This window comes from Mus caroli, unplaced genomic scaffold (genome assembly GCF_978045245.1).
Source record: "Mus caroli unplaced genomic scaffold, Mus_caroli_1 scaffold_1, whole genome shotgun sequence".
NCBI classification, from domain to species: domain Eukaryota; kingdom Metazoa; phylum Chordata; class Mammalia; order Rodentia; family Muridae; genus Mus; species Mus caroli.
In genome coordinates, this window is record NW_028227256.1 from 188856268 (window position 1) to 188926774 (window position 70507).

Consider the following 70507-nt stretch of genomic DNA (forward strand, 5'->3'; position numbering starts at 1 on the left):
ATTTACAATGGCAGAGCCCATACCTAAAGGGTGTTTTCAGGGTACTCCTGAAGAGAAGCACCTACGGACTTATGTAACAAGCTCCTTGCATAGCAAGGGATACCTTTCTTTCACCAGAGGCAGTCAACAGTTGGATAGGCCACTGCTTTCCTTACTTGGACAGCTACATGGTCGCTGCCATCATCCCCGACAAGATTAACAAACTCGTCTGACAGGGATCTTGTGGATATGATTCCTGAATTCCACGGAATTCTTAGAAAGCTGAGCCGTGCGGTGTTTGAGATTTCTCCTGATGTTGTTGCCCTATGAAAAGTAAGATAGATCCATCTAAGGGAAGAATTAGATACAATTCATACACCTGTTTCACAAAGCTCCATAAAAAATGAGTACAGAAAAAGAAAAAAAAAAAAAACTCAGCAACATCTCTTTGTAGTTTTGATTAACTTCCTCAACCTTGAATTTTCTCTTTTGGGGTAGACGAGTCATACTTTATACCATATGTTTGGGTGTATAGTATAACATGAACCTTAATCTCTGTTAGAAAGGATACTACTGGGAGCATCACTTGGCCAGGAGTCAAGACCAGATTGAACTGTATCGTGGAGATTTGAATTTGTAACAGTAACAGTTTAGAGATATGGAATCTGGCCAGGACATGGGAGTCAAGGTCTAAGACACCAGACACCATCAGACGTGATGTGGCTGTTCATGAGCAAAGGTTTCCTGCGGTCTAAGAAACTCAGAGGATAAGGTAGAGAACAGAACCTGCTGACAGATGTACAATCCATTGTGCTCTGTGGGGAAGTGAGCAGAGTCACTTTCTGCTGCCGCCAACGCTGGATCTGTCTGCCCTCCCAGAAGCGACTATGCCACTCTAGTCTGGAAAAACCAGTTGGAAGTGGAAATCGGTAAAGTCCAGAAATGAAAACCCTCCTGAGTGCACTTTCCACACCTTGCTGAGACATTTTAGTTATGCGCATATATATTGCATTCCTAGGAAATTCTTAGGATTTTCCCTCCTGCGTGGTTTGTCTTGCTTTTGGTCCTTTACAGCAACTGAAGTTGTCAGTCAGTGATGAGGGCACATTGATTGGGCTGGAGAGATGGCTTAGCGGTTAAGAGCACTGACTGCTCTTCCAGAGGTCCTAAGTTCAATTCCCAGCAGCCACATGGTGGCTCACAACCATCTGTAATAGGATCTGATGCCCTTTTCTGGTGTGTGTCTGAAGACAGCTACAATGTACTCATATAAATAATAAATAAATAATAGAGCACATTGATCCTCTAGATCTTTGAGTTGAACATCAAACCTGGGCCAGCCATTCCACACTTGTTTAACCTCGCTGTGACGGTGACAAGGACTGTTCCAGCTCTGAGGTTCTCACTAACCTCAAGTTCCTTTAAGCATTTTAATTCCAAGAGATTCTTAAATATATTGTCTGACTTCTGAGACAACAGTGTTATACTGTAGCCAGCCTGCACAGGTTTAGGAGATGCTTGACTCTTTTTGAGGTTTAGTGAGGGCGCTCTTGGTAGATTAAAACTGTCCATCATAGAGTCAGAGAGATGACTCAGCAGGCAGTTAAAAGTATTTGAAGAGGACCTGAATTCCAGTCCCAGCTCTCACATGGTGATTCACAACCATCTGTAATTCTGGTACCCAGGAATCTGAAACTCTCTTCTGGCCTATGCAGGCACCAGGCATGCATGTGGCAAAATAAACTAAGTCAAAACATTTTTAATCACTCATGATGGGATGGTTTATACAATGGAAACGAAAAATGCTGCATTTAACTATTCAACACTACTGAAGTTCAAAGAAAACAATCTGTTGTGGTTTGAATCATAAATATCTCCCCAGGTCTTGTGTGTTAAAGGCGTGGTCCTCAGATGATGGTTGTTCTGGGAGGCGGTGGGACCTTTGGAGGAACCTAACAGAAGGGAGTTAAGTCATCGGTAGGTCCTTGGAAGGGACATTAGGACCTAGCACCTTCCCTTCTCTTCTCTTCTTTGCTACCATGAAGTGAAACGCTTTATCCTCCCTCATGCTCCCTGTCATGATATCCTGCTAATGTGTTTATAAAAAGATAAGGGGAGAAGGAATATGTTTTGGTGGGTGTTGGGGAAGGGGGTGCCTCAGCGGGCCCATGCCGAGGCATCCCTTCCCCCCTGAGGGACCAGCCACACAACCCGTATAGTACAGAATAGAGTTTATTCAGGGCATGGGGAGGGGAGTTAAGAGGGTAGTAGAGATGGTGTGGGGGGGTGGGGTGGGGAGAGAGAGAGAGAAAGAGAGAGAGAGAGAGAGAGAGAGAGAGAGAGAGAAGGGGGAGGGGAGGGGAGAAGGAGGAGGAGGAATAGTAGAGAGGTAGAGGCCAGCCATGAGCACCTGAGGGAGTAGGGGATAGGGGGGAGGGGGAAGGGGCAGGGGATAGAGCAGGAGCAACAAGGCAAGAGCAAGAGAGAGCAGAGGTGACAAGCAGCCCCTTTTATAGTGAGTCAGGCATGCCTGGCTGTTGCCAGGTAGGGCAGAGCTTAGACAAAATGCTAACACCTGCTCCACCAGAATACCAAAGTAAGGAGTAAAACACATGGCCTGGACCTCTGAGACCATGAGCTATGATAAACTTTCCCCCTTTAAGCTGATTTTCTCAGGTATATTGCTAGACATGGAAAACCTGATGAACATATTATCTAAAATACTTAAATAGTATTTACAAATTTAAACTTAGATCAAAATTATTCCTTTAAACATCAAAATAGGGACTTGAAAAACACCTTGGCAGTTAAGAGCACTGGCTGCTCGTCCAAAGACCCAGGTTCAATTCCCAGCACCCACACAACAATTTAACACCCTTACACAGAGAGACATGAAGATAAAACGCCAATGCACATAAAATACAAATAAATAAAAATCATTTAAAATAAATAAATAGGGGACTAGAAAGATGGCTCAGCAGTTAAGAGTCCTGATTGCTCTTCCAGAGGTCCTGTGTTCAATTCCCAGCAACCACATGGTGGCTCACAGCCATCTGTAATGGGATCCAATGACCTTTTCTGGTGTGTCTGAAGACAGCAACATTGTACTCACATACATAAAATAAATAAATATTAGTAAACAAACAAACATTAAGATAACAAATGTTTTTGGGGCCAGGGACATGGCTCATTGGGATTAATCTGGTAAAACCTTGAGGTTTGGTCAGACAAAAATAGACTTTCTATTTTCTTGCCTATCCCTAGCCAGTGCAAAGCATGGACTTCCCAGGAATCCCAAGGTTTCTATTTGTGTAGCGTTCAGAGAATAACTATCCCCAAAGCTGTATTAGAGGGACTGCCTGACACAGCAGGGCCACAGGGAGGCTCCTAATGCAGGGAGGTGGTAGCAAAGGAAAGACCTGAGGAAACATATGCAAGCAAACTGTACCCGTCTCCCCACAGTTCTACCCCATCATTATATGTGTGGAGCGCCGCTATCTCGTAAACATCCTGTGCTGAGTCATTTCCTCAGTACTATCTCGTAAACATCCTGTGCTGAGTCATTTCCTCAATAACAACTCGTAAACATCCTGTGCTGGAAATCCCCGCCCCGGGCAGCTCCGCCTCAGGGATGGGGCAATCAGTGTTGAGCCAATCATGGCTTGCCACGTCCGAGGCAGGGAGAATTTCTTATAAAAGGGAGGGGCTCGGATTGCCTGGGGTCTCCGGTTGTGAAGCTTATGCTCTCCCTCTCAAGACGCATAAAGCTTGCTGCAGAAGAACCCTATTGTGTGTGGTGTCCTTATTCGCGGGCGAATTAGAGAACACTCACATCTGGTGCCGAAAACCCGGGAAAACAAAGAACATCGTGAGCACCGTCGGAGATCCCTCGGTGACGGGGAGGGTCCAGAACTGCAGGAACTACGTCTCGGAAAGGTATGCCTGAATTTTACCTGACCCTTTCGCACTCCCTTCAACTAACTGGGCCGTGGGAGGGATTGCCCGAGGCTTTAATTATCGTCTTCGTGGCTTTGGTTGTATGGTTCCTAGCCCGAAAGAAAGGGCAAAAGGTTTTAGAAGCTATGCAGGAAGGTATGTCAGAATCCGAGCGTAGTGAGAGGATGGGTGTGCGCACAAAAACCGTAAAAAAGGCAAAAGAGGGAAGTGAAAAAGGACCTCCCGGGAGAAATAGAAAGGGAGAGAAGGGGAGCAGCAGGCCCGGGTTATATCCGACCCGAGAACTGGCTGCCCTCCACCTAAGAGATACCTCGGATTCTTCTGAAACCGAGGATAGTAAGCTGACCTCGGAGGAAGAGGGCGAGTTAGAAGAAGAAGCAGTTAGATATAAAGGAGAAAGGTATCACCCAGATGAAGGCGGGCGACCTGAGTCAAGTAAGCCCGCGTCCGGTGTCTTCTCTAAGGATAGGAGATTGTTGGCTGCCGCCATTCCCTCCGCTCCCCCACCTTATGAGGCCCGGTCATCCACAACTTCCTTTTTTCCCCAAAGGATCCTCCGCAAGCTACACTTAGCGTTTCCTGTTTATGAACAGGAAGGGGGGAGAATCTACGCTCCTGTAGACTATAGTCAGATAAAAGATCTTGCAGAATCAGTAAGAAAATATGGTCCCAATGCTAATTTTACTATTATGATTCTTGAAAGAATGGCACAAACTGCCATGACACCTAGTGATTGGCAAATGGTGGTTAAGGCCGCCTTGCCTACCATGGGACAATACATAGAATGGAAAGCCTTGTGGCATGAGGCAGCCCAGTCCCAGGCCAGGGCCAACGCAATAGCCCTTACGCAAGAGCAGCGGGATTGGACATTTGACCTTTTAACAGGCCAAGGCCCGTGGGCCGCAGATCAAATTAATTACCATTGGGGGGCGTACGCCCAGATTTCCAGCACAGCCATACGGGCCTGGAAGTCACTTAATCACAAGGGAGAAACCACCAATCAGCTTACAAAAATTGTTCAAGGGCCCCAGGAGCCCTTTGCCGACTTCGTCGCACGCATGGTGGAGGCGGCAGGAAAAATCTTTGGGGACCCAGAGGGGATAGGACCCTTTATTGAGCAACTGATTTTTGAACAAGCCACCCAGGAATGCAGGAATGCCATTGCTCCTAGAAAATCAAAAGGGTTGCAAGAATGGCTAAGAGTGTGTAGAGAGCTTGGAGGTCCACTTAGCAATACTGGCCTCGCGGCCGCCATCATGTTAGCACAAAAGCATCCTCCACAAAAGAAGACCGGTGAACGGACCTGTTTTAATTGTGGTAAGCCTGGACATTTCAAAAGAGATTGCAAAGCCCCAGACAAGAAAGGGGGGGTCTTGACCCTCTGCACGAGGTGTGGTAAAGGGTACCACAGAGCAGATCAATGTCGCTCAGTGCGAGATATACAGGGAAGGCTTTTGCCTCCATTAAATGTTCCTGCTCCCAATGTGTCAAAAAACGGGTCACTGGGCCCACGGTCCCAGGGCCCTCAAAGATATGGGAACCGGTTTGTCAGAACATCCGGGATGGCGGAAGAAGCGACCCAGGAAGACCCACAAGGGTGGACCTGCGTGCCGCCTCTGACCTCCTACTAATGCCCCAAATGAGTATCCAACCAGTACCTATAGAGCCAATGTCACCTTTGCCCCCTGGGACCATGGGCCTTATCCTCGGACGAGGATCACTCACCTTACGGGGCCTAGTGGTCCATCCTGGGGTTGTTGACCATCTACACTCCCCTGAAATACAGGTCTTATGTTCCAGCCCCAGGGGCGTGTTTTCCATCAGTGCAGGAGATAGGATAGCTCAATTGCTGCTCCTCCCCGACACCCTCTGGGAGGGCTCCCCAGGCCCCAGTCCCAAAACGATGGGGTCGTCAGGAACTGATTCAGCCTACCTTGTTGTATCCCTGAATGAAAGGCCCAAACTCTGCCTCGAAGTAAATGGAAAAAGGTTTGAAGGTATTCTTGATACCGGGGCAGACAAAAGCATTATATCCACGCACTGGTGGCCAAAAGCTTGGCCCACTACAAAATCGTCCCACTCTCTACAAGGTCTGGGATATCATTCATGCCCTGCCATAAGCTCAATGAGTTTGACCTGGAAGGCTCCTGAGGGACAAAAGGGTAAATTCGAACCTTATGTGCTCCCGCTCCCAGTAAACCTTTGGGGGAGAGACATTATGCAACATTTGGGCCTAACCCTGTCCAATGAAAAAATCGTGTCGGAGGAAGGGTTGAACAAGGCAAAAAACATGATGCTATAATTTCACATATGCCGCTAATCTTTCTAAGAGTTTGTCCCAACAGCTGCTATATAATTGGACGTCTGATTTTGATCAAACCCTCCAGAAACTTAGATTGGCCATCGTCTAAATCAATTCCACCAGACTTGACCTCTCCTTGACCGAAGGCTTTTCGTCATGGATTTCTTCTGCTGTTTCTTATTTTAAGGAATGGGTGGGGGTGGGTTTGTTTGGAATTCTCCTTTGCTTCGGATCGGTATCTAGCTTATGGTTAATTTGCAAATTATATAAGAAAAATAATAGAGACAAAATCATGATATCCCAGGCGCTTGCTGCCTTGGAGCAGGGGCAATCTGCACAGGTATGGTTGGCGGCGCTTAAACAAAATCGATTTGCACCACTGGTCGCTGGCTGCCCGCGCTTTAGCGGGTGAGCTTCAGCAGCCCTAGAGGATTGTAGAGCAATGCATCGCACAGGTGGTCCCCCTGTCCCACCTGGGGAATATGCCGTCTAGTGGGGGTTTCCTGCCCTAGTCTTCCCCTCCTCGAAAAAATGGCAGAGGGACAGGTCGGAGCAACTTCGGGTCCCACTCAAGCCTAGTTGTTGCTTGCGGACATAGTTCTTACATCTCTGAGTAAGAGGATTCGGCCAATGTTCCCGTCCTCTCATACTGGGTGTCCAGTTGGTTTTATTAGACAAAAAAGGGGGAGATGTGGAGCGCCGCTATCTCGTAAACATCCTGTGCTGAGTCATTTCCTCAGTACTATCTCGTAAACATCCTGTGCTGAGTCATTTCCTCAATAACAACTCGTAAACATCCTGTGCTGGAAATCCCCGCCCCGGGCAGCTCCGCCTCAGGGATGGGGCAATCAGTGTTGAGCCAATCATGGCTTGCCACGTCCGAGGCAGGGAGAATTTCTTATAAAAGGGAGGGGCTCGGATTGCCTGGGGTCTCCGGTTGTGAAGCTTATGCTCTCCCTCTCAAGACGCATAAAGCTTGCTGCAGAAGAACCCTATTGTGTGTGGTGTCCTTATTCGCGGGCGAATTAGAGAACACTCACATATATGTACAATACAATCTTTAGCATTAATAATGCGCATGGCATCTCAAATAACTATTAGCTGTTGGGGCATAAACCATCTAAATCATATTTTTGTTTAGTTTTTTTATTACTTATTTAAAATAAAGTTTTTCATTGTTTTTTAATTTTTTTATTTATTATGTTTACAGCGTTCTGCTTTCATGTATACCTGCAGGCTAGAAAGGGGTACCAGATCTCATCATAGATGGTTGTGAGCCACCATGTGGTTGCTGGGAATTGAACTCAGGACCTCTGGAAGAATAGACAGTGTGCTCTTAACCACTGAGCCATCTCATAGTCCCCTTTTCACTGTTTTTTGAAACAAGGCTTTACTATGTAGCCCAATTTGGCCTCAAATACCTGTCTCTTGTCTCGGCTTCCCAAGATCTGGGATCAGGTCTGTACCACCACATACAACTCAGTTAAGTCATCTTTGAATAGCCTTCCCCTAGCATTGGTCTAGACAGGAGTGCTCAGCAGCAATTCAGAGGATGAGCATCCCTAACACAGCTGCAGATACTTATTAGCTACACAACCTGGCTAGTTTCAGGTCAACTTGACACAAGATGGAATCATCATAGAAGAGGGAGAGACAATTGAGAAAAATACCTCCATATGATCAGGCTGTAGGCAAGCCTGTAGGGCAGTTACTCAATTACTGGTGATGTGGGAGAACACAGCTCATTGTGGGTGGTATGTCCCTCGACTGTGGCCCTCATTCTATAAGAAAGGCTGACAGAAGCTGGAAAGAACCCAGATGTCCCTCAACAGAGGAATGGATACAGAAAGTGTAGTACATTTACACAATGGAGTGTACTACATGGCTATTAAAAACAATGAATTTATAAAAATTCTTTTTTTTTTTTCCCGAGACAGGGTTTCTCTGTATAGCCCTGGCTGTCCTGGCACTCACTTTGTAGACCAGGCTGGCCTCGAACTCAGAAATCCGCCTGCCTCTGCCTCCCGAGTGCTAGGATTAAAGGCGTGCGCCACCACGCCCGGCTGAATTTATAAAAATTCTTAGACAAATAGATGGGTCTGGAGAATATCATCCTAAGTGAGGTAACCCAATCACAAAAGAACACACATGATATGCACTCACTGATAAGTGGATACTAACCCAGAAGCTCAGAATACCCAAGATACAATTTGCAAAACACATGAAACTCAAGAAGAAGGAAGACCAAAGTGTGGCTACTTCTTAGAAGGGGGAACGAAATACCCATGGAAGGAGTTACAAAGTTCAGAGTAGAGACTGAATGAATGACGTTACAGAGACAAAGTTCAGAGTAGAGACTGAATGAATGACCATCCAGAGACTGCCCCACCTGGGGATCCATCCCATAAACAATCACCAAACCCAGACACTATTGCAGATGCCAACAAGATTTTGCTGACAGGAGCCTGATATAACTGTCTCCTGAGAAGCTCTGCCAGTGCCTGGCAAATACAGAAGTGGATGCTCACAGTCATCTATTGGATAGAGCACAGAGTCCCCAGTGAAGGAGCTAAAGAAAGTACCCAAGGAGCTGAAGGGATTCGCAGCCCCTTAGGAGGAACAACAATATGAACTAACCAGTACCCCTCAGAGCTCCATGGGACTAAACCACCAATCAAAGAAAACATATGGTGGGACTTGTGTCTCTAGTTGCATATGTAGCAGAGGATGGCCTAGTCGGTCATCAATGGGAGGAGAGGCCCTTGGTCTTGTGAAGGTTCTATGCCCAGTGTAGGGGAATGCCAGGGCCAGGAAGTGGGAGTGGGTAGGGGTGGGATGGGGAAAGGGGCGTGGGGAGGGGGCGCCGAATAGGGGATTTTCAGAGGGGAAACTAGGAAAGGGGATAACATTTGAAATGTAAATAAAGAAAATATATAATAAAAAAAGAAAAGGACTGGAGAGATGGCTCAGCAGTTAAGAACAGTGACTGCTCCTCCAGAGGTCCTGAGTTCAGTCCCCAGCAACCACATGGTGGCTCATGACCATCTATAATGGGACCTGGTGTCTTCTTCTGGTGTGTCTGAAGATACCTACAGTTTACTCATATAAATAAAATAAATCTTAAAAAAAAAAAAAAAGCAGGCTGAGTAAGCCATGAGGAGCAAGGCATTAAGCAGCACTCCACTATGGTCCCAGCATCAGCTCCGGCCTCCAGGTTCCTGACCTGCTTGAGTTCCTGTCCTGACTCCCTGTGATGAGGAGACATAAGCGGAATAAACCCTTCCCTCGCCAAGTTGATTTAGTGATGGTAATTGTAACATGATAATGGTAACATCACAGCAATAGTAACTCTAACAAGACACTACCATAGCAAGCAAACTCCTCGGGTCCAGACCTGAGAGTCTGAGGATGCTGACACAACCATCTGTTTGGTCAGATGAACGGAAGAGCTGGTGTGGCTCAGTGTGCACACTGGAATAGAATGAAGTAAGACTGTAGCAAGGTTTCAGGTGGTTAGTAAACCGAAATGTTTGGAGAACTCAGGTCAGCACCAACCCGGCCTTAAAGTGCAGCCTGCAGGGAAAGCCATCTCTGAGAGAGGGGAGTCTGTGGCTTGAGATGTTCCAGGTTGGGTGTCTTATCTGACGAGCTATTCCATTGTAAAATAGTGGCATTTGGGTGCAGCATACATAATTTTCTGAGTTAATAACTTAACCTAATATCTATTTTAGGAAAACTAATGTTAAACATCTTTTCAGCTTTCTTAATTCCATCAGATACTTGTTTGTTATCTAATTTTACCCACACCTCCATACTGGTTAGCTCTATAGCCAGGTAAGCCAAAGCTCACAGTGTGAACATCTTCCTCCAGCTGCCCCAGAAAAGAGAGAATCCAGATAGAGCCTGGATTTAAAGATGCCGAGATTGTGCCTAGTGGATGTGTGTTCTCTTGATGAGCCTTCAGATTATCTGTGGCATCCTAAACAAAGCTGTTCTCATCCCTCCAAACACTCGGCATTGGTCTCCATGGTTACCACACCCCAGGCTCTTTACCCTTGGGTGAGTTAATGTGTGTTTGCTGACTCATGCTTCATGGACGGATGTGTAAACTTTCAATACAGGTCTTTCCTCTATCACTAATTCCTGCAGGAGGTAAAAGAAATTCTTTTATATTTCTGAGATTTGTTTCTTTGGATTTTCTTAAAAAGCAAAAGATCCTCTTCTGAAAAAAGTTATCTGAGCTGGGCACAATGGAGCAAACCTTTAGTCCCAGCACCCTGAGGCAGAGGGGGAGGGGGAGGCAGAGGTGGAGAGAGGGGGAGGCAGAGGCAGAGAGGGCAGAGGGGGAGGGGGGAGGCAGATGGATCTCTACCAGTTTGAAGCCAGCCTGGTCTAAACAGTGAGTTCCAGGACAGACAGAGAGCTACAGAATGAGACTCCGGTTTTGTTTGGTTTGGTTTGGTTTACAGATATCTGAATAGTCCTCTGTATAAAATATGAAGGTAATTTTTTTTTCCCTTTGGAGATGAGATCATGTGATGTTACTTAAATTGGTCCCAAATTTCTGGGCTTAAAATTCTAGTGAGCTCCTAGCACTTCTCTTCATGGAAGCACGCTCTTGCTAGTCACCATTTTCCTCAGGAGCACCAGGCACAGAATGAGTGGTCAAGAAATTAAATTGCAGTGAGTGGAAGGCAGATGCAGCACACACAGTTTTACACATATACCTATGTAATCCCGACTCCTGCCCTGTTATCTGCCTTATGACTTGACGATTATATTATCTTTGTTTCCATTTTACAGATGACTTAATATCTCACTGATAATAAGGACAAAGGTCAAGTCGTCCATGCAAGGACACCAGGCTAGGAGGTAAGAGGTCTCTGGCTCAGGACTTCCTCTGTTAACCAAGGTTCTAAGAACAGAATGGAGCTGAGGTGGCAGAGCTCAGAAAAGTCTATCACCAGGGCAACAGTCCAGTGGGCTGATCCTCACTGTGGACTTCAGACAGGCTTCGGGTTGGTGTTATTAAAGGTAATGCATTATTGATGTACCTGTAGGAATGACAATGCTGTTTCTCTCTGTAGATTGTCATTTCTATTATGGTAGTTGTACTCATAAAAAGTCACTGTAAATACTAAACTGGCAAATACCAGTCTCTGAGAGAATTCAGCTCCTATAAGCTTTTGGTCAGCCAGTCAGTGTGTAAACTGTATGTTGTTATGTTGATATGGGATCATTGTGTATTGCCCAGTCTGCTCTTGAACTGCTGGGCTCAGATGATCCTCCTGACAGCCTCCTGGGAGGCACTGGGACACTCAACCATTGTGCTGTTCTGTGCACTTGGCTTCCATGGACTGTGAGAGCCACAAGGCTTGGGCTAGCACATCTTAATGAGGGGAAAGCTTAAAACATGGGCTCTACAAATCAGGTCTGCCGTGTCCATCCTTGTGTTTTCAAGTATCTTCAGTATCATAGACTACACATGCAGCTTCTAAGACACTGTGAATGAGCTAAAAGCCTGCGAGATCGAGCTGTGGAAGCTGACCCATCCCTGTGCCAGTCACACCAAGGGTCACTTTTCTAGGCTAGCAGACTGTGCCGGACGGTGCTCACCAGGGCCTCAGACATGGCTAGGTTCTCTGCTCTCAACCTCCTGAAAGTCGATTTTTAAAAACAAGGATCCGGCAGTTTTTACTTCACTGGATCCCACCATTCTCATCACATCACGTGTAAAACAGATTAGTAATTGGGAGACCAAGGTATACTGTCTACTTATCAGATAGAATTAACCCTTTCTTTCTTTCACGGTGCCGATTATGTGATAGATTTGTTGAGGGTGGCAATAGTAAACTCTTCATAAGTGTCAGCTCATTTAGTCTGTATGATACTCTGACCTGGGTAATGTTTTCACTGAATATGTCAGGAAGCTATGGCAACTTAAGCTAGCTATGCACACAGTAGGGAGCTATGCACACAGTAGGTAGCATAGCTAGTATGTAAACCCAAACGACTGGCAATCCATGGTTTCACCACCAGACTCTACGGCTGAGTGTTGGGGTCTAACTTGTAGGTGATTTTGATTTTGTGATTTCAGTGAACAGTCACACCGTGGTATCTCTTTTTCAGTAGATGTATAAAATGGGCTTTTAACAGAATATGACTCCTGTTGTCATGTGCTTGATATGTGCATATCTAGAGGATAGTGAGACTTTAATGCCAGGCTTGGAATCTTCTTACCGCAAATACGCAATTCCCAGAATCCCCCAAAATGTATTAAAGGAGATAGAATTTAGAGTTTAATTTCTTACAAATTAGCATCTTGAGAGCTAACTGTAGGTTTATTCATAATCTTATTTGTTTAGGTTTGTGTTTTTCATTTTTGATTCAGGGTCTCTATACATGGCCCTGGCTGTCCTGGAACTCACTATGTAGGCCAAGATGGCCCTGAACTCACAGAGATTCTCCTGCCTCTGCCTCTCTAGTGCAGGATATACACCATCACACCTAGGTAAATTGTTCTTGATAGTTTTTATGTCACATTATTAATAGGTACTGAGAATGGTAGATTTTACTAAAGCAACTCAAATTATTCATTGTTAATTATTCTACATGACATTTTAAATCCCTTTAACTAAAAATTGCCAAATCCAGTGTTGAGAGGATTTTTTTTCTTCTGCAATAGATATCTAAAGAGATCTAGTTAAGTCACTTGACTACCAAAAGACTCTTTTAGGTAGCTTAGATATTACCTTTTATATGTATTTTTATTATTGTTTTGTTTTGTGAAGCAGGCAGGGACTCACTCTGGCCCATGCTGGTCCAGAACTCTGTACCCAGGCTGGCCTTGAACTCAATGCAGTCCTTCTACCTTGTCTCCTGAATGCTGAGGTTACAGAATGTGAACACTGTACATAACACTGTACATACCCAGGTTCAATTGCTTCTTAATGGGCCCTTTCATTTTACTGTGTTTAAACCGTGGCAGATATTGTAAAAGATAATACTACAGATATACAGATAAAAAGGCTCTAAGCTCATAGATTTCCCAAAGTGGACAGATAAGATGGGAAAGATGCGTCCATCAGTCAGGGAGATAGAAACATACCCTGCTGGTGGTCCTGTCTTAGATCAGACACCAGTTATCGTGACAGGAAAATACAACATGGCTTGTTGGACATAGCTGAGCTTTGCAGTATTTGGGGGGCAATAATGACCTGAGTTGGTTCTGTACCGTATTTTGGAACATGGTCTTGCAGAAGGAGAAAGTCCTGGTAAATGTGGACATGCGGTGAAGTTTGCTTTTGAGTTGGACAGAAGACTATTACGCATGCTCAATGTGTTGGCAGGGCGGCAAGACTCAGCTGGCCGCTGGTGTGTTAATAAGATGACATCCATGAACAAGGGCAATGAAGAGAAGACGCAGGGAGCGAACAGGAAGCAGCTCCTGGAGGAACTGAACGAGAAGCGTGAGTCCTACTGCCTGGTGGAAAGAAGCAACGAAGTCAGCCTGCTGAGAGTTCAGAAGAGGCACTTCAGCAAGGCCTACCAGACCTTAGCTTGCACGCATATCAAAGAATCGGTTCCCGAAAGTACCAGGACCTCCTGGGTCAAACATGATCTCTCTGTGCACAAGGAGAAAAGGCACTTTCTGCCAAAAAGTAAGACCATATGGTCAGACTCCGACCAACCTGTAGGAAGGATAAGGAGAGAGAGAGAGAGACTTGGCAGACTTCCTGGGTCGAAAGTGGTTCCAAGGTTTGCCCTTGGGAGTCTTTGAAGGTGATGTGTCTGGAGGCAAACATAGATTATTTGGTGTAAGGCCCACAATAGACCAGAGACTCATTTTCTCGCATCTATAGGAACCCAAGCCCTACCACAGGCCAGGTGGTTCAGCAGTTAGGTGTTTGGGCGCTGCAGTCTGCACTCCCAGCTGGCTGAGGCTGCCCTTAGCTGCGGAGGGTCTGACAATTACATTTGAGAGTTGCATTCAGGTAACTTCTGTCTCTCGATTTCTGTGCTTTAAGGAGTTTTTATGTTCAGAATGGTAGTAAAATGGAGTTTTAGTAACAAATGTGACATACAACGCCTTGAGAAGCATTAATAAAAACATGGAGGGGAGTGGTCTGGGGTAGGGGAGTGGTCTGGGGTAGGGGAGTGGTCTGGGGTAGGGGAGTGGTCTGGGGTAGGGGAGTGGTCTGGGGTAGGGGAGTGGTCTGGGGTAGGGGAGTGGTCTGGGGTAGGGGAGTGGTCTGGAGGAGGAGAGGGACCTGTGGAAGGGAAATAGTCTGGGGGGGGGTGATTGTTTTGGTATTGTTTAAAATATGGATTGTGAATATCTGTTACTGTAGTCAAGGCAGGCAACTGATAGTGTTTTCTCATTTATTTGGAGAGAGTGTGCGTATGTTCTTATATTCAATATAGCCAATACATTTATTAATTTAGTTTACAAAGAGTGGCCCACATTGGCCTTTGTGTAGCTCTGACTTTGCTTTTGGCCAGTGGCCTTAGGTAGTAATCTAGGGAGGTGTACAGTGTGACATGGGAAGTCTAGACACTGCATTGTGATTGTAATAATCGGTAATAATTGTGTTTCTTTTGTGAAAGCAAGCAAGCAAACAAACAAAAACCAACCATCTTTACAAAGAAGGAATGCTTTGACATTCCTAGTTATAAAAGAAATGCTACAGTCCTTCATTCTGCTAAAATTATTGAGAATAATATTGTGTCAGTTCTCAGGGCTTTGATGGTGGGGAGAACACCCACCTCTTTGAACTAACATAGGAGACAACTTTAAGGAGCATGCATAGTTTCATACACCACACAATCTAACACATGCAATCCCATAACTAAGTTTCATAGTGTCAAACTGTAAACCAATAACTCCAAAACATAGTTAGAAAGCCCTTTGTCTTTGATTTGAGTTTTGATCAACTGAGAAATAAGATAGAGATAAAAACATATTGGCTTTGTTTATTGAAAAAAAAAATCTTTACTGAAGAAACTCACTAAGAGCCGTCAAGTAGCTGCCTCTGGAGACTGACCTAAAGAGCTTGTTGACCTAAAGAGCTGGATGCTCTAGACTGAGAACAAACGAGACTGAAAGCCCTGGAGGCCAGCTAGTGCAGAGAAAATTCTCATTTGTTAAATTAGGAGCTGGGACATTATGACTCAATAAATTAACTTGGTAGGTTTCAACACATACTAAGGCACAACATTTGCTACAAAGTAACTTCCTCGTTTTGGAAGACAATGGCCCCCTATGCTCTGAATGTTGAAGTATGAGGGGCTACAACACTGGCCCTCCTGGTCCTCTCTAGGGTAGCCTCATGCAGGCAGCTGGTAGACTTAGTTACTTTCTGCTACTGTGGTAGAGCTCTATGACCAAGGCAACTTATAGAAGGAAGAGTTTGGGGTACAGTTCCAGAGGACTAGTGACCATAATGGCAGGGTGGAGGCAGCAGGCAGGCATGGCAGCCCGAGCAGGATGCTGAGAGCTCACACCGTGAACTTGGAGCACAAGGCAGAGAGCTCTCTGCAAGGAGAGTTGAGTGTTAACCCCTTTAAGCTCACTCCCAGAACACACTTCTGGCAAGACCGCACCCTAAACTTCCCCAAACAGCACCAGGAACTGGGGACCAAGTGTCCCAATGCCTATGGGGGTGTTCTCCTTCACGCTTAACTGCTAGGGGACTCACATTTTTGTCTCTTTTCTGGTAACCCCACATTTTAATATCTGACCTCTCTTCTTGACCTTTGGCCATGTGTACAGTCACATTGCCACTTCACTTGAAGTCATCTGCAGTTTAGTATTGTTGAGACAAAATCCCTGTTACCAACCACGTCTCTTACCACCACCCTGCCTCACCTTCCTCACTGGGAAAGTGGCCAAAGACCCGTGTGGAACTCACACCCCATACTCAGTGTGTCCGCAAGTCCTGAATCCGAGCCCTGCCACCGCCCTGGTCCAGCCTGTAGTCACAGAGTGGATCAGGAGCCTCAGGCTACCCACCTGGCACTCTTCTGTTCCCACGTCTACTTCACAGGACAGCCTGTGTGAACTGATCAGAACATGTGTTGTTACCTGCTACACAGAACTCATTTGTGGTTTCCCACCACACTGAGGACGGAATCCACACTCCCACTCTGTGCGGCATGACTCTCCGTGAATAGGCCCGGCCTGTCATCTCCTCTGCTCACCCGGGCTCCTCGGCTTTGCATTCTTCCTCTTCTGGGACATGTCAGTGCTTGCTCCCACCTTGGAAACTTGGCTCTTCCCCTAGCTCTTTGTCTCTGTCTCTGTCTGTCTGTCTGTCTGTCTGTCTGTCTGTCTGTCTGTGTCTCTCTGTCTCCCTCTCTGCCTCTCTGTCTCTGTCTGTCTCTCTTTCTCTGTATCTGCCTGTCTAAAATATGCAGTGACTATCATTAATCCCAGCACAGGAAAGGACAAGCAGAAGAGTAATGGCCTCTCTGCCCTTCATGTTATTCTAGAAACTGTGCAATAGATTAGATTTCCGAAATGCATTTCTTTCTGATGCTTTGATTATGAGCCTAGCCTTTAACAGCTGAGTCATCTCACCAGTCCAATAAATGTATTTTTTTTAATCTTTCAGATAATGCCATATTTGGATGAAGTATATCTCCAGAGACACACAAATAAACCCTCTTTCATCAGTCTTCAATGTCTGCAAATTATTTAGAGACATTAACTATAAAAGAAACTGGGCTGGTGTCATGGTGAACACCTGTAACCCCAGCACTTAGGGACAGTGAATTCCAGGCCAGGCTGGGCTATGTCTCAGGACCTTGTCCCTAAAAGGCTGGGGACGTGTAATAAAATAAGGCTAGAACTAAGTTCTCACTTCCCAACAGTAGATGCTTAGCTTCAAGAACCCTGAAGAGCTGCTTGCTCCTTTCATGACCATGGGCATTGATTAGATACAAGACTCTTGGTTCACGCCAAAGAACTTAGATTCTAGCTGTAGGAAACCTACTCCCTTGCCCCCCCCACCCCCCACCCCCCCAGCCCACTGCCTCAGGACACTCAGAGCTAGGCAAAGCTGCCAGGCAGATATACACAGGATTGGGCTGCCCAGAGGAGGATCTGTGCTGAGCACAGTTGACCCAGCCTTTGCCTGTAAGGAGATACTATCTTTATTATGTGATGTAACCAGGTCTACCTCTGCCCCAGAGGGAACTCTTATCTCCTCTGTCTTCTGAGGTGCTCACCTGACCCCAAGGCTATCAGAGCCTCTGTTCCCTGGCTGGACAGAAACAAGGGACTGGATCCATAGAGTTTATATCCTAAGCAGCCCAACTAGAGATGCCAAGGCTTGGTATGATTTAGGAATGAGCACAAAGCAATGAATGTCAGGTTACACACAGAGGTGGCCTCCCCTCAACGTCCTTTCCCTGACCATCCTGTTTGTATGCCCCTTCCTTCGCACAACTGGGTGTAGTTTCCTGTACTTGCCTTTGTCTCTTAGCTCCCTTCCCTGCCTGTGATTTAAATGCCACCTCCTCCAACCCTTCCTGTAGCCCTGCCCACTAGACATTCCTCCTTTGCCCTGTATACCCTAGAGCAGGCTCAAGCTAAGCAAGAACTCAGAAGTATAACGGTATCTGGATCTGACCCTACCTGAAACAGCAGGCATGGAGCCTCTCATCTCCCAGGAGTTGGCATGTGGTAGCACTTTTCTTTTCTGCCCTGGCTTTCTGTAGTGTGCATTCATGTGCATGCAGGATTCCTTCTGCTCCCCTGGTCCTTTGGAGAGAACATTAGTGTGGCAGCATTGTCATTGTATTCATAGACAACTGACACCTCCTTCCTAAGAAGCCCCTACAGATAGATATCCACGCCCTTTCTCAGCACTGCAATGTGCCTGGGAAGATGGGGTTGGCAGAGCTAGAGGCCGATCAGAACCCACAGACCTTGACCACTCAAGTGGGCCACTGAACAAGAAGGGCCCGGGTCAAGGTAAAGGCTGGGTTGTGACTCAGCATGAATGGGCCGTGTGAGGGATTCCACTTAGGAGCAGAGACCAGTGAATCTCCGTATCTCTTGGAGATTTTGCTGAAAAAGCTCTTTTGCACTATGCCCCCCTTTGTAGGTATTTCCTCCTCCAGGATCATGAGGCAGGTAACAGAGAACAGTTTGGAACTCAGACATTGTCAGTAGGCTGGAGTATTGGGATGCCTTTTATCTCAGCACTCAGCAAGCAGAGGCAGGGGCATGTTTTGTTAGTTCAGGGCCCTCTTGGTGAGTTCCAGGCTAGACAAGGTGACTGGGTTGGGGGTGAGGGGCAGGAATAAAAAAAAAAAAAACCCAAAACCAATTACTGTGGCCATATTGGGAGGAAGCCAAGGCCATCACTATGATACTTACATACCTTTAGATTTAAACAGAGGGGGATGTATGTGTAACTAAGTAGTCCTGGTCAAGAACTAACTGTTCTACCTACCCATCACTGTCCTGTACGGTTATCTGGTAGCTTGTTAAGAGCTGTGTATTCTCTTCTTGGGAGACAAATTCCTTCTCTAGCTGGCACCAGAATAAAGCCTTTCTTTTCCAAGAGGGAGATTCCAACCTCTTGAGGCCCATTTATTTAATAATCTGATAGCCAAAAGGAGGGGTTCAGGTGTCCCTTCAGAACAATGAAGGGTCTTGGATGTAGGTTTAAGGACACACAGATGGTTGGGATATTAACGCCATGGATAGACAACAGCATGGCAGGAGTTCTGAGGAAAGTTTAGATAACATGGGAGGGACTCTGAAGAGAGGAATAGGGACTCCTGTCCCACAAGTCCCCCCGGTGAGATCCTGGAATGTAGTTCCAAGATCTAGTCTGCTGGCGAGAGATGCACTGTGTTCTTTGTAGGATGCCTGTCAGTGTCTGTGAGAGGGGAAGAGCTGCTGTGTGAGGTACTGTGACAAGACCAGCTGACAGATCCTAAATTATTCTTAAAAATACCTCCACTCTTGCCAAAATGCCAGGGCTAGGGCACTATCTCAATCACCCTTCTCAAGCCTCCCATCTGGGCAAAAACATTGTGTACGATTAGACACAAGATTCTGGGCTTCCTAATTTCAAGAACCAACTAACAAGCATGTGGACAAGCAGGACCAGTCTCTCTTCTCCTGTTATGGTCTCCATCCATGAAATCAGCCAAACATATCTTATCACGCAGTCACAGAGGCCTGCTCAGTTCCTCAAAGGTCTGTCTGTATTAGCCAGGTGCTGTGGTATGAGGCTGCAGCAATGGCTGCTTAGGAGGCTGAGAGAGCAGTACGGAGCCGAGGAGTTTGGGGCTCCTTAAGGTGGGGTGGGGGTGGGTGCAGGAGATATCTCGGTACTTTCACAACTTCTGTTTCTTCTGACCAAGAACATTATAACCCAAAGAGGCCCACAGACTACCAAGCAGATCTGCCACGCACACACTAATCAGTAAGCATTCAAAGACAAACACCCATGGGGCATCTTCTATAAGCTAATTAAGTGGGGGGAAGCAGGGGAAGGGTGTCTTTCTTCCCTCAAGTGGGCAACAGCTCAGAAGCCACTGTGTGTTTCTCCCATCTACTCCAGGACTCCAGCTACTGGAAGCAGAACATGGGTTTCTGTGTCCAAGACAAATCATTCCTTTTTAAAAAATACAGTTTTTAGAAATAATTTTTATGTTCTGTGTGTCTATAGAGATATGCCACCTGTGTGCTAGTGTCAGAGAAGGCTGGAGGGAATTACAGGCAGTTGAACCAGCCAACATGGCTGCTGGGAACTGAACATGGGTCCTCTGGAAGAGCAGCAACTGAGTGCTCTTAATGGCAGAGCCATCTCTCCAGCTCCAAATTTGTTTTTAAGAGGAACATTTCTGTAAAACTGTGACTGCTAGCCATGTAAGATGGCTTCTTCCTCTGAGGCCACTAAAGCAAGCCTTTGCTTTCCCCAGTGCTGCCCTGGGCTGACTTGGCTTGCAGGGGGTGACTCTGAAGCTCTTTCTGAAGCAGGCTCTGCAGCTTGGGAAACAGTCTGAATGCATTCTGCGTTGTCACTTCTCGGACTTCTTCCACTGAAATCCCTTTCACCTGGGCAATGAACTCTGCTGCGATGGAAATGTTGCAGGGTTCATTCCGTGTCTGAAATAGAACAGAGCTTGACACTCAGTGTGTAGATCCTTGGAGACTGTAGCTAAGACACACACACACACACACACACACACACACACACACCCTGGTGAGCTCCTTTCATACTCTATGAAGGAGCTGACATTCCTTTATTAATGGGTGGATGAACTTGGCAGGTATGGGCGACTCTATGTCTATGCTGTTCCAGGAAGAACTTGGAGGCATTTGCAGCCGAAGCCCTAAGCACCCAGCATGTGAAGCGGTGTGCCAACTGAACCCAGAGAGAGCAGCTTGCCTGAAGGATTAGGTGTCCCTTGTTTTGCTGCTTGCATGAGTTCTGGGAAAGGTCACTGCTTGGCCCCTCACCTCAAAGGCTACCTGCCCAGTGTGGTTTCAAATGCCCCAAGGACTAGAAAGACTTAGGTTCTGCCAGCTTGCTGACCTTAAGGTACATCCCCTCCCATCTTAAATCCTGTGAAATAAACATTCTGCTTACACTCAGTGTCGTTTCTTTTTTCCTTTTAAAAAAAATTATTTTATGTACATTGGTGTTTTGTCTGCATGTATGTCTGTGTGAGGGTGTCAGATGCTAAAGTTACAGACAGCTGTGAGATGCCATGTGGGTGCTGGAACTGAACCCAGGCCCTCTGGAAGAGCAGCCAGTGCTCTTAACCGATGAGTCATCTCTCCAGCCCCCCCCCCTTAGTTGTATTTCCTAATGATTAAAATAACAATAATAATAATATTTCTGCAATCAACAGCATTTAGACTTACTGAAAACATTTCTGTAATTATTAATAAGTGGCTACTTGGGATAATAATAAGGGGAATACAATTATTAAGGTAAAAAACTCTTGATAATACAGGCTAGCAAAATAAGTATTTCAAAGATTCACATTCAAGGCTGTCCATTACAGTGGTGAAACTCAGACTGGCTGAGCATGCTGGCACACATCTGAATTCCTAGTACCTAGGAGGCAGAAGCAGGAGAAGCAGGGGTTTAAGGTCAAACCTGGCTACATTCTAAGTTAGAGGTCAGTCTAGCTACATGAGATTTGTCTCAGAAACACACAAAGACACACACACTACATACACTACATACACACATACGTACATATATACATTCATGACTTACCAATTTTTAAAAAAAATTTTTATGTGTATGTTTTGCCTGCATGTATGTGTGTGCACCACATGCCTGACTGTTGGCCATGGAGGCCACGAAGGTCTCTGGAACTGGAGTTATAAATGGCTGTGAGCTATCATGTGGATTCTGGGAATAGAACCCAGGTCCTCTGGAAGAATAGCCAATGCTCTTAACTATTGAACCATCTCTCCAAGCCCTAACGACAAGTTGTAACAATGGAACACTGTGTGGTTATTAAACACTTTGAGGGCTGGAAAGTCAGCTAAGTAGTTAAGAGCACTGGCTGCTCGTCCAGAGGACCGAGGTTCAATTCCCAGCACTCACATGGCAGCCAACAACTGTCTATAACTCTAGTTCCAGAGGATTCAACTCCCTCACGAAAATATACATACAAACAAAAGAATGTACATAAAACACTTTGAGGAAAAGCATATTTATTAATATATACTAGTGAAAGAAGGTCCAAAAGATTGTGTTCAGCCAATCCTATCCTAGAGAGACATGTGTGTGTCTTGATATAGACACAAGGGCTGATCCTATCCTAGAGAGGTGTGTGTGTGTGTGTGTGTGTGTGTGTAGAGATGGACACAGAGGTCTAAAAGGACATGAGTCCTTAGTCCTACTGATTTCTCATAGAGAAGGCTATATTCCCTTCCTGGAACACCTCATTAACCTCAAACGGTCTATGAGAAGACGGTACCCTGTTCACAGGAAAGATGATATCCTAATAAGCTAATGAAGCTGGCCGTGGTGGCACACACCTTTAATCCTAGCACTTGGGAGGCAGAGGCAGGTAGAGCTCTATGAGTTTTGAGGCCAGCCTGGTCTACAAATAGAATTCCAGGACAGCCAGAGCTATATAATAGAGGCTGTTCATTACTTCATACCAGCCACTGCTAGGCATTCTCATTTAAATTTCTTCATGTAATTCTTATGAAATAGTGAATATAGTTTATATTTATAACTGAAAAGTCAGCCCGGCATAGTGGTGCATACCTATAACCCAGCCCCAGGGAAGCAGAGGTAAAAAGAGTAGGCATTCAAGGCCAGGCTCAGCTGCATAGAGAGTTTGAAGTCAGCCTGGGTTATGTGAGACCCGTTTCAATAATGAATGAATGAATGAATAAATGGTTAAATAAACAAACAGATAAATATAGTTTTAGAGAACTTGAGTAGATTTCCCAAAGTCAGGCAATCAGCATCTTGGACTCTCAAAAAGGGGTTGATGGAAATCTTAGTCATCCCAGACATGCTTCATGGCACTCACTACTACCGGCATGGAAGCATGCTCGCTGACAAACGGCGATCTCTGAAGCTCAGCAGTGTTTAGAAAAGATCCTCCAGGGGGAATGGCCTCAACTTAGCATTCGAGTACTGCAGCCAGTCCCAGCTAAGCCACAACAGCCCAGATGAAAAGATGCATCTGCATTGCCATAAACCAGACATCCGCTTACCAGCTTTTCTGGTCCTAGCGCAGGTGAATCTGTTTCTAAGCAGATAGAACTCAGAGGCAGCTGTTTCACAAGCTTCTGCTTCTTAGAGAAAAGAGAGAGTAGATTTAAAACAGGAAGAAGTGGAAGCGCATTAACGTACACGTGGACGAGTCTTGTCCTGCGGGACATGAACACCCATCTTCATCACCAGAGCTCACTGGACAGCTACCACGCCCTCACCAGTCCACTTCTGATGGCCACATGACCATTTCAAAGTAGGCATATTGCCTAAAATTTCAAAGATGATCCAAAGCTTTCAGGGAAACAAACACAATCTAGTAAATGTGAGAAATGCCCTGCGAGAAATCAACTAAAATGACAAACAGCTGCTCACAGAGAGGTTTAAAATTCTTTGGCTGGACTTCACTCTATACTCTGCACCTACAGTAGATTTTGAAAAAATGATACAGATGTGTCTCACAGAATTGAAAGCACCACTGATTGTGATCTGTATCCTCATCTCATAGAGTATGAAAAACAAGTGTCATGAGAATGACCAGATACGGGACGTTAGCAGAGGTTGTCTTTGAAAGACTTTGAACTGTGATTCCTATGCTGTGACAGGCAGGCTAAGGGGACAACTGCCTAACATGTGTGAGGCTTTACACCTGGCCCTACAATGCATAAGCATGTGTGTGAATACACATATGCACATACATAACCTTTACACCTCCACCCGACTCCATCACTCCATTCCCTCACCAGTCAGTCGTCCATCGCTCCAATCTCGAGCGCACACTAACCACCTTTCTGTCTCCATAGGCTCGGCTTGTCTGCACATTTCATTTACACAGAATCTTACAACACGTGATCGTTTGTGTCTGGCTGCTTTCTCCTAATATGTTTTCAAGGTTCAGTGACGATCTGACATGGTTGAAGTAGCGTGTTCCTCTTTATGGCTGACTAATACTCCACTGTATGGGTATATCATATTTAGTTTATCTGACATTCATCAGTAGACCCACGACTAGCTTGTCTCTGCTGTGTGACAATCACACACAATGCCCCTGAGCATCCATGTTTGAGTTTGTGAATATATTTTTCCCTTGGGTATATGTTATTAGGGTGAAGTTAGTGTGTGGCAGTAATTCTCCGACTCAGTTGGGTAGAACAGTGTCGCTCTGCAATCCTGAGGGAATGACTGAGCTTCTCTCCAACGTATCTTTCTGCTGTTTTCTTCAGAGAAGTACCTGCTTCCCAGAGACAGACAAAAACCTTTGTAGGCTTTGCAGCCAGGCTTCTGTTTTTATCTCTGAACTGTGTCAGCACTTACACATCCTACACTGTGCTCTGTGTGTGCACTTACACATCCTACAGTGTGCTCTGTGTGTGCACTTACACATCCTACACTGTGCTCTGTGTGTGCACTTACACATCCTACACTGTGCTCTGTGTGTGCACTTACACATCCTACACTGTGCTCTGTGTGTGCACTTACACATCCTACACTGTGCTCTGTGTGTGCACTTACACATCCTACACTGTGCTCTGTGTGTGCACTTACACATCCTACACTGTACTGTGTGTGTGCACTTACACATCCTACACTGTGCTCTGTGTCAGCACTTACACATCCTACACTGTGCTCTGTGTGTGCACTTACACATCCTACACTGTGCTCTGTGTGTGCACTTACACATCCTACACTGTGCTCTGTGTCAGCACTTACACATCCTACACTGTACTGTGTGTGTGCACTTACACATCCTACACTGTGCTTTGTGTCAGCACTTACACATCCTACACTGTGCTCTGTGTGTGCACTTACACATCCTACACTGTGCTCTGTGTGTGCACTTACACATACTACACTGTGCTCTGTGTCAGCACTTACACATCCTACACTGTGCTGTGTGCACTTACACATCCTACACTGTGCTCTGTGTATGCACTTACACATCCTACACTGTGCTCTGTGTGTGCACTTACACATCCTACACTGTGCTCTGTGTGTGCACTTACACATCCTACACTATGCTCTGTGTCAGCACTTACACATCCTACACTGTGCTCTGTGTGCACTTACACATCCTACACTGTGCTATAACTCCATGAGCCACCTTGCCCAGCATAAGATTAGTACTCTCCACTGCGCCACCTCTCCCGTCTGCCGCAGGTTCCTTTTAAGCTTTTTAAATGTTCGAGTGGAGACTTAAGTTTAACTTTTGAAACGTAACTAGAATAGCATCACAAGTTTGTCACAAAGCATATGTTAATTGCACCTTACAGAGTGTCTGGTAAGTTTTAAACAAAGACTGTACCTGTCCACTTCGCACAATGGATGGGGGAATGGAGAAGTAGTACCCGGCCCTGACGCCTTCCATGGCTACCGATGGCCGACCGTCAAACGCATGTAGCAGAACCTGTTCTGCACCTCTCAAATCAAACACAAATCACAGTTCCAATTTGTCTCCTAACATAGAGCTTCCCAGTAGTCTCATTAAACAGAAATCTGAATTATAAGCACATATTTATGATGATGCCAAGATCATATTCCACTGCTTCTAAAGTTTCAATAAACAGTTAATGTTCAGACAAGAGAAAAGTAAGTTTTTAATCTTCAGAATAAAATAGTTGAATAACGCCGGGCGTGGTGGCGCATGCCTTTAATCCCAGCACTTGGGAGGCAGAGGCAGGCGGATTTCTGAGTTCGAGGTCAGTCTGGTTTAAAGAGTGAGTTACAGGACAGCCAGGGCTACACAGACAAACCCTGTCTCAAACAAACAAACAAAAAGTAGTTGAATAACATTGAAATGCAGTTTTTAAAGCAATCATCTAAACTATCTATACCGCTAGGTCTTTTCCATGTCTGTCAGCTGTCAAAGTATCATTCCTAAGAATGGTAAGAGAAGGGTTTCAGGCAAACCCTTCAATTTTCCTAAAAGAAATGCTAGTAGAGAAAAAAAAAAAGGATTCACAAATTAAACAGGCCAAAGCTCATAAAACCAACCCCTAATCTCCCCCCGCCCCCCGCCATGTGTGTGTGTGTGTGTGTGTGTGTCTGTGTGTGTGTGTGTGTGTGTGAGACTAAGGATCAAACCCAGGGGCTGGTGAGATGGCTCAGCGGTTAAGAGCGCCAACTGCTCTTCCAAAGGTCCTGAGTTCAAATCCCAGCAACCACATGGTGGCTCACAACCATCCGTAACAAAATCTGATGCCCTCTTCTGGAGTGTCTGAAGACAGCTACAGTGTACTTACATATAATAAATAAATAAATAAATAAGTATCAAACCCAGGCCCTTCAGTGCCTCCAGAGGGCTCAGCACTGACAAACCCATCACTGCCACACCTCTAACTGCAGGGAGTTCCATTACTTCACCATCTGAGTTTCAAGTCATGTGAATATTCATGATGATCATAAATTTGTTGTAAAATTGATTTAGTAGGACACAACCAACCAATGTGGGTTTTTGTATACATGCAACTGTAGACTAACACACCTGTACATGTACATGTACTGTGTCTTATACATCTGATAGGACTTTTTAATGCATATAGGAGTCTAAAAATAAGGTGCATTTCTAGCCGGGCGTGGTGGCGCACGCCTTTAATCCTAGCACTCGGGAGGCAGAGGCAGGCGGATTTCTGAGTTCGAGGCCAGCCTGGTCTACAAAGTGAGTGCCAGGACAGCCAGGGCTACACAGAGAAACCCTATCTCGAAAAACCAAAAAAAAAAAAAAAAAAAAAAAAAAAAAAAAAAAAATAAGGTGCATTTCTTATTGATGATTGCACTTTAACCTTTGGAAAAGAACTGTGTTCAGGTTAGAGAAACCAGAGCAAATGAGCATGTTCTTTGCACACGATGGCCACATCTGCACAGTAATGCTGCTTTGTTATTTAGTTATCATTTTCATATATTAACTCATGGTATATATGTATTTGTACAAGTACCATGTGCCACAGCAGAGGTCAGAGGACACCTCCCCAGAGATCTGAGAATTGAACTCTCGTCATCAGGTCTGCGGGCAAGCCCCTCTACTATCTGGCCCCCAAAGCAACAGACAGAGAACAAGCCGACCACGAGCAATGAGTCCTTCCTGCTTTATTTTCCCTTGTTGGAGCCAGGGGCTGGAGAGATGGCTGTGCAGTTAAAAGTACCCGCTGCTCTTGCAGAGGACCTGGTTGAGTTCCCAGAACCCATAAGGCAGCTCACAGCTGTCTATAACTCTAGTTACAGGAGGCCTGATGCCCGATTTGGGCCTCTGAGGACACCTGGCACAGATGCAGTGAATGTGCAATATATGCAGGCAAAACACTCAAATACACAAAATTAAAATGAATAAATAAATCTTAAAAGATAAATAGAAACTGAAACTTCAAATTTTCATTTGCTCCAGTCAAGCCGGACGGACACATAATTGCACAAAACAACCTTGTAAGTGCTAGCCTGGCCCACAAGCTCATCCTGGTGGGCTCTCCTCCCCTCTCCATGCAGCCCTTGTCTTTCAGGGATCAAAGGGAGACGCACTTGCTCCTTAGGCCCCCCACTGGAACGTTAGGGATATAAGTATAAGCACCTTGTTCACGTAAGAGGCTGATGGTGGGTCTTCCAGCTGAGCGTGAGTGCACGTTTCTGTTTAACAACAGCAAAATTCCTTTGTTGTATTAAAATAATTCAGGAGGTCAGAGAGATGAGTCAGCTACTCTTGACACCAAGGATAGGGCTTGTCCCTGGCACCCACATGGCAGCAGCTGGTTAACAACTCTAACTCCAGTTCCAGGGGCTACCAGGCCCTCTCCTGGCTCCCACAGGCATTGCACAAACATAGTCCACAGACACACATGCAGGCAAACACCCACACACTGAAAGAATGAATTTTAAAAAATAACTGGGGCTGATGAGATGGCTCAGTGGGTAAGAGCACCCGACTGCTCTTCCAAAGGTCAGGAGTTCAAATCCCAGCAACCACATGGTGGCTCACAACTATCCATAACGAGATTTGACTCCCTCTTCTGGAGTGTCTGAGGACAGCTACAGTGTACTTACATATAATAAATAAATAAATACATACATACATACATAAAAATAACCAAGAGAAAAAGAGAGAGAGAACTCATTTCAAGAGGACCAACTGCTAAGGAATTTGCTGTGTAGCTATGAGTAGAAAGACAATTCACCCACAGAGGCACATTTAGCCTTTTGGCCAGTTGGACTTGTCTGATTAGGACTTGTCTTTGTTCTTCCTTCTCCTCATCAGTGCCGGCATATCTGGGGGTGAAGTCTAGCCCCACCTGCAACAGGAAGACAAAGGAGAATCACATGTCCACGTGCCATGAGCCCAAAGAGAGTCGGCACACTGACCTCAGGCATCATTACACAGCAGCCACGTTAGAGTGTTAGCCACGTAGATAAACGAACACAATAACATAGTTGAAGTTGACGTCTAAGTTGTTTTACATTCCTCTTGTGGGGTTCTACAGTGTTAACATTCACTGTGTATGCCACGCATCTCAGCTTGGTGTAGCAGCCCTGCATGCATTCAGAAGTCAGGCGGGCTCACTGCACTGAGAGCAATGCAGTTACAGAAGACCACTCTCACTGCACTGAGAGCAGCACAGATTACAGAAGACCACTCTCACTGCACTGAGAGCAGCGCAGTTACAGAAGACCACTCTCACTGCACTGAGAGCAGCGCAGTTACAGAAGACCACTCTCACTGCACTGAGAGCAGCACAGATTACAGAAGACCACTCTCACTGCACTGAGAGCAGCACAGATTACAGAAGACCACTCTCACTGCACTGAGAGCAGCGCAGTTACAGAAGACCACTCTCACTGCACTGAGAGCAGCACAGATTACAGAAGACCACTCTCACTGCACTGAGAGCAGCACAGATTACAGAAGACCACTCTCACTGCACTGAGAGCAGCACAGATTACAGAAGACCACTCTCACTGCACTGAGAGCAGCGCAGTTACAGAAGACCACTCTCACTGCACTGAGAGCAGCACAGATTACAGAAGACCACTCTCACTGCACTGAGAGCAGCACAGATTACAGAAGACCACTCTCACTGCACTGAGAGCAGTGCAGTTACAGAAGACCACTCTCACTGCACTGAGAGCAGCGCAGTTACAGAAGACCACTCTCACTGCACTGAGAGCAGTGCAGTTACAGAAGACCACTCTCACTGCACTGAGAGCAGCGCAGTTACAGAAGACCACTCTCACTGCACTGAGAGCAGCACAGATTACAGAAGACCACTCTCACTGCACTGAGAGCAGCGCAGTTACAGAAGACCACTCTCACTGCACTGAGAGCAGCGCAGTTACAGACCACTCTCACTGCACTGAGAGCAGCACAGATTACAGAAGACCACTCTCACTGCACTGAGAGCAGCGCAGTTACAGAAGACCACTCTCACTGCACTGAGAGCAGTGCAGTTACAGAAGACCACTCTCACTGCACTGAGAGCAGCACAGATTACAGAAGACCACTCTCACTGCACTGAGAGCAGTACAGATTACAGAAGACCACTCTCACTGCACTGAGAGCAGCACAGATTACAGAAGACCACTCTCACTGCACTGAGAGCAGCACAGATTACAGAAGACCACTCTCACTGCACTGAGAGCAGCACAGATTACAGAAGACCACTCTCACTGCACTGAGAGCAGCGCAGTTACAGACCACTCTCACTGCACTGAGAGCAGCACAGATTACAGAAGACCACTCTCACTGCACTGAGAGCAGCGCAGTTACAGAAGACCACTCTCACTGCACTGAGAGCAGCGCAGTTACAGACCACTCTCACTGCACTGAGAGCAGCACAGATTACAGAAGACCACTCTCACTGCACTGAGAGCAGCGCAGTTACAGAAGACCACTCTCACTGCACTGAGAGCAGCGCAGTTACAGACCACTCTCACTGCACTGAGAGCAGCGCAGTTACAGAAGACCACTCTCACTGCACTGAGAGCAGCACAGATTACAGAAGACCACTCTCACTGCACTGAGAGCAGCGCAGATTACAGAAGACCACTCTCACTGCACTGAGAGCAGCGCAGTTACAGAAGACCACTCTCACTGCACTGAGAGCAGCGCAGTTACAGACCACTCTCACTGCACTGAGAGCAGCACAGATTACAGAAGACCACTCTCACTGCACTGAGAGCAGCGCAGTTACAGAAGACCACTCTCACTGCACTGAGAGCAGCGCAGTTACAGACCACTCTCACTGCACTGAGAGCAGCGCAGTTACAGAAGACCACTCTCACTGCACTGAGAGCAGCGCAGTTACAGAAGACCACTCTCACTGCACTGAGAGCAGCGCAGTTACAGAAGACCACTCTCACTGCACTGAGAGCAGCACAGATTACAGAAGACCACTCTCACTGCACTGAGAGCAGCACAGATTACAGAAGACCACTCTCACTGCACTGAGAGCAGTGCAGTTACAGAAGACCACTCTCACTGCACTGAGAGCAGCGCAGTTACAGAAGACCACTCTCACCGCTGCTACCTGGGTGGGTACTTTATGCACTCCAGTCACAGTGCATCTTCTTATCTTTTATATCTAATAGGAAGAGGTACTTTTCTACCGTGATAAAAGTTCTCTAGCATTATTAATAATTTGACTGACAAGGTCTTTAATCACACACTCAAGACTAAAGTATGCCTTTATGTTACCTATGAAGTTGGGTTTTGTTTTGTTTTTTCAATTTTAAAAACTACATTTACTGGGTGGAGGGTTACACATGGAGGCCACAGTGCACACATGCAAGACAGAGGACAACATTCAGGAGTCAGTTCTCTCTTCCCGCTGTGTGGAGCAGGCTTGGTAGCAAGTGCTTTCTGCTGAACCATTCCCTCCCTCTACAGGGTGTCTTAGCTTCTCGGAGCAATGGCCACACTTAAGCAAATGCAGCCTTTTTAGAAGTATTACTATATCATCGTTGTAAATAGAAAATGCATTCCATCACCATTAAGGCAAGCCTAGAGGAGGGCTTTCTATTGCTCCATTCCCAGGTGGCCTTGCTTACCACCCAAGTATCAAGTTATTCGCAGGCTGAACGCAGTGGTGAACATAACTATTCAAATCCATTATAATCACTAGTGCTGAACTAAGGATTATTACACATGTCCCATGGAGGTCTGAATTAGACGTCACGTGATCATCAAATGGGTTTACCTCTCCAATTGCCAACAAGCGATCCTTGTACTTCTCAATAATAGGCAAAGCTATATCCAAATCCTGCAAGAAAAATAAAATGTGAATTTGTAAGTGCCACATGGGAATGCTGGCTCCTCGGCTGGCATAGGCAAGGCCCTATGCCATACTGGCACCTCACACACCTGAATCTTCTACCCAACCTGTCTGTAGGAATTATCTCCTCCATCACACCAGCAGCTCTAACTAGACATCTCAGAAGGAACATCCACACGAGTTCTGAGTTCTGGTCACCGGGCTGTGAGGACCCCACTTACACACGCCCCTCTGCTTAGGAGAAGACATGTCCTCAAAGGTCTGATCTGGAGTTCTGTGGCTGTCATGCACAGGACTCTGTCTCCTCCTTAGCATCGGTTTGTCAGTTTACAATAGCAGCAGACCCATTTCCCTCTTTGTTCTCTTTGCCTTGATTTGTCTTCATGATCCTGCTTGGTTGATCTTCATAAGAGTTCAACAATATAAACAATGCATTTCACATATGAGCTCGTCTGAGAACTGCCGTAGTGGTGGGCGGCTAGTTTAGGTGACATTGCCTTATGCATTTAAGAGAATTTGGCCTGTGGTGTCTTTCTAAGGTGAAGACAAGATTTAGAAATTGCTTGTAGATAAGATGCTAAAGATTTGTTTATTGTTAGCTGGGTAGTGGTGGCCTTTAATTCCAGTACTCAGGAAGCAGAGGTAGGCAGATCTTCAGAGTGAGTTTGAGACCAGCCTGGTCTACAGAGTGAGTTCCAGGACAGCCAGGGCTACACAGAGAAACCCTGTCTCAAAACAAAACAAAACATTGTTTATTGTATGTGTATATGATACATATGCTTCAGTGAGTTCCGTGTGTCATGTGTGTGAAGGCGCTTGAGGAGGTCAGAGGGCACCACAACTAGGTATCTCAGGTGGTTGTCACCCTGACGTAGGTGTTGGGAGTCCAACCCTGAACCCCACAAGGGTGGTGCGTGCCTACCACTGAGCCATCTCCTTAGCTCCCTGTGGAACATTTTAAACCATTTGGTGGATTATTTTCAGAATACATAAACTGTAGAGTTCTTCCATGGAAGAAAATCAGAATAGGAGAGAACCACAGGAAGGAGGGAACCAGGTGAGAGAGGAAGAGAGATTAGTGTTTATGGAGCGAGGGAGGCGGGGCTTAGGGGGAAGTACAGCAGGCCTTAGAGAGATACAGCAGACTTACGGACAATTCACACTGGCCCAGGAGCTGCAGGGGTAGGAGCCCCGGTGGAGAAGCTGTCTGGCAACAGCTGAGGAAGTTATCAGACAAGGCCTCTTCCTTAAGTGGACACCCAGGCTGCTCTGCCTCTGGGACCAGAGACCCACAAGAGGGAGCAATAGCTCGAGTACAGAGTCTGAGTCAGAAAGGGGCTGGAAGTTAAGGATGAAGATTGGATGCAGAGACTTGCACCTCCCAGAGTGTGTACTAGTTATGAGAGAATAAACTAAACTCGTGGGGAGGCCATTCGAACATCTGATGAAAGAACTAGAGGTTTCTGCCAAGTCAGGTGATAAACAGAGGCTGACACTATAACCTGGGTCACATTACTTATTTAATGCATATCAATGCACTGCATAGGTTTTTAAAACTTGTCTTTATTATTTGAAATTGTGTGTATGCAGGTGCCCTCAGAGGCCAGAGGCACTGGGTCTCCTGGAGGTGGACTTGCAGGTGGAGGGTGGTGGGTGGTGGGAATCGAACTTGAGTCCCCTGCAAAAGCCGTATGAATTCTTAACCACTGAGCCATCTCCCTGACCTCTGGACTTTTAATGTTTTAACTGGGTATTGAACCTAGGATATGGTAGGCAAGCACTCTTCCACCGAGCCCATCTCTCCCTCTCTGTCATTTTTAGCTATGGCAATCTCACTTTGAGACAAGGTCTCCCACTGGGACCTGGGGCTCACAGGGTGACTGGCCAGTGAGCTCTGAGGACCCTCCTGTCACCACCTCCGCAGCACTGAGATTAGTAGTGTGCGCCAACACCCATGGTTATCTTACATGTGATCTACGACCACCACACTCAGGGCCTCACACTCGCGCAGCAAGCGCTCTGTCGACAGAGCCACCTCCCCAGCCCTCCTATCACTTTGGGTAGGGGGTGGTGGATAAAGCAATATGACATGGTTAAAATACATGGAGGGAGCAAATCCAGAATTCCACCATATCATTCCTTGTCATACAAGCTCAGCCGGATCGAAGGCCCCGTTTCTTTGTTTCCGGTCATTAACCAAGAATACAAACCAGAAGCTGGGTTTTAGTGGCACAGGCTGCCATTCTAACAACTCCGGAAGTGGAAACGGGAGGATCATGAGTTCAAGCCCTGCCTGAGCATGAGTTCAAGGCCAGCTTGGACGATTCGGTGAGTGGCAGAATGTTTGCCTGGCATGTCTGAGGGCCTAGGCCCAGCCCCCAGTCCTCCCATCTCCACAGCCCAGGACGAGAACTTAGAAAGCACTTCTTTAATTCATTGGATGACGGAGTCAGTTGCACTGGTTAGGCCTCTTATTCTATAGGACGTTTACCTTTAATGTCACGCTTCTTGGTTTTTCTGGTGAAAGCTCTTGAACTGGGTGAACTCCCAGACATGGCAGGATGAATCCATTATACCTACAAACGTAGAAAGTTAAGAAAACAACCTTAAGCCGGGCGGTGGTGGCGCACGCCTTTAATCCCAGCACTTGGGAGGCAGAGGCAGGTGGATTTCTGAGTTCGAGGCCAGCCTGGTCTACAAAGTGAGTTCCAGGACAGCCAGAGCTATACAGAGAAACCCTGTCTCAAAAAAAAAAAAAAAAAAAAAACCAGAAAACAACCTTAGGTCCAGAGACCACGGTGTCCCTAAAGAACAAGAAGGAAACACCCTGCCTTTAGGGCTGACATGATTTTCCTCCTCCTCCTTTTTTTTTTTAATTTCCTTTGAGACAAAAGTCTTACTATGTAGTAGCCCTATTTGGTTTGGAATGAAGTTTGTAGACCAGACTGGTCTCAAACTCACAGGGATCCTTCTGCCTCTCTCTGTCTCCAGAGAGTCCAATTAAAGGTGTGTGCTATCATGCCTGCGTCTCCTCATTCTTTTAACAGACAATTCTTTGATAGTGTGCGAATTGGACATGACTGTCTTTCTTCATAAGTCTTTGAAACCTTCATTAGAGCAGCTTTAGGGTCCGTGCTTTGGTCTCAGCACTAAGAAGGCTAAGGGGGGAGAGATGCTTGAGGTCAAGAGGTCAAGACCTCATTTAATTAATGAGGTTAATTAAAAGTAGCATCAAAGCTGGGCAGTGGTGGCCCACGCCTTTAATCCCAGCACTCGGGAGGCAGAGGCAGGCGGATTTCTGAGTTCGAAGCCAGCCTGGTTCTACAAAGTGAGTTCCAGGACAGCCAGGGCTATACAGAGAAACTCTGTCTCGGGAAAAAAAAACAAAAAAACAAACAAACAAAAAAAGTAGCATCAAAGCTGGAGAGGTGGCTCAACTGACAAAGCTCAAGAAGGGCTGAAGTTCTGCTCCCCAGCTGGTAGCCATGGTAGCTCCCTCTAATCTCAGGTCTGGGGAAGCAGAAGCAGAGAGGCAGAGGCAGGGGATCCCTAGAACAATCCAGGATAACTTGACTAGCCAAAATCAGTGCTTTTGTGAGTCCTCTTGGTTTAGTGAGCAACCTCAATAAATAAAGAAGAGAGCCATCAAAGAAGATACCTAATGTCAACCTTGGATGTTTACATGCCCATATATGCAAGCACATCTGCATCAGATGTGAATATATACCACACATACACACCACACCACACATACACACCACACCACACACATATACACATGCACACAGAAGAAGAGGAGAAGGAGGAGAAGAAGAACAACAACAACCACTACCACCACCTTTCTGAAAGCTGCATAATTCTTTCAAATTCTCCTGCATGTTCAGCAACTGCCACAAGGGCCATGACATCAGCCTAAAACAAAACAAAACAAAACAAAACAGGAGAACAGAATACCAAACAATATGCGCATTTAATATAAATTAAGGGAAATATTAAAATTTTCTGTATATTTTATTATTATTTTTAACCCAGGTTCCAGTAATGTAGTCAAAATGATTACCACCGAACTCTTATTATTTCAGGTCATATGTTTACTGCGTATTAATGTCACCTCATTAACCTATAAAGACCAAAGGTAGGCATTTCTTTAATTCATTGGACAGAAACTGCATTTTGGAAGGACTCAACATCCTTAGGCTCATGTGATCCCAAAGCCCACAAGCCAGTTAAGCTGCCACAATGGCAGTGTACACGTAATTCCAGAAATACTTCCAAGATTCTGTAATTTTTACTTTTAAATTTTATTCTCTGTGTGTGTGTGTGCCTGCAGTGAGTATGTGGGTGTGCACTGTATACACACCGCAGTGAGTGGAAATCAGAGGACACCTTTCTGGAGTTGGAGTCAGTTCTGTGCTTCCACTGCAGTTCCAGGGATTGAGCCTGGAACGTCCGATTCGCAAGTGCTTTTCTCCACTGAGACATCTCTACAGCTCTTGATAACTTTTTCTAACAAATCAAAATGTTTCCAAAGACTGTAATATACCCTTGATCTCCAAAATAATATGACATTAAAACTCGAAAGACTGACTGCCCCATTCACCAGTGCTGCTAAGCATGGTGGCTGTAGGGACACGTTTTGAAATCAGACCAGCATGCCTCTATCATTTCATTAGCATGTGCCTTTGTCCTGCTACTAACCTGCAGACATTAGATTCCTCATCTATCAAATGGAGAATATATAACTATAAAAGAGTAACTTCCTCAGAAGGTGAACTTTAAATGATCTAACGTTCAGTGGGGGCTTAGCTCTGTGGCTGGCACAGAGTGAGAGCTTAAATATACTGCTGACCACAGAAACAGCAGAGTCTGCCTACTCGGTCCCTAAAAACAGTATGTCGAATGAAACAGGAGGGGCACAAAAGTGGGGAGTTATGGATTCTAGCTTACCTTCCTGGCTTTCTCCAATACATCATCCAGATCCTACAACAAACAGAAGCAACTATGTTTGTTTTACACGAGTAATTAACTGCTCTTGGTCCATATACAGGCAGCAGAGGCACCATTAAGGACAACATTGTTAGCAAGGAACAGAGTGGCAGAAAATGAAGTCACCCTCCTCCTTACTCTCACACTCCATGATGCACACTATACCAAAATAGAGACCTCTGTTGCCAAACACACAGAGCTTTCCTGTCCTCTCTCACTCTGTCCCTCAGCAGCTTCTGGACATTTCCCCCATGATTTGCTTTCACAGCCTAGTGGTAGGTAACTCTTCAGTCTCCTTGACTGATTCTCTGTCCTTTTTGTGACTTCAAGCTCTTCTGTTCTCTCTCCACTTGCCTTAAGGGATCCTGTCTTTTTCCTTTGTTTGTTTAACATCCTCGACCACATTATCTAAGATCTCTATCACACTAAGCTATATCCTCCCCTTCTTGTGGTTTTTGATACCATGCTGAATCTCCAATTTACAGAGTTTTTCCTCTCTCCAAGACCCACGACTCACATTTGAAATGATTATGTACTCTAGAATGAGATCAGACTTAACCAGTATCCCCCCACTAGGATTTCTGGCTGCCCCCATGCCCACTCTGATCCCAAACCTTTTCTTGTCTCAGCAAAGGCCATCACCATCTTCCATACAGGAAGCACAAACTAAAATCTAAATCATGCTCGATTTCTTCCCTTGCTGTTCTTATCCAAGGCACCTGCATGTACTGTTGGTGTTATTCCTAAAACTTGTTGAGTACATGTATGCTGATTCTCATGATATTCTCACTGTACTGGCTTCTACCAGCTCTTGTCTGTAAACTGAGACGTTTCCTAAACGCTCTCGCTTTTTCTCTCCTCCACCTTTTTGCCACTCAGCAGCAAATTTGTCTTCAGAATATTCGCTCTCTCTATATATTTAAAATGGGTTTGTTTTTAAACTTTTAAGGGTTAAGACTGTGCATCTAATGCAATCCAAATGTCTTACTGACCTTGACCTACCCTTCCCAGCTCCTGGAAAATCTCCCCAGTCTTTGAAAAGTCTCCTTTATTAATGTTTCCAGCTGCTGGTTAACTAAAACAGATCAAATTCTATAATGTATGGGAGGTCTACAACCTGCCGGTGTTCATCACTACCATACACTCACACCATAAGCGTCACCTCCTAAGAAAAAGGCACCTACTTCTCCTTCCTCTTCACTTTTCCCAATGTAGCCGGTAAAACCTATTTCCATCTCTACACATTCACTCCATCAAGTGTTATTATTCTTGTTTGTCCCTCTGCCGGGCCAGAACTAGAACCTCTGCTAAGGGTTGGAATGGATCAGCACACCCAGGAGTGATAGGAGAAAGGGGTGTTGAGATGACAAACTCAAGCTTCATAGAAATAGTTAACGGCCGTGTAAGATGAGGAAAATCAGTTCCAGGACGCTGGTTCGAAGGGTCGCCATAGACTAAGTACGGTCTGAGGATTTGGGGGAGAAAAACTAGCGGGAAAGGACGCGGCCCTCCCGACTCCCGCAAGCCCCAAGTCCCCCTCACATACGTTGTCAAAGTCCGAGGCGGAGAGATGACAGTGACAGTCCACTAACCCCAAACCCATAGCTACTCCAGCAGGCTTCTCGACTGCAAGCCCCGTTGCGGAACTCTGGGGCCGCGGAACCCGAAGCGGAACCTTGCGGCGGCGGCGGATCGGGTTTCCGGTCGGACGCGTGCAGGAGCGTTCCAGGGAGGGAAGCATCCTTCCGGTCTCAGCGATTCCCGCCTTAGTTTAAACCGGGAAGATGGCGGCTGTCTCTGAGACAGTGCTCGTCTCCGCCCCGCAGGATCACGATGCCCAGGCCGCCTCAGACCCTCAGGCCACGGCAGCAGACTCTCCCCTAGAGGACTTCCGAGTGCGCTGCACCTTGAAGAGGGCCGTGGTGGAAGTGATGGAGATGTGCGGTCGCTTCGTGCAGGAGCTCGGGGCCGCCCTGCCGGAGGACGTCCGCGACCTCGCGCTGCGGGACGCACAGTGGGTACGGACCCCTCTTTCCCGGTCCTCACCCAGCGCAGCCTGGCTCTGGCTCGAGGCCCACGTCAGGCCTCCGCAGATGGAACGATGCCCCAGACTGGCTTGGGAAATGCCAGGGAAGGCAACTAGATGCTAGTGCCGCCTGGGTGCTTCCTGTCAGGAACATACAGGGCGAACACGTATGTAATCTTAAGAAGCAGGCGGTATTAGTGTACCCATATTCTTGAACATGTACAGCGCTATACGTATAAACAAGGCATCACATTTTGCTTTCATAGCAAGCTTTCAAATCTGGTGGCTTGTGTTTTACAAAACATTTCTTTTGGTACTAACGGTAGTTTAAGTGCGCAGTAAGGACAAAGTCGCTCTCCTGTAGGCCAGCGCAGCTTTGCCGGTTGGTATGAGGAATTCTCCAGGAAATGATAATCCTTGAAGTCATTCATCTGGCTAGGTTTTTGGTCATTGTTATTGTTTTTATAACATCGTGTGAATTCGGGGAGAAAACATTTTCTTTTTAAGTTGAAAATAGATGAAGAAGCTGCCTTGGTGTTAAATTTTACCAAGTTCTAGTTGAGCTGGTCATGACAGTGTATGCCAAGTACTTGGAAGGCAGAGGCATGCAAGTCTCTGTGAGTTCGAGACTAGTCTGGTCCACGAAGTGAGTTCCAGACAAGCCAGGGCTACATAGAACCTGTGCATTCTGTCGCTCCCCCTGCCCCCATAAGCCCTTAGAACACACTTATTTCTCCTATATTTTTGCATACCCCTGGATATGATGGTTTCTGGGGAAAGACACTAGAGACTGAAGGACTGCTAACTCTCAAACAGATAAACAGCCTATATGTAGGGGAAAGTTTCAAGCTTGTAACAGCACATTCATGACCAATGACAAGAGTGCAGACTAAATATAGAGGTTATCAGCATCAAAAACTAAAACAACAGTGGTTAAGTGAAAGAATAATGAAGAAACCTTCCTTGGATTGTAGTTTTATATCCCAGTTTTGGGAATAGTAGCTCCTGTGTTATTCTCTGCTTAGAAGTAAGGCAAGGAGAGAAACGGCACTTAATGTTTTTAGTAGTTATCTTGGGAGATGACTGTAACTAAGAGTGTTTGTCTGATTATAGAAAATGCTAAGATAATTAGAACATTTACATGCAGGAAAAGACAAATGTGACTTCACCTCTAATAGCTTGTTGAATGAGATCTTAAAGAGAATCAGAAGTAGAGAACCTTTGACTGTTGATAAACATCTAGGAAAGACTGAGAAACACAGTAACATTCTTAAATGATAGGTGAAGCAGCAATGAGTATTTCAAAGACAATTTGTTTTCTAAATGTCCTCAAGAGTTTAATATAGTAAGAATCTTATCCTATAAAATAGGTTTTTTTTTCCCTTTAGTGCTAAGAATTGAAAGCAGAGCCTTCCATGGTTGTGCTAGCCAAGTGCTGTCCACTGATCTATTATATCACAGCCCTTTTTATACAATACATACTCTAGCTCATAATTATCATTTATTTATACTTCTTAATTATAGAAGTGGTAGAGAAGGCATGCCCATTGACAACATTTTCAAGCAATCTCGTATTTTAAGTCCTCCTTGACTTCCCCATCCATCCTGAACCCTTCCTGGGGATAACTTACTGTTTGGGAGAGCATAGCCCTGCAGTTCTCTAGAGGCTGTTACTTATATGGCCGTGGTGTTATGGATAGAGCCAGTGCAGTCACTACCATGCGCCATGGGTATTTAGCCCCTCTCCTAAGAGTTAATTTTCCCACTGTTTCCAGCTCACAGAGTCCATTATTTTTTTACTAACTCGTTTGAGTTCTGTGTCAGTCACTTTCGCTGACTTGGCTGCACTGGATTTATTGTAGACGTTTGAGTCGGCTGTGCAGGAGAACGTCAGCTTTAACGGACAGGCCTGGGAGGAAGCTAAGGAGCATGGCTTAATGGGTATGTGATTTAAGGTTTTCTTCTGTGGTTTATCTCTGATTTATCTTTTATTTTGAAGGCTAATTTACAATCCTGTTCTCAGTCTCTCTGTGGTGTTTGAGTAAGAATGGCCTCCCTGCTGATCTCTTTGACTTCACAGTCAACAGGGAGTGGCACTATTTGAGGAGGTGTGGCCTTGTTGGAGGTAGTGTGTCTGTCACTGGGGTGGGCCTTGAGGTGTCCCATGCCATCTCAGTCTGTCTCTCTGTCTCTGTCTAAACTGTCTGTCGAACTCTGACTCTGTCGCTTTCTCCCCTATTCCCCTTGTGGGTCTGGATGTAGCTCTCAGCTACTCCAGTGCTTTGCAGGCATGCCGCCAGGCTCCCCACCATGATGATAATGGACTAAGTTTTTGACACTGTAAGCAAACCCCCAGTTAAATGCTTTCTTTTATAAGAGTTGCCTTAGCATGGTTGTAAGCCCCTTGAGGTACCAGAGAATGGACAGGCCCCACCCTACAGAAAAAAAAAAAAAGCTCACCAATCCCTGATCTTGCCCCCAAGATTATGCCCCACATAATCCCACCAATCACAGGCCACCCTAGAAAACTTCATGCCTCCTCCTAACAAGAAACCCCTCCTAAGGCCTGCCTCCTGCTCAGTCCCTTACTGCTTCCCTCCTGTGTTTTTCCTTTTTTTGTTGTTTGTTTGTTTGTTTGTTTGTTTTTTTTCAAGACAGGGTTTCTCTGTATATCCCTGGCTGTCCTGGAACTCACTCTGTAGACCAGACTAACCTCGAACTCAGAAATTCGCCCACCTCTGCCTCCCAAGTGCTGGGATTAAAGGCGTGCGCCACCACTGCCCGGCGTGTTTTTCCTTTTAATAAATCTCTTTTATTGTGTGAGGTTTGTTGCGTGGTGTGACTTTGTGGGATTCCTTACCAGGCTGCCTCTCTGCTATAACACTTGCAGTGGTGTCTATTCACATCAATGGAACAGTGACTAAGACACCCACTCTCTCTTATAAACATCCACTGGGTAGGGATGTACACGGCACACACAGCACAGCTGGAGGTCAGAGGACAGCTTTCAGGAATTGTTTTGATCTTTTTGCTGTGTGGGCTGCAGGGTTCGGTCTTGGCAACAAGCACTTTTCCTTGCTGAGCCATCTCATGACCTCTATCGTTTATTTTAAAAAACAATTATTATGGAATAAGAAGAAAGTAGTGTAGATGTAGTAATATAGTATTGAAGTCATAGCCCGAGAGAAACTCAGTGGGTACCTTGATCTACCTTGTGTGGTGCACGACTTCCTAAAGGTCTCTCAGCTGTCACTTAGATGTCTTGGGCAGTAGGCTCTTGGAGGGTATTGCACAATTGTCCCCAGTTAAAGAGATAGGCCCAGAAAAATCTCAGTGTTTCCCTATAAAACCCATTATATGTTTGCAATGCTTAGATAATACTTAGGAAGGATAGTGAAGTGTTTTACATTTAAAGTTAAGTTTAAAACCACACACATATCATGCAGAGGATGCCATAGATTTGTAGATAACTTATGTCTTAGAGTTTTACTGCTGTGAGCCGACACCATGACCAAGGCAAGTCTTTTTTTTTTTTTTTTTAAAGATTTATTTATTTATTATATGTAAGTACACTGTAGCTGTCTTCAGACATTCCAGAAGAGGGCGCCAGATCTCGTTGCGGATGGTTGTGAGCCACCATGTGGTTGCTGGGATTTGAACTCTGGACCTTCGGAAGAGCAGTCGGGTGCTCTTACCCACTGAGCCATCTCACCAGCCCCCCCAAGGCAAGTCTTATAAGGACAGCATTTAACTGGGGCTGGCTTACAGGTCCAGAGGCTCAGTCTATTATCATCAAGGCATTTGAGCTGATTACAGGCCTACTAGCAACTCTCTGTGCTTACAGCTTTTCTTCTCAGCAGTGGGAGAGTGCTGTGCCCAGGTCTTCTTGTCTATTACTTAAGACTACGTTAGCTGTCTATTCAGAATTACCAAAACTGAGATTTCGGGTTTACAGAATGTATTAGTTAGGGTTCTCTAGAGTCAGAGAATTTATGGGTATTCTTTATATAGTAAGGGAATTAGTTGATGACTTACAGTCTGTAGTCCAACTCACACCAATGGTCAACAGCAGCTGTGAATGGAAGTCCAAGGATCTAGCAGTTGCTCAGTCCCACAAGGCAAGCAGGCGAAGAAAAGAGAGCGAATCTTCCTTCTAATGTCCTTATGTAGGTCTCTAGCAGGAGGTGTGTCCCAGATTAAAGGTGTGTACCACCTTGCCGGGATCTGGGACTTGCTTTGTCCCAGATGACCTTGAACTGGAGATCTCCCTGTCTTAATCTGGGATTCATAGCCACTATGCCTCAAGATATCCATGTCAAGATCCAGGTTAGAAACTTGTATCTCCGGCCGGGCGTGGTGGCCCACCCCTTTAATCCAGCACTTGGGAGGCAGAGGCAGAGGCAGGAGGATTTCTGAGTTCGAAGCCAGCCTGGTCTACAAAGTGAGTTCCAGGACAGCTAGGGCTATACAGAGAAACCCTGTCTCGAAAAACAAAAACAAAAAAGAAACTTGTATCTCCCAGCCTCCAGATTAGGATCACAGGTGAGCCTTCCAGTTCTGGATTGTAGTTCTTTCCAGATATAGTCAAGTTGACAACCAGGCATAGCCACTACACATAATAAAAGGATAAAACTACCAGCCTCAGTTTTGTGAAAATATTAATGTAATAATTGTTGATTAGTAGGGTACATAGAAGCCAGGTATGAACACTTCCCACACCACACAGCTCTTCAGGGGTCTTTATATAAAGGAAAGGCAGTGCTGTGTGTGGGAAAAGTAACAGCAAGTGTGTCAAAGGTGATAAAGTACAAAGGGAAGTGCACTCTATCATGTGGCCTTGGAGGAATCACAGTTTTGTTGTTTGGGGGGGGTTGTTTGGTCTTATGTGTGTGTGTGTGTGACACCAGGCGAGTGCTGTGTCTGTGCTATTACATACCCCTGTCTTAGGTGGGAATTGTAAGGAGAATTGTGTGAACAGATTTAATAGGCTTTGCTTCTGGGCAGATGCATAGAAGCAGAATAGCAGAATGGAGGCTTCACAAGAACAAAGGGTGGACTGGTTTCTGTTGTGTTTTTTTTGTTTGTTTGTTTGCTTGCTTTCTCTCTTTCTCACTTTCTTTTTGTTTGTTTGTTTGTTTGTTTTTGAGGGAGGGTTTCTCTGTGGAGCCCTGGTGATTCTGGGACTTGCTCTGGAGAGCAGGCCAGCCTTGAACTCTTCTTGAACAGCTTCTGCCTCTTGAGCCCTGGGATTAAAGATGTGCCCACCACTGGGCCAGGAGCAGAGGTTTCATTGGTTTTGTTTGCTGAGATTTCCAAGTTCCCACACTCAATGACACTCTAGACACAATGAGTAGACTCTGTGAGAAGCAGCCTCTTTGTTGTCATCGTCACTGCTCTGGATGGAAGTTCAGTCAGGCCAATGTGTAGGCAATTCCGTATCTTTTTCAGTAATAGATGCCCAACAAGTTTTTGTCCATTTGTTCCTACATTACAGCTTTGCAGGATCTGCCCCTTGGTGGCGCTAAGGAACCTTTTCCTACACAGAAGGTTGCAGTGTGAAAGGGAAGGAGAGAGCTGACTCCAGTTCGCTCCCTGACCTCTACATGCAGAGCTGCCGTGGCGTGTGTGTCCTCCCCATCACATAAAAAAGAACTTTTATAAAATCATGTGCTGTTCTTTGCAGGCCAGTGATGTCACTTTTCAAGTGAACATAGTAAAACTTAAAGCTCCTTATTTCAGAGAGGGTTGCAAGTTCCATATCCTCCAAAGAAGCCACTGAGCAGACTCTGAGTATTTGCTATGGGAGTGAGAGGCTGCATCTCCTGCATAGCCTTAGTCTAGATGTGCCGAGTGTGCACTCACATGTATGCCAGCCGGCTGGCGGAATGTTTCAGAAACCTGTGCCATTATCAGACGTCGTCCTAGCAAAGCTTTAGCCAGTGGGATTAGCCTAGACTGGCCCAGTAGAGCTCATGGTGTGAGCCACTGAACCGAGGTCTTAGGTCTTTAGTGTTCATTAACTATTTCAGTACTGGGGACTGAGTGCAGACCCTATCAATGCCAGGCAGAGCCTCTCACCACTGAGCTACCTGCCCCACCCCAGTATCTTTACTCTAAAGGGTTTTTTTTTTTTTTTAACTGCATCTGCCTGCAGTTACTTCTTCCAGGGTGCTTCATTTCTGTGCTCTGTCCTAGACCTTCTGAGTCCCGATTTACACACTAGTAAGGTTCCTGGGCAATCACTCCTTCTGCTCGAGCTTGAGAACCACTGTCTACAGCCGAGGAAAGAGCTGATAAAATAGTTGCCATTGAAGTCTGAGGAAGTCCCCCAAGTCACCATGCCTTTCCTTTCCCTGCCCTGGTGAGTCAGGTCCTATAGTGGATGCCCTTCTCACTGCTGTCACAGGTTGGGTTGCACAAAAATAAAGTGAACCCTATCCATGCCTTTTACAGTTTAATTATGGTGGGGAAGGGCAGAGGACTGGCCCAGGGCCCTGCCCATTCGAGGCCCATGCTCTGGCACTGACTGCATCTCTGTCCTCTCTATCACCTGCCCTATGCTGTTTGGGTCGATCCGTTTGCAAGGCTCAGTGTCCTCAGTTTCCTCTCCCAGAGGTCCTTCTCCCTGATCGTTCTCATCCAGTGCCTTTGTCCGCACCTGGATTTAAGTCTAAGTGCTGTTCTTTATCTCCCACTGCTCCTGCTGCCGTCTTCTGCAGCCTTCGTCTTTGTGGCCTGATGCACTTATCAGGTGCCTGTTTCTTGGGACTATGCTGCTCGCCTCATGTTTCCTGGCGCTTGCAGATTAATCAGTGCGGAGATGAGGGGGCTCCATTAACCTGCCATGTTGTTTTCTTTATTCTGTGACTTATGCTTATATAATATTTCTATTCTAATAATGAACTTCTCTGAAATAGATTCTGACATCAAAGTGCTTGAAGATGAATTTGATGAGCTCATAGTAGATGTGGCAACCAAACGGAGGCAGTATCCCAGAAGGATCCTTGAGAGTGTCATCAAAACCTTGAAAGCACAGCATGCGAGTCTGGTGAGACGCTTATATTTAAATCCCTACACAGTATTTTACCACAGAAAAGAGTTAGTTTACTTACCTTTCATACAGTGCAGGCTGGTCTTGAACACCTGATCTTCCTTCCAGCCTCCATCTCTCACTTGCTGGGGTCAGTCACCATACCTATCACATATCAGTCTTCTCAGAATTATTGAAGCTGGAGTAAATGCAAATGAGCCCTGAATCATAATGCCAATGAAGCAGGTCTGGCAGCGCAGACCTGAGGCAAATGCTGAGGAGATTGGCTGGGTGCCATTGTCCCAAGAAGAGACCACAGCAGGCTTTAGATTGTGCCATTGTCTTTGCCTTTAGTTTTTTAAGTCAGCAGACTTTTAAGTGTGACCTTCCAGTATTGTCTCCTTCAGTAATGCTTTGGGGCATTAAAGGCCTGCCCTTGACCTTAGAGTCTTGTTGTGACAGGAAAAAGAAGCCCTTGAGGATGTTCACTTTCTCACACATTTGACCTTAAAGAGCCCTTCCCACGCTGCAGAGAAAACATTGTCTGCCGTTGACTGTGTCATGCCTCCCTCTAACTTACCTCCTTGACCTGGTAAAGAAACCCTGGAACTAGTCAGCTCGAGGAGGAGGGACAGGACTGGAGAGCATGAGTGTGCCCTGTCACTGACTGTGGCAGGTCCAGCTGTTCCTGTGTGCTTCCGTGTGGAAGACTGCTGTGGTAGTGTAGCCACTTTTTTGAAGTTTCTGTGGAAATAGGAGTTGTGAGTTCCAGACATTTGTCCTGAACGAGCGTCTGCCACACTGCGGTCCTCGCCCTGTATTTTAGAGCTGCCTTCCCTGTTTCCTCTGACTGCGATCTTCATAGTGCTGTTTGTTACTCTGTGCAGCAGAGGGTGGTGCATAAAAGGTATTCAACCCTAAAGACGTTTGCCACCCAGAGTTCAGGAGCTAGAAAGGGGAAAGCCTGGAGGCCAGCACTTTTGACTGTGTGTCTGCTCACACCAGCTGAAAGAGGGGCTTAGTTATCTGAGGCATTACGTGTCTAAGGTGAATGTTTTAATTTGTCCTGTGTTTAGAAGCAGTATCACCCTGTTGTACATCCTCTGGACCTGAAATGTGACTCTGACCCAGGTAAGCCAGTGTGAGAATGTGTTGAAGATGAAGCTCCCTCTGTGAGCTCCTCGCTGTGTGTGCTCTCTTCCACAGTCAGTGCCTAGCACTTGTTTCGAGACTTACAACAGTCTTCAAAGTTCTGCACGCTTTCTGTCTCTGGTAAATGCACTGGGGTCAGATGCTACAGTGGCTGTGCGGCTGCGGCTGCATGGCTGCGGCTGCTGCTCCTCCAGGCACTCGCTTTTCGTTCTGTTTTGCTGTAGCTTTCTTTGTTGTAGTGTGTTTTGTTTTCATGACTTGAGACTTTACCTTTAATGTGCTCCAGCTGGTTTTGTATTTTCTTGTTATATTTATCTTCTTGGTGCATTGAGTTGATAAATGCAGTTAAGGCCACAGTTGCTGAGTCCCACTTTGGAAGCAGACTGTAATCTTGCCCTGGAGACCTTGCTCACTTCCTGGTTTCCAATCCCAGTTCCCTCTTGTCAAGCTCTGCCTTTGCTGCCGTCAATTGTGTAGGTACAGTGTTCTTTAGTCTCTTTTTTTTCTGGCTCCCAGTTTGGAAGTGGCATACTGTGGTTCTGGTCTTTTTATGTCTCCTGTAAAACTGTTACTGCTCTAGTGAGTTATCTGGCTTTATCCAGTCCCGTGAAACTCTTCTTGAGGAAGAAACAGACCTTTGTGCCCTCTGCCCATTGAGTAAGCACACCGCCACTCCCAGTTTTCTCTGTTCTTATTGTCAATTTTAGTTCTTCTGGTTAAGTAGATAAAATTCACCCTTTACGACTTTTATTGTCCTGCTGAGAGTAGAACACAGGCCCTGTCCCTGCTAGACAAGTGCTCGCCACTGAGTGGGCTTTTTATTTGTTTTTGTTTTTTGAGGCAGGGCCCATTATGTAGTCCGGGGTATTCTTGAACTCACAATCCTCCTGCCTCCACCTCCTGAGTGCTGAGATTATAGGTATGAACCACCAAGTCTTACTCAGTAGCTACTCTTTTGTACTTGATTAATTCGATTTATAAATCAAAATTTCAAAATTCTGAAAGAACTATTGTGTGAATTTCAGGCCTTCCTCTGGGTTGACTTCTTTTTTTTTTTTTTTTTTTCAAGACAGGATTTCTCTGTGTAACCCTGGCTGTCCTGGAACTCATTTCGTAGACCAGGCTGGCCTCGAACTCAAAAATCCGCCTGCCTCTGCCTCCCAAGTGCTGGGATTAAAGGTGTGCGCCGCTGCCGCCGCCGCCGCCTGAGGGCTGTGACAGGCAGCATGTGGCAGGCACCTTAGCTGAGGGCTGTGACAGGCGGCTCCCAGTCTGTTCCATCTTTGCTCGTGTGAAGGCTCATTTGTAGCAGACTTTGGCTGTAAGTGGGGAAACTGATGATTCGGGGAGCTGAGGCATGTCGGCTATTTCCATCTCCCAGGGAGTTGTCTGCACAAGGACGAAGTCCTTGTCAGTTTGTGCTGGTTCACTGTGACTGAGGGGTCAGTCACTCTGCTGCAGAGCGTGGTCTCCTCACAGTGACTCAAGAAGCAGCGTGTGGTCTGTACCACGTTCACTGGGTGGGCAGCAGGACACAAGGGCAGTGTGTTCCGGTGGCAAGAGCAGTAGGAGGTTACATGGTTGCGCTCAAGAGGAAGAGCTCTAGAGCAGTGGAAAGCCCAAGCAAGAGTCCACAGTAACTTAGGCGTCTGACACCATGGTACTGCACGTCCTGAGGTGCCTGGGCTCACAGGTCTGCAACCTGTGTCTGTCTATGACAGAAATGCTGATTTCCCTCCCCGGTCCTTAGAAGCTAACACAAACCAGTGTCCCCCGGGCATGTTTGCTTGTCTGTGCTTGGGAACTACGTTGGAAGTAGATGGGAAGCTCTCAGCTGGTGCATTTCTGCTGAGCTTGCAGGCTTTGGGGTTCATGGTCACTTGTTTGGTCAGTGCAGTGACCCAGAAGCAAAACTGGGCTCATTGCCCAGGCTTTCGTTTCCACTTTTTCATTTCCCTGTGCTTTAGAGGGCAGGCAACTAGGAAACGGTGTTCTCAGGCTGCTGAAGTTCCACATTTGTAAGGGCAGGTTGTCCCCCCCCCCCACACACACACCCTCTACAGACTATTTACCATTAGGTAAGATGTGGTTCTCATTTGTCAGGAGCAACCTTGAATAGTCAGTAATGTAAAGTCCCCAAAGTGGAGAGCTCTTTCCCCACAGTACACAGTAGTGATGGCAGAGCTATCTTAGGCTGTTCTGGGCTGGCCTGTAAGTTCAGGCAGCCTGTCTTGTTTTCTGGCAATGCTACACCTCTGAGCAGTCTGTGTGTAGATGACAACAGGTGTTAGCATCTATGTCAGAGTCGACATGTGTGTCTGGGCTATGGGACTTTTACTTTAAGGAGGATAAGAGAGTTTATTTTGAAGATAAATAGGACTGTGGCTGGGGAATACAGATTGAGGTTACTGCAAATTTCATGTTGCAATGTGGTAACAATTTCATGGCCTTTTGTGATAACAACAGAAAACCATAAACTGAGATAGACGCTTTCAAAGTGCATCAGTGGAAGGATCAGCAGGTGGTTACAGAAAGGCCTCATGCTCTCTGACAGAAGATTCAGCTTTCTGGTTGGTAGACACTGGAGTCTGTCTGTACATTTTAAAGGATTTATCTAATGGTCACAAAGATGTTAGGTCACTTACAAAGGAGGACACACAGGGCAGGAGAGATGGCTCAGATAATGAGGCTCTGGCCTTGAAACATCTTATCCCTCCCCCCTGTACTCAGTAAGCTAGTCAGCCTTGATGATGCTCCCAGTGAGGGGTGGTTCTTTTAGGAATGTTTTGTTGGCATTGGTAAGAGTGGTACACATTGGCATCATTCAGATGTTCTTGTTGAGTGGGTAGAGCGTGGAGAACACTTCTAAGGAGCCCCTTCCTGACCCTGCATGGCCTTATGGGTCTGCGATGAGCACCGAGACCTTGGAAGGCCATCGGTGCTCCTGTATCCAGAGTGCGTGTGCTCTTCTCAGTTATAAAACGTGACAGACTCACTTAGAATCATGGTGAGGAAGGCCACAAAAAGCTTATTGCTTTGGGATTTCTTTAGCAAATATTTGTGGTAGAAGATGTTTTAACTTCTTAAAAATGTTTACTAATTTATTCTGTGCATCTGTGCACACAGCATGCGTGTGCAGGTCAGAGGACAACTTGGAGAAGCCAGTTCTCTCTCTCTGCCATGTGGGTTCCAGGAATCAAACCCAGATTGTCTGGATTGGCATCAAGTGCTTTTTCATGCTTAACTATCTTGCCAGCCAAGAAAATAATTTTTAGGTATGTAAATAGTCTATCCACATGTTTAATGAGTTTTGTTTAGGGTTGTGTTTTGTTTTTGAGACAGGGTCTTGCTGGATAATACAGGATGGCCTGGGATGTGTAGTCATCTTGCCCTTGCCCTCTGGGCCCTGTGCTCACAGGTGTCTGCCACCTCCCTTGACTTGTAGAGATCATTTTTAAGTATGTATGTTGTCTTCATTGTTAAAAGCCTTTGTTTGAATCTATTCCTAGAATTATTGATAACTTGGGGTTGGGTTGGTTTAGTTTTTTATTTTTGTTTTTGAGACACCATGTATCCCTGACTGGTCTGGAACTCTCTGTGTAGACCAGGCTGATCTCAAATGTAGACTGCTCACCTCTCTGCTTCCCAAGTGCTGGGGTTAAAGGTCAGCACCACCACGTGCTGCAGATACATTTTAGGCTTGAATGGAAATGATTGAGCTGACTTAATTAAAAAAAGAAGACGTACTGTAAATTCATAGTTAGACATCTAATTTTAGAATGGTAGTGCATATTTTTCATTTCAAGAAACTTTCATTATGCTGGAGCTAAGTTTTGCCCAGTTGTGACTTACTCTTTCAGGAACACAGTGTGTGATTTCTGGCAGAGTGATATTTTAAGAGTTACATTGGATTCTAGAAGAAGTGAATTCTGATTCTACCCGGTTGCAGTTCCCTTTCCTGGGTTATTTGTAAAGGAGGCTGTGAGCCTGCTCTGAAATTATACATTCCTGGGTGTGGTAACCCCTTGAGGCTATCCATCAGCCAGCTTCTAACTTTGTCTTCCTCTTCCTGTCTTGACCAACCTCCTTGCCTGCTACAAACCTTCATCCTGTCTGCCCCTCTCACACCATCCTGGGAGTTTTCTCACGTCCCCACTGGATCTGCTTCCTGCTTCCTGTTTTGTCCTGTTTCTCACTTATTTCCTTATTTGGGTAGAGTATATCCTGTCCACCCGCCTCCCACCTGGAACTCCCCAGTCCATTTGACATCAGATCCCTGTTTAAGGGAAATTCTCCCTAATACAGTTCCCCTGTGAGTGAGGTCACCCTCTTTGATTAAGGAAGTGTCCTCTATCATGGTTGTGTCCCGTCATAGCTTTTGAGCACCTACTCTAAAGTTCTGTGATTACCACCAAAGATCCCAGAATTGGAGAACCCGGGCCTCTTCCCAGGAAGTTGTCAATGCTTAGGGATATTCCAGGCTTCTCATTATTGCCCACACTGCCCTCTAGTGGGCCTTCCGGAGAGCTTGCAGGATGTTTGGAGATGGTAGTCATACAGGAATATGCTTTATGTGTCTAGACCATCATTAGAATATCTGTCACACACTTGGGTGTGAAAGTCTGTTTGTAAGTATGCAAACCCTACCTCCATGTCACACACAAGCCCAAACCACTGTTGGGCTTATGTGTTCTCACTGTTTGTACAACAGATGAAAACAGGTATTATTCAGCAACGGGAAAGTAAAGACCAAAAGGTGGCTTAGGTGTTTTAGGAATTGTTTGTATTAGTCATAGATATGTGTCTAGACCATCATTAGAATATCTGTCACACACTTGGGTGTGAAAGTCTGTTTGTAAGTATGCAAACCCTACCTCCATGTCACACACAAGCCCAAACCACTGTTGGGCTTATGTGTTCTCACTGTTTGTACAACAGATGAAAACAGGTATTATTCAGCAACGGGAAAGTAAAGACCAAAAGGTGGCTTAGGTGTTTTAGGAATTGTTTGTATTAGTCATAGATAGAACTTAATCTGTAAGAAGCCTTGAGAAGGGGGGGGTCACAGGTCAAGGACTATAGCTGCTGCTGCTGCTAGTAAAAGCTACAATGATGAAGACTGGCTGCCTGTTCAGGCATAGAAGTAAGATTCATTGTTCCATATGTGTGTTTGTTGCAGAGTAATGTATAGTACACAACTTGTTGAAGTTAGGCATGCATTCCTACATACATGCATACATATTAAAAAGCCACTATCGAGCCGGGCGTGGTGGTGCACACCTTTAATCCCAGCACTTGAGAGGCAGAGGCAGGTGGATTTCTGAGTTTGAGGCCAGCCTGGTCTACAGAGTGAGTTCCAGGACAGCCAGGGCTGCACAGAGAAACCCTGTCTCGGAAAACAAAACCAAACCAGCCACCATGTAGATATCTGTGTGGTTTCTAGATACAGATGATGAACATTTTAAACTCTGTTCAAATGTTGTCTTATTATGTTTTCATGTATACTGTGAATACAACAGAGTATCTTAAAAACCTGGAATTGTAAAGAAAAGTTATTGTGTTTCTTCAGGTCAACAGCTGAGCCTGTGTCTTTAAGTTCAGAAGTATTTTATCTGGGAGAGAGTAAAGTAAGAAACAAGATATATTGGACACATCCCCAGAGACCTGAAGACCTCCCAAAAGGCTTGTCTGGTGACCAAGCATTTAACACATTGGCCTTTGAGGAACATTCTAGATCTACTGGAATGTTCTAGATAGTCACTCATTGACAATTTTAATTTACACTTGGGACTAAATGCATTGATTTGAAATCTAATGTTGGATTTGTTACCTGTTACTTAGTAACTTATGTCAAAATTTAACAGCTTAAAACAATAAGCACATCCTGTATGCCTTGTGGTTTCTGAGGTCAGTAACCTGGTAGGAGCTTTAGCTCCTCAGGGCATGGGCATGGACCTCTAAGCTTCCTGTTACCTTTCAACTTGTTCCTCCCAGTGTCATGACAGAGAATACCCACCCATGAAGGAAGTTGTCCTCAAACACCTTCATCTCGGCTCTAAGGTGCTGTTCCTGGAACTTTACGTTACTATTCATGCAGAGAAGGAAAGAGCCTCATGCATACAAGTGCACCCTAAGTGGGCTCATTGTAAAGCTGTCCGATGCACACAGAGACACTTACGTTCTGTTGCTGCACTAGGAGGCTCTGAGGGGACAATCAGCGGGGTCAGTATGAGAGAGCGAGTACAGGTGAGTGTTCCGAGAGCGGCCCACAGGCTATGGGCCGGGTAGTTCAACTATGGCTGACTCCCAGCAGAAAGGCCAAGGTAGCTGTTCAGTGAATTTCCAATCTGGTGCTGGAGTCCTGGAGAATTCTAGGGAGCTGCTGGTATTCAGTCTAAATTGAAATCCCAGAGAAGTAGGCTCTAATAACAATGAAGGAATGCCTAAGCAGCAGGATAGATGAACTTGCCAGCAAGAGCAAGGGCAAGCAGGCAAAGAGCAAAAGCTTCCTTTATCCATGTTCTTCTCTGAGGGCAGCCAGCAGACGGTATGGTCCAGAGTTAGGGTGGGTCTTCCAGCTTCAAGTGATGCAGTCAGCAAAATCACTCACAGACCTTATTCAAGCTGACAACCAAAATTAGCTATAGTTGTAGTGGAAATATACATAAAACTTAGCATGTTAGAACTGGAGAGAGGGCACAGCAGTTAAGAGCACTTGCTGTTCTTAGGAGAGTGCTAGAGTTGGGATCCCAGGAGGCACTCATGTCTGGTGGCTCACAACCTCCTCCAATTCCAGCTCCAGGGGATCTGACATCCTTCTCTGGTCACTGTAGCCATGTTCATACACATACACAAATAAAAATAGTAAAAAAAAATAAATATTTAAGTTGACCATTTTGTGCATTTTGAAGCCCATCATCCACTGATAGCCAGTGCTGTGCATCCCAGGGGTTCCAGAGCAGGGTTCTTGGAAGAAACCCACAGCTGTCCCCAGCCCGGGCAAGCACTGGCTGTATTCTGGCTGCATGGCTTTGCCTGTGGTAAGTGTGACGCTGCAGTGCATGCTTTCTGTGCCTCGTGGAGTGTTGCTAGTGCCACTTCACTTTCCTGTGGCAGCTGAGACCACCATGTGCTCTGGTCAGCCCCTATTCTCCAAGTGACTTAGAGTCACCTCAGTTAAAAGATTGCCCAGATCAGGTTGGCCTGTGGCCATGACTGTGTGGCACTGTCTTGATTATTGATTGCTACGATATAGAAGGACCCAGGCCTGGTGGACAGTACCATCCCTGAGATGGTAGTCCTGGGTTGTGTAAGAAAGCTGGCTATGCATGCATGAGCCAGTGGGAGAGCAAGCCAGTGAGCAGCACTCCTCCATGGTTACTGCCTTGGCTTCCTGCCCTGACTTCCTCAGTGCTGGATGGTGACCTGTAAGTAAGTCAGATAACACTCCCTCCCCGAGTTGCTTTTGGTAATTTTCTAAGTTGGGGTTTCTTTTGCTGTGAAGAGACCCCATGATCACAACAGCTCTTATTAAGGAAAACATTTCACTGGGGCTGGCTTACAGGTTCAGAGGTTTAGTTCATTGTCATGATGAGAAGCATGGTGACTTGCAGGCAGACCTGGTGCTGGTGAAGGAGTGAGCGTTGTATAGCTGGATCAACAAGCAGCAGGAAGAGAGTGACACTGGGCTTGGCTTGAGCATTTAACTCATCCCAATTGACACACTTCCTCCAACAAAGCCACACCTACTCTAAGGCTACACCTCCCTCATTACGGAGTATTCACACTTGTGAGCTCATGAGGGCTGTTCCTATTCAAACTACCATAAAAATGATATCTATCAGAGCATCAGAAATCAAACAAGAATAGTGTATTGTTGTGTTTGGTGAGGTGCTCTGTACACACCTGTTAGATCTAGTAGAATGGTGTATTGTGTGTGGTGAGGTGTTCTGTACACACATGTTAGGTCTAGTAGAATAGTGTACTATTGTGTTTGGTGAGGTGTTCTGTACACACCTGTTAGGTCTAGTAGAATGGTGTACTGTTGTGTGTGGTGAGGTGTTCTGTACACACATGTTAGGTCTAGTAGAATAGTGTACTGTTGTGTTTGGTGAGGTGTTCTGTACACACCTGTTAGGTCTAGTAGAATGGTGTACTGTTGTGTTTGGTGAGGTGTTCTGTACACACCTGTTAGGTCTAGTAGAATGGTGTACTGTTGTGTTTGGTGAGGTGCTCTGTACACACCTGTTAGGTCTAGTAGAATGGTGTACTGTTGTGTTTGGTGAGGTGCTCTGTACACACCTGTTAGGTCTAGTAGAATGGTGTACTGTTGTGTTTGGTGAGGTGCTCTGAACACACATATGAGGTCTCCGTTAGGTGTATTGCTATTGATCTTCTGGATGAGCTGCCCCTTTTATCAGTGTATTTTCTTGTAACTGAGCTTTTAATGCAGCCAGAGGGGTCAGTCACACCCAGGGCCTTACACAGTTGCCGAGCAGCAGCCCCAGCTCTGCTAAGTCCTCTGTGACCCCAATCGTCCCATGATTTCTTCTGTGTGCAATGTTCTGGTCTTCCCTTCACTCTCAGCTGTGCTTATAGGGCAGTCATGGTGTGATTTCATTGGATCATTTGTTTTTATCCAGTTGCCAGCTTCTATTTCTGCCTTTCAATAGCAAAGTTTAACCCACTGATAGTTACATTGTGACTGACAGGAGAGGACTTGGCTCCCCCTCAGTGTTTGTTTTTTTGCAATGCTTTCTGTCCATCACATCCTCTGTCACGTCCTTCTGTCTATCTCATCCTTCCTTCTGTCCATCTTGTCCTCTGTCCTTCTGTCTGTCACATTCTTCATTTCTCCTTTGTTCACTTGATCTTTTTGCAGCATATCACTTTTTTTTTCTGAATAATTTCTAGGGCAGTGGCTTACTTAGAGATCACAATTCACGTGTCAACATTATGGCTGTATAATTTTAAACCAGCTATAGAAAGTCTGTTCTGTGTAGGTCTGCTGTCCTTTACTGTTATCACCAATTGTGTCTTTATACGTCATGTACCAGTTGGCGTAGCTTCAGAGAGTGCTTTGTACATTTCTTTTTAAATTATGAATGACATCGTGCTGGCTTTTATATCGGCCCATGCAGCTTTGCTCGTGCTCTTTGTCCTCTTGTGGCTGTAAGGTGGTGACCTGGCATCTGTACTTGAGCCTGAGACTTGGTACATCAGAAAAGGGCGAGGGGAGGCTTGTTGATGAAGTGCTTTGACCTAAATTTGAATTCCTAGAACCTAGGTTAAACACTAGAGTCACAGAGATGGTAGGAGCCATGGGGTTAGTTAGCCGGTCAGTCTTGCTGAGTCAGTGACTCTGTCTGAGGAGGCAAGATGGACAGCAATAGAGGAAGTCACCTGATGGTGACCTCAGTCCCCCAGGTGCACCTGTGCACATGCACACACACGCATACAGATAGACGCACAGATGCACACACACACTCAGGAAAAGCATCAAGAAAGGAAAAGAGATGTGTAGCACTAGCAACCAGAGCTAGAGTTTCCACCAGTGCTGTGTCTACACGTGGCCTGAATGCGGAGTGATTGCACTGAAGGTTTAGATGATGTTCTGCTTTCAGAGCTCTTTTACTCTGTGTGTGTGTGTGTGTGTGTGTGTGTGTGTGTGAGCGTATACACATGAAGGTTAGAACAACTCTGTGAAATGGACTCTCTTCTCAAGCCTTGCCTGGGTTCTGGAGTGAACTGTTTGCCTCCTTGCAGCTCCCTATGCCCACTGAGTCTTTTACTGGTCTGTGGTTTGCTTTTATAAAATTCAGAATCATTTAAAAATAACGTTTGAGTCTTCATGTGTCTTACCCTCAATGACATGCAGAGGTGCCAGCTGCAGTGGTGCTTGTATGGTAGACGGTGCGTGTGTTCGCTCTCCAGGCAGCATCCGGCCAGCTGTCTTAAGTGCATACCTCTGCATTACACTCCGATGTTCTCCTGTTCTTTTCTTTTATCTTCATAAACTAAATAGGACATTGACTTTAGTAATTACAAAGTTCTGAGGCTGGGGATGGGGTGGTACACACCTTTAATACCAGCACTTGGAAGGCAGAGGCAGCAGAAATCTGAGTTTGAGGCTAACTCAGTCTACAGAGTGGGTTCCAGTTTAGCCTCGGCTACCCAGAGAAACCCTGTCGCAACCAACCAAGCTCTTAGAAATATTAGAATAAGGTGAGTTGTCCTAATAGATTGCATCTAAATGTCTTCGTGATTGGCTAATTAGATAGAGAACCTAAAATGCTGTCTGATGGTTTCTTGCAGCTTCCCGTGTGGAAGATTTGAAATGCCGCGGAGAAGCCATAGCTAAGGAAATGAGTGAGGCCATGAAGGTAAAGCTGCGAGTGGGAAAGATTGGTGCTCGCCCGCCAGTACTGTGTTTGGGGCACAGGAGGATGCTCGGGAGTCTGTTACGTGGCTCATGAGTACATTTATTAAGCAACAGTAAAACTGAGATTTCCATTTATCGGGTACCTACTGTGTGCCACATATTCTGCCTGCAGGTCCCAGAAGCTGTGTGTTCTACCTGGCTTCTCCAGTGAGGTCATACTCTATGGGCTGTGTTGGCAGCTTGTCAGACACTTTGGGATTGTGCTGCTTGTAAGTTAGGGAGCTTGTGGTGTCTGCCTGCATGACATTTACTGTCACATTTAATCCTCATACTAACCATAGAAGGTAGGTATGTTAACCCCCAGTTTACAGATGAGAAAACAGAGGCATTAAGAACCTAAATAAGTTGCCCAACCAAGTGACTGAACCAGAGTCTCTGGCTTTGGAACTTGTTTTTGTTGTTTCTGCTGTTGTGCCAGGCGTGAACCCAGGTCAGGCATATGCTTAGTGTACACTGTACCCTGAGCTGTTCATGGGCATGGAATTCTGCTCTTAGTCACTCTTCTTACACTATTGCAGCTGGAGAGACTCAGTCGTAATACCATGGGTTCTAGTGGGACATTTATTTTTCCTAAACATCAAAACAAATCCCTGGTACATGGAAATTGTTTTTAACTCCTTCAGAACCTTCCCAGTTCTGATGTTTTTTTTTCACTTTCTGTGTCTATATATATATATATATTTTTTTTTTTAAGATTTGTTTTATGTAAGTACACTGTCGCTGTCTTCAGACACACCAGAAGAGGGCTTCCAATCCCGTTACAGATGGTTGTGAGCCACCATGTGGTTGCTGGGAATTGAACTCAGGACCTCTGGAAGAGCAGTCAGTGCTCTTAATTGAGGAGCCACCTCTCCAGCCCCCCACCCTCCCTTTTTATTTTACATTATCAATTCTATGTTTCCTGATAACTGATCAACTTAGTACTTTTATCCTATTCTTGATCCAGAATTGGTGGCCAGGCAATGGCTTGCCTCAGTTTTATGAGCACGGCTTTATGGACACACAGATAGGGTCATTCATCTCCTTCCTTTCTGTTTCTTTCCTGTTCTGATAGTGGGACTGACTTCTTTTGTTTTGAGGACAGGGCCTTACTGCATACCACACGCTGGCTTCAAACCGGGATTACACTCATGCACCAGCACGGCTGGCCAAGTCGAGCCCCAGACAAAGTATAGAATGCTTACTGTTCCCTCCATTACAATCAAAATGCGCCCCTTCCTCCTCTTAATGACCGAGATTTCAACAGCATGCTCACCAAAGAGCAAGATTCCAGACTTTAAATTCTTACTTCTGAACTCTATTACTCCTGTCAAATTTAACATTGCCACCAGTCATTGTGGGAATGAGCCACGTCTTCTGAGTCTGAGCTTTTAGCTAAAGTCCCTGTACTTAAAGCAGGATTTTAAAACACAGAGCCAAATATCTATAACCCCAGGGCTTAGCAATCAACTTGACCTGAAGAATTAAGATGCAGTGTGTCCATGTCTGTGTAAAGTGTGCCTGTATCTACTTTCACTTTTCAACCTGAGGCTTTCCTTCCCAAGGCTTTGCCTGTGCTAATTGAACAAGGAGAAGGCTTTTCCCAGGTCTTAAAGATGCGACCTGTCATCCAGCTACAGAGGATCAACCAGGAAGTCTTCTCCAGCCTCTACAGGAAAGCTGATTCCAAGCCTGACACATGTGTGACACACGTAGAAACCACACCAGCTGAGACTGGAGCCAGGAAGGCCTCCAACATTGTGCTAAAGAGAAAGAAAGCCCCAGACTGTGCCCAGAGAAAGCGCTACCCGCTGCAGAGAATTAATCTCGATATGTGAGCTCTGTTTGTTGAGGAGCTGAAAGTCAGTGTTGTCACCATTTGGGTCACAGTCTGATGCCTGAGTGACTTCATGAAAGTGAGTGACTCTGTACAGGCACTGTACAGGCGCAGTGCGCTGTTGTGAATCCTGGAATACGGCTGAGAGCTACGCTTCTTCCCTTGAGTCCCTGTGCAGTAGGTGAAGACTTCCCAGTCCTGCACAGACCTGTCGGTAGCCTCCGATGACACCAGCTCTTGGCTTTGGCTGCCTTGCATTTTTGAGGCGTCCCAGGGATGTGCTCTGAGGGGTTTTGTTTGTAGCACAGCTCTCTGTGAGGCTCTGAGGTGGTTCCTTGTGGCTGGATAGCTGGAGTTGGCTCTGCGTGGCGGTGTGTGCATTTCCAGGCAGGCTTTCAGATGAATGCACAGAAAGTGGGCCTGGCCTTAGGTTTGCTCCATGGTCATTCATTTGAGGTTTTAGAGTTTTGTAAGATAAACGAGAAGGCTATTATTTGTGCAGGAAATGTTCTTAAAAAGAAAACCTGAGGCACGGAGCAGAGCCTCTATTTCTTACCTACGTTTTCATTTCCATAAATCGCTTTGTTTTGTTTTGTTTTGTTTTTTTGAGACAGGGTTTCTCTGTGTAGCCCTGGCTGTCCTAGAACTCACTTTGTAGATCAGGCTGGCCTCGAACTCAGAAATCCGCCTGCCTCTGCCTCCCAAGTGCTGGGATTAAAGGCATGCGCCACCACGCCTGGCTAATTTCCATAAATCTTTGAACATAATTTGACTGGAAATTGATGGCTTCTTTTAAAGTCCTTATTTCCAAATAGATCCTTCTAGTTCAAAGTACAGATTAGGATTGATGGGCGTGTCATTTACCACAGATCTAAGCAGCGTAAGTGTCAGACTCAGGCCGTGTCAGCAAACCTACACTGAGATTTCAACACAGCCTCTTGCAGTGTGCCTGTGTCTCTTACCTGGTGAGTTGTAGGCGGAGCTGCCAAACTTGCCATCTATTTCCCCTTTGGGTGATTATCCTTGTGGCCACTTTCAGAGGAGTTTACTGATCATGACTCGGAAAATCTGTATCGCCTTTGTTCACTGTGTCCTGATGATCACAATTTCTCTGCTTTTCTCAGTTGGGAAAGCTTTATGGCGACGCTGCTTTGTGGAGCTCGGGTTCTGTTTTACTTAAGTTAATAATTGTATGGGGGAGTGTTTGAGTCTTTAAAGTAATGTATAAAGACCAGAATCTTGGCACTGTGCCTTTTCCACCTAACAAGGCATTCTTGGTGCTGGCTTTCATGGGAGAGCAGGGTGGCGCTCTGCATTTCAGAGTGAGCTAGCTCTCACCCTAAAACCAATGTGCGACTCCAGAAGGTGACTGTTCATACTGTGCCTTTCCAGGCATTAAAGCGCTGTGACTGATTTGGCTTGGGAAGTGCCCAAAGAGGCAAGGCTAGAGAGCAGACTGGGAGACAGTATGGTGGGAGTCCACTGAAGCAAGAGCTATGCAGCAGGATGGCAGAGTGAGCTTGGGGCATCCTCCAGGCAGCTCTGGCTGGACCCGTAAAGTCAAATCGTGAAAGGCCTCTTTCCACACATGGGCCTGTGACTTAAAGCACTGGCTTAGTAGTAAGCTCTGAGAGGTGTTCGTCCTCAGTGCAGAAGCTCGGTGATCAGAGAACTGCAAGGATCCTTGGGGCCGGCCCAATTACAACAGGAATTCTTCATGGGGGTTATCTTCCCAGCAGGCCTGTGGTAATTGTGAAGATGTTTTTTCCTATCATAACTTAAGGTGTGTGTGGCGGGGGTGGGGTGGGGTGGGAGGTAGCGGTGTGTCATCATCTAGTGATAGATGTCCCGATGGCTGGCACAGCTAGCCATCTGCCCCAAGACAGTGATGCTGTGGTGGAGAAGCATGCTGAGGGGAGAGCAGACCAACAGCATAATGTGGTGTGGCCATTACAGCTCTCCCAGCCTGTGTGGGAAATGCTGTTTGTCTTGGTTGTAGTTAGCACTTGTCCACCTTCCCCACTGTCCCACTGTCAGTCTTCATAAGACAAACTGCAATGTATGAACTTATTATATAAAACGATCCACAAATAAAAAAAAATGTTCATTGTAATTGCATTTTTATTGTATTTTAAGGAATATGTGTTGATAGAGTTGTGACGTATCTTGGGATTTGCTCTTTAAACAAGGAATAGGGATAGATAGATTAAGCGAATGTAAAAGAAATGTTGGCCGTGTGAACCTCTGTGATATAACATTTACTTTGTGCTTGAAGTGTGGGTGTGTGTGTGTCCGTCCGTGTGAAGCAGTGAACAAATGAGGCTTGATGTCTTGGGAAGCCCAGCCTTGCCCCCAACCACAGCAGTGTAGACCAGCCGGTGTAGAGCAGCCGTTTGGAGTGGGCCACCACTGAAACAAAGGGAGTTGCAGCTTCTGAGGCCATGGATTAGCGAGATGGAAGTTTTGAAACTTAAGACATTTGGAGCTGAAGGTGAGAAACTGAAAATTTTCTCTCTTGGAAAAGGAAGACTGAATTGGAGAGGGTCTTAAAATCCTTTGTGAGGTCCAGAGAGACAGCTCGGCAGTTAAGAGCCCTTGGTGGGGAACCCAGGTTTGATCCCTAACAACACTCACTCACACAGTGGTGCACAATTCTCCGGAACTCCAGTCCAGGGGATCTGATGCCCTCTTCTGGCTTTCTTGGGTACTGCACACATGTGGATCACAGACATTCAGTCAAAAGACCCATACACACCTTTAAAAAAAATTCTCTGCCAGCAAAATTTAAACAAAAGGTCAAATCTAAGTTCCAGGAATCGAGAGCCTCAAGAAGACTGCAAATCCCATAGGTCAGCACGTGAGGGCACCTGCCACCAAGCCTGCCACCTGGGCCCACATGCTGGAAGGAGACAACAGATGCTCACAAACTGTCCTCTGACCTCTGCATGTGCACTGTGTCACGAGTGCTGCCCCCTTCACCCGCCCCTCACATGCACACACACTTTTTCATTTTTTGAGATGGTCTATAACTCACTATGTAGACCAGATCCATCTCCTTTTGCCTCCCAAGTACTAGGATTAGAGGCATGTGTCAGCCATGGGCAGCCATGAAATGTTTTTAAAGCAGAGGCTGTGTTGGCTTCTTGGTGAAGTCAAGCCACCGAGTGGTTCACTCGAAAGGCAATGGAGTGGGTGGTGCTTGTCTCAAAAGAGGAACATAGAGAAGCAGAAAGAGGGCCAGAGCAGCACCAAGGGCTGTGTGGTCTGAGTGTGGGCCGCCTGCCCGTCCCAGTGTGAAAGGCTGAGAGGTGGTGGGAGGAACCTTCAGAAGGATCGTTAGGCCATGGGGACTCCGCCTTCATCCAGGGATGGGATGAGTGTGGTTGGTACGGGAGCAGGCTGTTTGACTTCCCGGCTCAGTCTCCTGCTGCTGCTCTCCACAACCCGCTGGCTCCTGTGCTCCTCCAGCCTGCCAGGATGACTACATGAGCGTGGCTTTCCCCAGAAGCTGGCGAATGCCCTGCCATGCCTGGGGCTTCCCAAGGAAGGAAGTGTAATTGTGCTTGCAAATAGGTTCCCTAGGGGACAGCGCTTACACCGACAGTATTTTTATCAGAATTCAGTGAAGAATCCGGACAGTCCTATTGAGAGGCAAAGAGGTGGGGAACTGAAGAGTCAGACGAGTCATCAAAAACTGAACCTCCTCTCTCCCCTCCAAGGGAATAAAAGTCGATTCTGGAGCCACATACACAGGCTCAGGATGGCCCAAGAACTGCTCCAGCACACTAACTGCGTGAGGCTTTTATAGTAGCAGAATGGAGAAGCGTAGATGTGATGACCAAGCAGGAAGGTTTTTAAAAGGTAGATGATTAAGGAGACAGGCTTCAGAGCACATGTCCGAGATCCCAGTGCTTGGGAGGCAGAGGCAGGAGGGTTGAGAGTTTGAGGCCAGCCTGGGATGCCTGGCAATACCTTGTCCAAAAAAAAGAAGAAGAAAGAAAAAATCCCAAAGAAACAAAAAACAAAACCAAAAGGAGGTAAGACTGATTGTGACAAGATGTTAGTTGTTGATCGAAGCTGAACTTCTTCTTCACGTGTTGGAAAGTTTTATAATCACAGTTTGAATGAAGTAGTTGTACATATGCCTTCCTCTCACCACACATACTCGCTGACTCAGCAGCAATGGGCCTGGGGGTGGGGGCGGGGTGGGGAATGTCCCCACCGGTCCAGTGTGCTCCTGCCACATGACTTCTGTGGTAGCTGAGGATCCTTTAGGGGAGACGGGGAGCCAGAACCCTGTGCACTTTGACCACTGGAGGGGACATGAGAGTGAAACTTGGGCTTTGGCGAGTTCTGTGGAATCAACTGTTTGCAAGAAATGGCTTTGTCTGTTTCTGGAAACTGCAGTGGAACATTAAGGTATCTTGTAAACAAATACAGCCCAGCTGGGGTGATGGAGTCTACGTCCCCAGCCCAACCCCAGCACCCCTAGACTTGCCCTCCTTGGGATACCAGTGGCTGGGGGTCTGTGCTGGGTCCCCAACAGAGTGAACCAAGGGCGTATCAGCTGAGGCAGCAGGGGAACCATGAGCAGCCACTCAGTGTCCTCTGTGAAAGGGGCTTCCCCCACAGAGACCTCAGCTGGAGCTGCAGGAGACTGCTAACATGGCAGACCAGAATTTGAATCCTCAGGAAACGTGATTTTCCTAATGAAATTCACTTCCTCTTTCATGCCTCCTGGAAGGAAATCTCATTAAAGTGTTACACGAACAGATATGCTCCAGCACAGTGGCAAAGCGCTTGTCTAGGATGACCAAGGCCCTGTGTTCAATGGCATTGTTTAAAGTAGCGTGTAAATAATTAATATTGTGTACATAGGTCTTGGCTCTGTTGCCCAGCTGGTCTTTTGTTGTTTTTGTTATTTTTGAGACCGAAGACTAAGACAGGAAAATGTCAAGTTCGAGGCCAGCCTGAACTACATAGTGAGAACCTGTCTATTTCTGTCTAATTCATTTCAGAGATCTATCTAGCTCCTAGTTCCCCACCACCACACCTGGAAATGCTGGAAACTTATTTATTTTCAGTTTTATGGTGCTAGGGATCCAAGCCAAGGTCTTGGGCATAGTGGGCGGGCCTCGGTGGGCGAGCATCTGCCACTGATTCCACGTCCGGTTTGTACATTTACCAGTGTGTTTGCTGACGGGGACAGCAAAGTGCCAGTAGTTCCCACAGGACGCTAAGACCTCCTGAGATGGGGCAGCATCACCCCCACTGTCTTGATGAAGAGTTGGAGCTGAGAGTGGCTAAGGCCCTTGCTGCCTTCCAGCAGACATCTGAGCAGGCACACACAAAGAGGCCTGGCTCTCGGCTAAGGCCGAGTCTGGTCTCAGGTGTCCTCAGCTTTGCACCACAGCCTCCTGTCTTTCTCTCAGCAGCACAAACCAATAAAGGCTGACAAGAAACCTTTCTGAATTTCCCATGAACCAGGAGTGGCTAATATAAAGAAAAAGAGGCAATTACAAAAGGAAACATGTTTAAAGCAGGCTTCCTCGGGTCAAATGTGTGTTTGCTGTTAGTGACTCGGGATATTGCAGCCATTAAAGCTAGGGTGTGAAGTGATCACTACTCAGATACGAGTTACAAGAAACGCCGAGTCACTGAACTGACTTAATACGGTTTCCAGTGATTTCCTGATAACTGGGTCTTCACATTTTAGAACAGTACACACCATACATTTAATCCACACATTTAATCCATCCTCTTTCCTCTTTGGAGAAACTAAAATTTTCTTAAAGATTTATTTATTTTATGTATGTGAGTACACTATAGCTGTCTTCAGACACACCAGAAGAGGGCATTGGATCCCATTACAGATGGTTGTGGTTGCTGGGAATTGAACTCAGAACCTCTGGAAGAGCAGCCAGTGCTCTTAACCGCTGAGCCATCTCTCCAACCCAAGAAACTAAAATTTTAGTTGTCATTTTGGTGGCCTGCTGATCGTCCCATTGGTCTATCCTGCCTGGGGCAGTCTCAAGAACTATGAAGACTGGCTGGCACAGGCCCTGCAAAAGATGCAGTGTGGGAGTGTGGGAACTTCTGGTCTCTAGAGACTGGCTCCAGCTCCGTCAGCCCCATCTGACACCAAAGCCCACGCCCAGTGGCCTTCTAATGACACCTCACGTCTAGTCTGTTTAAAAAGGTGTTCATTTTAACGTGTTTTGCCTACATGTGTGCATTAGCACCGTGTGTGCCACACCTACCAGGGCTAGAAAAGGGGATCACAGCCGCCCCTAAAGCTGGAGCTACAGGTGGTTTTGAGTTTCCACGTGGGTGCTGGGAACTAAACCTCAGTGCAATGCATGCAGTAGCAGCCAGTGCTCTTAACCACTGAACCACCTCTCCAGCCCCAACCTGCTCCATTAATAAAAGCTCCCAAGCCAGCTCTGACTCAAAGTCGGGTCAGGCAGGGAACCACACAGAGACATGGGTACTGAAGAGTGTCTTACTGTTGCCACCAGTCTCATGGTCTTCTACAGTAGCCTCCAAACTTTATACCTAGAGACAGGCTGGACAGATGGCTCCGTGGGTGGTCAAGTGCCCCAGCACTGGCTGCCCTCCCAGATGATCGGGTTTAATTCCGGCACCCGCTGGCTCACAGCTGTCTGAAAGTTCAGTTCCAAGGACTCCAACTCCCTTTTATGTCCTCTTCGGGTACCAGGCATGCATGTGGTACACACATACACATGCAGACAGAACACCCATGTGCATAAAATAAAATATTTGAAAAAGCCAACTGAGCGCTGCAGTCCCGTCCCTCAGATGCAGGACTCCCAGTACTCTGTCAGGGAGGTCATAAGTTTGAGGCCAGCCTATGATACCTGCTGAGACTCCTTCTCAAAATAACAAAGCAGCCAACAACCCCACCCCCTCCAAACTTCACTGAGGCTGCATCCTTGCCGCTTAACTCAGCACGTGACTCCTGCTGGTCCCCGAGCAGGCACGCGTTGGGCGAATCCTGTTGGGAGCTCCTGGTGAAGGGTTGCACAGATAAGCAGCAGCTCACTGGGAATGCCACAGCTGATTGTGAAGTCTCGTGTCTACAGTCGCAGGCTTGCTGCTCGGTACCCCATAACCAGTTACATGCACCCCACCTCTCGGGAGGCGCCCCCTAAGATTACAGCCTTCTTATCTCTCTGAGACTTGGTGAGCTGATAGATAAACTGCAGAGTTTGCATTCTGTGGAAAAAGAGGGAGCTCTAGGAGGAGAGAGGCTGATCACACCGAGGGCCTAAAGGAAGACTTCTTCCAAGAGGTGGCTTCGAGATCCTCTTGAATGATGGGAGAACACAAAAGCCCACTGTGGGTATTTTGGAAGGAGGTGTGAGCTAGAGAGTAAAATAATGGAGTAAGATAGAGGTAGAAGTGGTGAATGGCCCTTTCCACTGGATGGACGGCCACTTCAGGTGAGGTTTTTTTTTCTCTACATAACACTTTTATTTATTCTCTGGGAGTTTCGTTTGACAGTCCCTTCCCAGTTCTTCCTTGTCACCTCCCCCCCCCCCAAATAAAAAGAAGTAAAAAAAAATAATAAAAAATTCACTTTTTGTTTTCTGTATACTCACTGGAACATGGTCAAACTCTCAGTGGCCTGCCCTTTAAATAGAATGGAGTCTGTCCCCCTCCTGCACTTCCGAAGCCATCAGTTGTGGAGAGCCACACTTCAGCATCTCCTTCACACTTAAGTGTGCTTTGGGGTTCTGCTTCTCCTCTCAGGGTGTGTGGACACTGCAGCACACTGGGCTGGAAGGATGAAGTGAACTCCAAAATGGACAGGACCCAGGTCCAGTTAGGAGTGAACGCTGTGGAGGTGGGAAGGAGAAAGACAGACAGAGAAACACTCTGAGGATCTTAGTGTTACGGCTCTTTTAGGTGAAGGCCTTCTCTGACAATCCTTAATAAAACAGCTCTCGGGCTGGAGAGATGGCTCAGCGGTTAAGAGCACCGACTGCTCTTCCAAAAGTCCTGAGTTCAAATCCCAGCAACCACATGGTGGCTCACAACCATCCGTAATGAGATTGGACGCCCTCTTTTAGTGTGTCTGAAGACAGCTGCAGTGTACTTACATATAACAATAAATACATCTATGGGCTGAAGCGAGTGGGGCCAGAGCCAGCAGAGGTCCTGAGTTAAATTCCCAGAAACCATATGATGGCTCACAACCATCTGTACAGCTTCAGTGTACTCTTATACATAAAATAATTAAATAAATCGTTAAAACAACTCTCTTAGACGATCTAGCTTGTGTATATACCTTTATTCAGGGTGGGCTTAAATGCAGACACTTTATTCAGGATGAACCAAGAGTTATATAGTTTGGGGGGGGAGGGGTGGGAATGTCCAGGATGCCTCAGTAGCATGAGGGAAGAGATCCAGGTGCTGGGCTGCGTGACTGACTATCTCTGACCACCTGTTTGGGTTCGCTGGGTCACATGCTCCAAGGCAGACATGGAAACACAGGGAGTTAGTCTCTCTCCTGCCGTCTCAGAATGAAATTTTAAATCTCCATTTTTGGCGTTTCTGGGCTTTGAACATGCTCAACCTCAGCAGCTCCATGCCAGTGCCTCTGGTGGCACAGTCCATGCAGCCCACACTGGAGAGTTCTCTATGTGGCTTCTGCAGGGGGCAGGGGTGGTTGTCACAGAAGTCTACCATGTCCCCCTCTCTCCACTCTGGGTCCTCAGTCATGGATATCACAGCAAAAGTAACCTCCTTGCTCTCCATGGTCAGCAGGAGCACGTATCATGGCCCTCCACGTGGTGTCTGGTGACAGCACAGGCCACGAACACAACTCCCCTGCCGCAGTAGGACCAACGGACCTAATCGAGGCTCTACAGGCTGGGCTCCCAGCAGGGGACTTGTCCACACTGTCAGGGCACTGCCACACAGTTCCCAGCCACTCCTGCAGGATTCAGTTTGAGACACAGAGTACCAGGGTTGCAGCTCTTGGCTTCTCTGGTACCCAAGATGCTTGCGCAGGTTTAGTGGCCCTGCGTTTACAAGTGTCTTAGAAAGAAATGAGGAAGCAGGAGGGAGCAACTTGGTGTATGTCAACTTCCTAGAGCTTCTAAGATGCCCCTAAGAAACCAGAGCTGCTTTGGGGTGGGGGTAGGAGTTCAGGTTCAGTTGTGTATCCCAAGCTAGCCTGGGACTCATTATATAGCTGAGAATGACCCAGAAGCCCTGGTTGTGATGGTAGGCAGGGCGGCACCACACCTGGCTTATGCTGTGCTGGGAAATGAACCCAGGGTTGAGAGCATGCTAGCTGCACTGGCTATTCCCTGTCAGCCTGACACAAAGGAGTCACTTGAGAAGGGAGACCCTGATGGAGGAACTGCCTGCATTAGACTGGCCTGTGAGCAGACCTGCAGGGCATTTTCTTGATTAAAGCCTCATTAGGGGAAGCCTCAGCTCCCTGGCTGATGCTATTCCTGGGCAGGTAGTCCTGGTGCTGTAAGGAAGCAGGCTGAGCAGGCCATGGAGAACAAGCCAGTAAGCAGTGTTCCTCATGGTCAAGAAAGGTAACGAGGACACTCGGCAAGCCTTGTCTCAGCTGAGCTGTGGCCCCAGCTGGTGGCCAGAAGAACATGGTCCTCAGACATGTCCCTTGCCAGAGCCTCCAGGCCCCTGGCCTATTCTTTGGAGCCACACCTTTCCAGGATGTCTGGGAGGAGCCTGGCTGGAAACACAGGAAATCTGTACTGTTTTTCCATCTTGATCCCCCACTCGAGAAAGCGGCCAGTTCTGGGAACTGTCTGTGTGGCTCTCTATGACTTTTACTAGGAAGTTCATGCTTCAGTCACAGGCTGTAAGGCTCAGCAAGAATTGGCCGCAAGATGATCCAAAGCCAGGTCAGAGGGTTAGCAGAAGTCAAGCCAGAGAGCATGTCCCAACACCATGGGATGTGGCTCCCGGCTTTCAGAGAGGCCAATTTCAAATAACCTAGGAAAGTGATTATTAGGAAAACAGGCCATGTAAGGGATGCCTCAGAATGACAGAACAACAGACCTGGGCCACAGGGCTCAGTCACCAAGGATAGAGCACAGCAGATTGCCCAAGCCTGGGCATGCTCAGTTCTGTGAAGGTTCTTGGCAGATAGAAGGGCTGGCTGGCTGGAGCCTTTCTGCCTCCACTGAGGGAGAGTAAGAGGAAATATATTTGAAGAACATGTGGGGCCAAAAATAATCATGAGAAACTGCGGCATCGGCGCTATAAACTGTAGCCTAGTGGGCATCAACCCAGATAGATTCAATAAACCGGAAGTACTCTGCACATTTAAAACCATATTGATCAGGAGGAAATGGAGTTTGTTTGTTTTTTTACCTCCACACGTGTTGGCTGTGCAGTGTGTGGGGGGCGGTGGTAGGGGGACATACAGGAGAGTTGCACACAGACACGGGGGTCGGAAGGTACTTCTGAGCTTGGCCACATCAGCAGAGTCCCCTTCAGAACAAGAACTCAAAGCAAAGCAGTGTTCATAAAGGGTTACATTTAGTTACAGCGATGCCTGCACAGTTAAGTGCTTGCCTTGCAAGACAGAAGAACGGAGCTTGATGGTCTAGGAGTGGTGACATGGTCTAGGTGTGTTTACATGGCATGGCTACTGGCTGCCATTCCCCGCAGTCACCTTTCCCACCTTCCCTTGGTTTCACGCATTTTTAAATGTTCAGTTCTTTACTCTGTAAACAATGTAGAAGGTTACTTGCTCCATCTCCACGAATGGACAAACCAGGAGTTTACTTCTGTTAACTTGCTCGCCGAAGTATTCTAGTGTGCTTCCAAGTAACAGCTGAAATGCCATAGTGAAGTGGCTGGAGAGGTGACTCAGCCAGAGGCTGCTCATCCACAAGACCGAGGTTTAGCTCCTGGATCACCGCCATCTGTGACTCCAGGTCCAGAAGATCCAACAACCTGATCTGGTGTTCTTGAGACCAGGCACAGACATACGTGCAGAAAGAACACACACACTTAAAATAATAATAACAAAATTTAAGTCATATCCAAGCTTTGTTAAGTGTTACTCCTGTTAACAAGAAGCACACTAGAAGATCCTGAGCTGCACTGAGACTTGTGTATGCTGTTTTTGCATTTAATTCCCGAAGGGAACAAACTCTTGTTTTGAAGAATTATAAACAAGAAGGGACTCAGATGCTTGTGGCTGTTTGATGACACAGGATTTTCAGACCGGAGGCTTGGGCGTTCAGCTTAGATCTGATTTCCCTTCTACCACCCACATAATTCTGGTGCTGGGCTGTGTGGGAGGTGTTTTGTCTTAGTAGAACATATGCTATTGCATAGTTTAGCACAGAGGACAGTGGAAATATTCCTGGAGGTCATACAACTGGCAAAACCCCATCTCTGCACAGAAGCATCTGTGAAGCACACATATTCCCATGTGGGTATTTCCCCAGTTAAGCCTGCCTTTTCTGGGGTCCCTCAAACACTTCCAATCACCTCAACACCACTAGACTCGAGGGGTCTACAGAATGAGCTAGAAAGAGACAATGGTCTTGCCCACTTGTGATTAAAATATCCTGTTTTTACAAAGTTCATTAACTAGTGAAAATGGTCCCCCACAGGCTCCTGTGTGCATGTTTCTCCCAGTAGATTGCGCTATGTTGAGAGGCCAGGGAGCTTTTAGGAGGAAGGGTCACACTAGTGGTCCCTGCTTCCCAGCCAGTTGTCAGCAGTCCACTGCCACGGACTGTCACTATATTTTCTGTGCCATGACCGACTGAAACCTCTGAGGCTTGTAGGATTTCTTCCCTCCCCCACCCCATTTCTTATCCCATTT

At 46.3% G+C, this 70507-nt stretch overlaps 3 protein-coding genes across 9 annotated transcripts; 2 read left to right on the forward strand and 1 right to left on the reverse strand.

Annotated features, from left to right (window-relative positions):
• Positions 1-10309: 10309 nt before the first annotated feature.
• On the forward strand, positions 10310-16909 carry Spata45 (spermatogenesis associated 45). Of its 2 annotated transcripts, XM_021175574.3 has the most exons (4): positions 10310-10390; positions 11042-11110; positions 13588-13899; positions 16852-16909. In XM_021175574.3, the coding sequence occupies exons 3-4, from the start codon at positions 13626-13628 to the stop codon at positions 16869-16871; spliced, it is 294 nt and encodes a 97-aa protein (XP_021031233.1). In that variant the 5' UTR covers positions 10310-10390; positions 11042-11110; positions 13588-13625; the 3' UTR covers positions 16872-16909. The 2 variants fall into 2 exon arrangements, with proteins under 2 accessions (XP_021031233.1, XP_021031227.1); XM_021175568.2 differs by lacking the exons at positions 10310-10390; positions 11042-11110 and adding an exon at positions 11213-11272.
• A 2978-nt stretch (positions 16910-19887) lies between these two features.
• Positions 19888-37864, reverse strand: Tatdn3 (TatD DNase domain containing 3). Of its 6 annotated transcripts, none has more exons than XM_029482774.2 (10): positions 37738-37864; positions 36153-36185; positions 35044-35117; positions 33697-33781; positions 31131-31193; positions 28120-28229; positions 27515-27570; positions 25259-25365; positions 22959-23039; positions 19888-20369 (listed from the first exon to the last, which is right to left on the reverse strand). In XM_029482774.2, exons 1-10 carry the CDS (start codon positions 37792-37794, stop codon positions 20157-20159), a joined length of 879 nt encoding a protein of 292 aa, XP_029338634.1. In that variant the 5' UTR covers positions 37795-37864; the 3' UTR covers positions 19888-20156. The 6 variants fall into 6 exon arrangements, with proteins under 6 accessions (XP_029338634.1, XP_085699974.1, XP_021021192.1 ...); XM_085843848.1 differs by having other exon boundaries at positions 22959-23033; positions 25259-25371; XM_021165533.3 differs by having other exon boundaries at positions 22959-23036; positions 25259-25371.
• A 110-nt stretch (positions 37865-37974) lies between these two features.
• Positions 37975-60419, forward strand: Nsl1 (NSL1 component of MIS12 kinetochore complex). Its single transcript, XM_021169411.2, has 6 exons — positions 37975-38209; positions 40080-40158; positions 45135-45265; positions 46324-46378; positions 56714-56781; positions 58385-60419. The coding sequence occupies exons 1-6, from the start codon at positions 37976-37978 to the stop codon at positions 58655-58657; spliced, it is 840 nt and encodes a 279-aa protein (XP_021025070.1). The 5' UTR covers position 37975; the 3' UTR covers positions 58658-60419.
• Positions 60420-70507: the final 10088 nt, after the last annotated feature.

Coding starts and splice junctions, on each gene's coding strand:
- Nsl1 (XM_021169411.2), top strand. CDS start 37,976: ATGGCGGCTGTCTCTGAGACAGTGCTCGTCTCCGCCCCGCAGGATCAC. Junction 38,210..40,079: donor CGCTGCGGGACGCACAGTGG/GTACGGACCCCT, acceptor GATTTATTGTAG/ACGTTTGAGTCGGCTGTGCA. Junction 56,782..58,384: donor AAATGAGTGAGGCCATGAAG/GTAAAGCTGCGA, acceptor TTCCTTCCCAAG/GCTTTGCCTGTGCTAATTGA.
- Spata45 (XM_021175574.3), top strand. CDS start 13,626: ATGACATCCATGAACAAGGGCAATGAAGAGAAGACGCAGGGAGCGAAC. Junction 13,900..16,851: donor AAGGCACTTTCTGCCAAAAA/GTAAGACCATAT, acceptor TTAATCTTTCAG/ATAATGCCATATTTGGATGA.
- Tatdn3 (XM_021165518.3), bottom strand. CDS start 37,794: ATGGGTTTGGGGTTAGTGGACTGTCACTGTCATCTCTCCGCCTCGGAC. Junction 33,782..35,043: donor ATTATGCAGCTTTCAGAAAG/GTGGTGGTAGTG, acceptor CTACGTTTGTAG/GTATAATGGATTCATCCTGC. Junction 28,230..31,130: donor GCTTGTTGGCAATTGGAGAG/GTAAACCCATTT, acceptor TTCCTGTTGCAG/GTGGGGCTAGACTTCACCCC.